At 35.3% G+C, this 72089-nt stretch overlaps 3 protein-coding genes and 1 long non-coding RNA gene across 4 annotated transcripts; 2 read left to right on the forward strand and 2 right to left on the reverse strand.

The window, feature by feature from the left end:
• The first annotated feature begins 24593 nt into the window (after positions 1-24593).
• Positions 24594-26630, forward strand: LOC113288635 (putative S-adenosyl-L-methionine-dependent methyltransferase Mjls_1072). Its single transcript, XM_026537727.1, has 2 exons — positions 24594-25245; positions 25746-26630. Exons 1-2 carry the CDS (start codon positions 24813-24815, stop codon positions 26372-26374), a joined length of 1062 nt encoding a protein of 353 aa, XP_026393512.1. The 5' UTR covers positions 24594-24812; the 3' UTR covers positions 26375-26630.
• On the reverse strand, positions 25142-25799 carry LOC113288637. The gene is made up of 3 exons (XR_003330675.1): positions 25727-25799; positions 25486-25636; positions 25142-25274 (listed from the first exon to the last, which is right to left on the reverse strand). It is a non-coding gene; the product is annotated as an uncharacterized LOC113288637 (long non-coding RNA).
• Positions 26631-27216: 586 nt separating the features above from the next.
• LOC113288636 lies at positions 27217-29451 on the reverse strand. The gene is made up of 6 exons (XM_026537728.1): positions 29216-29451; positions 29007-29114; positions 28783-28910; positions 28539-28638; positions 28307-28366; positions 27217-27543 (listed from the first exon to the last, which is right to left on the reverse strand). The coding sequence occupies exons 1-4, from the start codon at positions 29442-29444 to the stop codon at positions 28540-28542; spliced, it is 564 nt and encodes a 187-aa protein (XP_026393513.1). The 5' UTR covers positions 29445-29451; the 3' UTR covers positions 27217-27543; positions 28307-28366; position 28539.
• A 27630-nt stretch (positions 29452-57081) lies between these two features.
• LOC113288638 (vacuolar sorting protein 39-like) lies at positions 57082-64792 on the forward strand. Its single transcript, XM_026537729.1, has 12 exons — positions 57082-57648; positions 58015-58226; positions 59237-59368; positions 59469-59612; positions 60202-60314; positions 60578-61010; positions 61184-61513; positions 61973-62194; positions 62286-62528; positions 62877-63317; positions 63693-63791; positions 63925-64792. Exons 1-12 carry the CDS (start codon positions 57180-57182, stop codon positions 64129-64131), a joined length of 3045 nt encoding a protein of 1014 aa, XP_026393514.1. The 5' UTR covers positions 57082-57179; the 3' UTR covers positions 64132-64792.
• The last annotated feature ends 7297 nt before the right edge of the window (positions 64793-72089 follow it).

The following is a 72089-nucleotide window of genomic DNA, read 5'->3' on the forward strand; positions in this document are numbered from 1 at the left end:
CCAATAGGGAGATAAAACGTATATTAGAGAAAAAGTTAATCCTAATCGGAAAGACTGGTCGTCTAGGCTTACTGATGCCTTATGGGCTTACCGTACTGCGTTTAAGACCCCCATTGGAATGTCACCTTATCGACTTGTTATGGAAGGCATGTCACTTACCTGTTGAGTTAGAACATAGAGCTTATTGGGCTGTTAAGCAGCTAAATTTTTCACTTGACAAGGCAGGAGCCCATAGGAAACTCCAGCTCAATGAGTTGGAAGAGATTCGTAGAGATGCATACGATAGTGCTAAGGAGTATAAGAACAAAATGAAACTTGTGCATGATAGAAATATCTTAAGAAAGTCATTTTCTCCAGGTCAAAAAGTTCTTCTGTATGATACCCGCTTGCATCTTTTCCCTGGGAAGTTACGTTCTCGGTGGACGGGTCCTTTTATTGTTCGCACTGTCTTTCCTCATGGAGCTGTTGAGATCGAGACACCGGATGGTAGTAGTTCTTCGAAGGTTAACGGTCAGAGATTGAAACCCTTTTTAGAGCCCTTTCCTACAGGTGATATTGAGGAGGTCCCTCTGGAGGACCCTGTTTACCCTTGATTGACCATCGAGGCGATTGTATGTTGTATATTAGTTTTTGATTTCTCTCTTCACCCAGGTACTATCTTTCCGACTTCTCTCTTTACTAATTCCTCATGTTACTTTACTGTTTGGTATTGCTCTTTCATTAGAAACATTGAGGACAATGTTAGATTTAAGTTTGGGGGTGGGGAAGAAACTTTTTGTTAGCTTTTAGTTGCAATAAATAAACTCCAGAGCCTAGAAATTTATGCTTATTAAGGTTGGCACTAACCAATCTAAGTGGATGGGAACATCTTGGTTGTAGGAGTTGAGGAACCAATCTGATTAGATGGAAACATCTAAAGAGTCTATTCATAAAAGCACAGAGCTCGGGTGTTAAAATTAAAAAAAACATGGTAGTTTCGCCATATCTCGTTGAATCCTAATCCTTCTGTTTTTATTTTTTTTAAAGTGATTTGGTGGGGCACACGATTCAAGTTGTTACCTTTGCTAGGGTGGAATAGAGTGATTGAGACACCGAAAAAAAAATGAGACCAGACCATTAGACCAACCAGAATAAATTCAATAAAGTCGACCACTGGTGCCCTTGTATATGCCAGTTGTGTTGACCTAGAGTTAGGTTTATCGACCACTGGTCCCCTTGTATATGCCAGTTGTGTTGATATTAGTCAGACCGGTATCTCAGTCCATTAGGATAGGTTTACCTTGGCAGAGGCCTTCAGACAGATATGGGAAACACCGTTCACTTTTAACCATCTCTTTATCCATCTTCTTAATCTTTCCATGTGATTGGTTGACTCCGGTTATGATATACAGAAACTATCTGAGTCGAGCTCTGTCACTTATATATGAATTTTAGTATGCTGAGTGCAAACTCGTGTACAACAATTGGAATTTCGCATCAGGGTACTTCCTCCTATAGTCAATGAGAGTATGCCAACCAAGGATATTCTTTAGTGCCTTCCAAGGTTCTGCGTAGATAGCTAGGGTCTGGAGTAATGGTTTTGTGGGTACACCTCTGGTAAACCCTCCGGAGACAACACTCCGCCACTAGCTGCACGTGCTAAGTGTAGTCTTTTTTATTTTCTAGATTAGTTTTGCTCGAGGACTAGCAAATAATAAGTTTGGGGGTATTTGATAGACGCATTTATGTGTCTAGTTTTTCCTCAATATTTCGTATTGTCAGTACTCGTTTTCGTACTTATTATGGTGTTTTGTGTGTGTGTAGATATTTTTGGAAATAAATATTTTTGGAAAAATCAGCTCGAAAAGTTGTCTAAAGCACCCGGAGGACACGTGTTATTCAGACTCTCACTTTTGGATAAGGGGTCCCTCAATTTATAAGGGGCATCTTAGTTGGGCTCCTGCTGTTTGCACACCCGTTTTGGTTAGGGGGAGACCATCCTCATCATTCAAATTCTGGTTTTGGCGGGAAAATGAAGAACCGAACTGAGTGATTTTAGATCAAAGTTTGAAGGAGTTCTGGGTAGATTAAAGGGCTGAAATTTGTTAGGTAGTTGTGATATGTCCCAACAAAACTATCATGAGTGATTTGATCGATTAAAATTGGCTGGATTGTCGGCGAGAAGGAAACAGAGAAGCGTGTGCATGGAAAGAGATGTTCACAGGATTACTCCGTGCCTGGATTGATTTGGCATGCTGAAGAAGCGTGCACCATCTAAGCAAGGAAATTTTTCACGAATCATACAGCTGCAGACGCATGAAGAGACGAGAAAGGAAAGAAAATTGTCCGAGATTATTTTTTATTTACTGCCGACTATGGAAATATTTTCCGGAGTAATTAGCGAAGATTTTTGTCGCTGTGGAGTATAAAAAGGGTCTTGAGGTAGCAGAGAAAGGAGCTGGAGAGTTTGGGAGAGTTACAGAGCATCACAGAGCCGAAAAAATCAAGTTTTGCATAGAACACCATTTCTGCTACTGTAGAACTGAAGAACAGACTCACGAAGACAGTCGTTTATCAACAGTGATAACGACACACAGGCGGGGGTCGTAGAAACTGAACAGCGACAGTTGGCTTTTATCGTTTTATGTAACAGTGTTTTGCAACAATTAAAAACGTTGCAAACACCCGATTTTTAATAGTTTTTCTCCAATTCATCATTTGTAAACACTTTGAGCAATGAAATCAACTTTTGAGCGTGTTTTCACAATGATGAGCTAAACCCAATCTTCCGGGGCGATGGAGGAAGCCATTCTTCCAAAAGTTATGTGGTAAAATTTATTTGAATTTATCTATGCAATTCTTTTATGATTATTTGCACCGAATGAAAATTGAGTAATGATTTTTATTAATTAGTTGTGTTTTCTCTTGATGAAGTATGCTTAGTTTAGGGCTTTTGATACTTCATTCTTGCGATTTAACAGTTGATGTTTTGAAAACCTAATTTAGGCAATGATTAGAATCACAATTTCTGTTGATTGGAGTTATATTGTCTAGAATTGCATGATAAAAATTAACATTAAATTACATGAATTTTGGTGAATGGTGAAATCCTGAACCCCGGTCTCTCTAATATAATCAGTTTTAATTTGCTTTATTTTCTTTAGTTTTAAAATTTAAATCTAAAAGCACAACTTTCACAAGTCTTGAACGAACTCTAATTTGTTTTTACTACAACAACTTGAAACCACATCAGTCACCGCCAAGATGAACCTATGAATCCTATTGGATTGAGATACTGGTCTGAATTCTAATATCAACACAGCTGGCATATACAGGGAACCAACGGTCGACAATCTTAATTCTAGATCAACTCAACTGGCATATACAAGGGAACCATGAGTCGATTTTATTGAACAATTATAAATTTTTTTTTTACTTGACAACATGATTAGATCTTTTGAATCCAATCGCATGCTTCTTGTCAGCAGATTACATCATAGTTCCCATGGATCCTGCATTCCACGCTTGTTTAGGCGACGGAGACAGGGAGAACACACACATATTGCTATCCAAGTGTCATATTTTTATTCTGATTGGTTTAATTGGTCAGGTTTTTTTTTAGTAACTCAATCACTTTATTTCATCCTAGCAGTAATAAAAATTCGATGTTCATGCCCCACCAATTCACTTAGAGAAACAATAGAAAAATATGGAAAAATAAAAATAGAAGGTGATATGGTGACATTCCGAGATATGGTAACAACTATCATATTATTTCTAACACTTGAATAATTCTGTCCTTTTAGTTAATGGGTTCCTCAACTCCTGTAGCCAAGATGGTTTCATCCATTTAGATTGATAGTGTCATCCTAAAGTCACATATTTCTATGTTTCAGAGTGTGTAAAGCAATTTTTTTCTATTTTCTTTTTATTTTTTATTTTTATTAAAGGCATCAAACAAACTATACAAACATATAAATGCTCCCCCACACTTAAACTTTACATTGTCCTCAATGTAAAATTTAGTCATTCAAAGTAAAGTTCAAGGTGGGAAATTCCACAAATGATATGCAAAAACAAAGAGAAAATGCTTAAAAATAAAATGACATAGATAAAGATACAAAACCGTTGGGTTGCCTTCCACTTAGCGCTTGGTTTAAAGTCGTCAGCCTGACTTGCAAGACGCATTCCCCATACACCAATAATCTGAAAAGTTGGGGATCCACACATAGAACCTATTTTGCAGATAGTAACTTCACACAAACATTAGTATAATAAAGCAAAAGTGAAGCTATAACCCAATAGAAGTTTCCCTCACACTTATTCTTGTCCACACTTGGAAGTATATAAAGAACATAAAATTCAGGAACTTCTATGGTTTCTTCTTTGCAAACTTTCATAGTATGAGAATCAAATGTTTCTAATGGCGGATATCGAGAAATAAAGTCATTCAACAATATTCTCGAAGCACATACATTCAAACCAATAAGAGGTAAAGGAGAAGAATCAATATGCAAAGGGTTAGACAAACCTATCACAATCTCTTGGATAACGGAATCCTCTTCATCCTTAAAGAATTCAAGTGAATTACTTACCTATTGCACATCGTGGTCCTCTATCAAACCTTGCAAGTATTCTTCGTCCGTCTTTGCCTCAACCAAAGTCTCGACATGAACAGCATCATTACAATTCATTGCAAGCTCAATTTGGTCTTCCACAATATTGGTCACAACGGTCTCATTCTCAACACAATCTTCTTTGTTGTAAGGCACATATTCTACTGCGGATTCAAGTCTCTCCATAAGAAACTTTTTAAGAACTCGCATTGCATCATCCTCAAGCTATACCTTTTTAATAGGTTCTTGATCATTATTAAGATCAATGCTTGAGTAAGCTACACTAGTGTCATCATATTCTTCTTTGTCTTCGTCTTCATCTTGATCCCAAAAAGATTCCACTGTACACCTTTGGTAAATGTCACCATGAGTTGGTTCAAGCGACGTATCTTCATAATCATCATCACTTTCATAGTTAACATAAGATTGGTTTTCGCTGAAATTAGTGTTTCTAATCTCAAACTCATCCTTTTGAATAGGTGAATGATCATTATTAAGATCAAGAGTTGAGGTAGCTACACAATTATCAACGAAGGACCCTAAAGGTTGGCATTTTTCAACATTATTGTTCATTTCCTCTTTGTATTCATCAATGCCCTTTCTTATGTCGGAAACACCTCTTTGAAGCTCTTGGAGTGATCCATCCAAATTCTGAATATAGTGTTCCATTTGTTTGTAAAACTCGTTCGACAAGGAAAAAGTATAATTACTTACTTCGGTATTGCTAGGCCAATTATCTTCCCTTTGAATGGGTAAATGATCATAACTACGATCAGAAATTGGGCCAAACATACTATGAGCACATTCGGTCGATGAAACTGGTTCCATGCTTGGTTGTCTACAAACTGGCTCCATGCTGACCATAAATTGTTGCATTTCATCTACCAAACTAGAGGAAATATTAATAGGAGCACAAATACCATCCCCTCCTTGTGGTTGCTCACTTACATACCCACCGTAAGAAGGTTGGAATGTATGAGAACAACTAAAAGGGTACGTTGAGTATTGACCATAACCGAAGGATTGGTTTTGATTGTACTCCCCGTAAGGGTGATAATTGTCATGTTGTTGAGGTTGAGAGTTGTATTGGTTGTTCCAATATATTCCGTCCATAATAATTGGTACCTGAAACAAGAGTTCTCAAAACTATGTCAAAAACTAGAAAACAAGAATAATAAAAACAAAACTAATAACAAAAAAAAAAAAAAATTGACAACCGTGGCGCCAAAATTTGATCGCTATCATATGCATCAAAAATAAATTACTTTCTTACTACTCAAAATATAAAATATAGCAAGGGCAAGAAAGGATCGTTCTCACAGAGAAGACTGAGGTTGTAAAGTTGTTTCGGTTTCCTATGTAAAACAAGGGGGATTTCTGTTTTTTAATAAACTAGATAAATATAAAAGCAAAGAAACAAATAAAAGAAATCAAATTAATTATGCGAAAATATTGGTTAAGGATTTCGTTTTCATTCACTAACATGCTCTTGTCATAATAACTAGAATTTAAATTTAATCTCTCATTATCAAAGGCCCTATGATACCTTGATCGCAAGAATACCACACTAATTTCCTTTTGTCATCAAAAAACACATTAAAAGATGCGAATATGAATTCTACCTAAGAGGACAACCTAATGTGTAAAAGCACTAATCAAGTTTAATTCCCTAGGTGCACTAAGTTCTATAAAATCAGGCCAATCAAAGCAATCGAACGTGTAAAAGCACTAATCCGATTTAACAAAGGTTATGACTCACTTGTGATTACTAGGATGTACCACTACAAGCAATATTCACAATTACGCTACTTGTAATCAGAAATTTATCACGTTTACGTATAATAAGCTCTAATCTAGCAATAGATATGCATGTGAGTTCTACCAATTTGCAACTTGACAAAACAAACATTCAATCATACATGGCGAAATTTCTAGTGAATCATAATCGATAATATTGAGACAAAACTAATATATCAAACAAGAAATCATGTTATGTGAAATCGACTTAATCATTAACCAATAATAGAATTTAGCTCATCATGTTCATGGAGTTCATAAAAAAAAAAAGTAAAATTATCATGTTGTAACCCTCGAACAAAAGTAGAAGTAAAGATGAAAAAATAATCCCTTTTATATACTCTGCAATTTAGATCGCACCCTTCTGCCAAACCAATCCTTAGAACAGCCCGCAAGTGAAGCCCAGCCAAAACAGGTCCAAGTCCATCCGAGTTGAACCGGGTCATCTGAGTCGGATCGAATCACTGAGTTAACTCGCTAGGCTGAAATTCAGGCAGTGTCACCCCTGTATATGCCCGTTCCCGGCCAAATAGTTCCGAGCCATTCTATTGATCTCCCTGCACAATCATTATTCATATACAACTCCTAACATTCATCTATTCAGCACTTCTATTCCCTGCTTGTGCACTACAATTTCCAGCTTATCTCGACTGCAATCAACTCGGCACAAACCATTTAAGCACCAGCAACAAGACCAACATCTTCTCACTGCCTCTTCACTATTGCCACATGACCATCATCCTATTCGATGTCAAGCCTTCCGTTTCATTTCCGCAAACACTTCACAGAATACAGTACCACCATCTGTTGCTTCCAACTTGCAAACCCTGCCATCACCTGTAAATCAACCATCTTCTCTAACTCCATCTCCTCAGTCTCAGCACCATTGTCCTATTCATTCACCTCCAACTTCGGCTCCATTCCTCTTGTAATCTAGGAATCTCCATACTGCGATATCACAATTCCATTCTTGGTAGCCTTCAGTTATCCTGCAACATATACCAGCTGCACCCTATTCTCTACCACCTGCAATGAGCTAGTACATAACATCTCCTCAACAAAACCCATAGCTTCCATCAGTTTCTTATCACAGCACCAACTTCACTACCATCAAGCCAGCCAACACCATCAATAACAATTAGAACAAGCCACAACTCCCTGCAAGTTAAATCCTATGCCTTCATAGTCCCAGACATCCACCATCCTCAGTTGCAGCTGCACAACCACCTTCTATGACATGGAAACACCATTCTCAAGTCACATTATCCATCATCTTCTAGTCACTCCTCCAATCTCAATAATGGATTTCAATCCATACACATGCCCATATTGTTCATCACCAATTCCTCTATTCCAGCTCACTGAATCTCATCAATTTCAGTACCATATGCTTCAGCTTCTTCTTGCAAAACCTGCTCAAACCCATCAGCCTCTCGCTCCACCTGCCACATATCCCAAGCCAGCACCAGTTGCATCTTTGCATCACTTATGCTTCAGCCCAAATAATAATAGCTAAACTGCAACTGCAACATAGCTTTCAAGCACCAATTGCAATACAACTGCCATTCCTTCTCCATTTCAATCATAGCTTCACAACCACCACATCATCTGCAACCTAAACATACATCTACATAGCATTCATTCATTTAGTTTTCTGCCTCAACATCAACGTAACTGCCAACAATTCTTTTAGTTCTTAACTGAAATCTTCTTCTCAATCTGTACTGCTTCATCCAGCCCATTGCAACACCTTGAACTGCAGCTTCATTGCCTGCAATTTCAACCTAACATTCATCTAACAATTGCAGCTTCAGCACTACCAACTCATACCCATGACAATCACTTCTTGAACTCTCAGATTCATTCTTCTCAGCTGCAAGCACGACAACATCATTCTTTCCTTCTCCTTTTCATGGCAACAACATTTAAATCTCGACCTTCATTAACAGAAATGAACCGTAACATCAGATCCCCTTTCTGTTCTTCATTAGTCATCACCAGATTCATCAAATTCCTTCTGCAAATCGAACCATCAGTCTTCCGTTGAACCCATTATTTCAGACATGAGATCCCCTTCTTCTGATTCTTATTTCAACTCGATTGATCCACAGCAAATCAGAGCTCAAAATCAAACCAAACCCTAATTCTGCATCTGCAATTTCATATAGCAATGAACACAAATGCCTCAATCAACCATTTAACACAACTGATACTTGTTCCTCCCATTTACTTAATTTGAATCTCAAATCTCCTCTTCAATTCCTCCATACAAACTTCATCTATTTCTCTTACAGCAGCCACAAGACCCAGAGAACGAATAAACGATTTGGAAATGATCTTCTCTCGACCTATGTAGGTCAAAATGTATGGGACGGTTATTTCCACCCCAAGGATGGATATGAGCCACCTAGTACAACCTCTTATCCTCCATAGCGATCCCGATAATTCTTATCTAAGAAATGCGCTTTCGCTATTGTTGCTCCAAAAGAACGCTTTATTCCTCTTCGAATTCTTCCACAAACAACGGCCGTCTCTTACTTCTCACATCTACTTTTTTCTCTTTAATTTCTCTTCATCATTAAAGCTGTCATACTTTTCAGACAATTGAATTTGCATCACTAAATCCAACATGCTTTTCAGATAGAGATAAAGAAATAAAAGTAAATACTGAGAAATAATCCGCCTCCAACACTTTTGCCATGTTTCCTCGTATTTTATTCCAAATGACTCCCAAGTACCAAAACACTCAAAAGCAAACATAAGGTACATAATTTACAAGAAAACTAAGCAAAGAAAGCATAAACAATAGATAAATATTAAGGTGTTTTAGACACCTATCAGCTTGTTGTTGTATTGTCTCGATCTCGTATCCATAGACAATCACACAAGTGTGAACCGAATTTATTGTATTATCTCGACTCTGTCCATAGATGATCACATTCGTTAAATGACTTATAGGTTGGTATATAAAAGATTGTGGTGTACTGGGTACCCTCGTCTTTTCAAATACCCGTATGGGTTTGAATCTTAGAGCTATAAAAGAAATAGGGGTACCCAAATACTTTTCTCCTAAATCCTCAATATGAATATTTAGAATACCAGATAAATGATTCCTCATATTATCAAATATATTTTTTTTTCTAAATAGAATGCCAGACTTATGAAAATTTATTTCTTGGCCAGAAGCTAAGAAATATTTAGGCAGATAATCTGTAATGGACCGAAAATCTTTAACTGTAGCTTTAGTAAACAAAAGGGAATCATCAACAAAAAGGAGATGGGTGATTTTAGGTGTACTTTTACACACAATTATACCTTCCATGAGGCCTTATTTTGGTCAAATAATCTATTAAGCATAAAGAGCGTCTGAACAGATAATGTAGATATATGGAGATAAAGGGTCACCTTGTCTCAGACCTCTTTCAGGTTTAGTAAGACCGAAAGGAACACCATTTATCAAAATAGAATAAGCTTGATCAATCTGTACTATACTGTTGATCCAATAAGGAGACAAACCCATTTTGGAAAGGACTTTCTCCATGAAGGACCATTCAAGCTTATCATAAGCTTTGGACATGTTTAATTTAATAACATTTATTCCTTTATTGCTTTTATGATAATTAACATTATGGATAACCTCATTGGCTGGGAGGATATTATAAGAAATACTCCTCTTGTGGATAAAGGCACTCTGATTTTGAGAGATCAAACTTTTCATGAAGGTTTGAGTCTTTTGATTAGCCAAAGTATTGGACGGGATTTTATAAATGAAATTGCACAAATTAATGGGTTCATACTCAGAAACAAATTCAGCAAGGGGAACTTTAGGTATCATGGCAATATTTCTATGATTAAACACCTTAGCAATATGCATGCACGAAAACATGTCTGAGTCATGTCGACAATAGCCTGTCCCACTATATGCCAATGTTTTTGATAAAAAGGACCCATGAAACCATGAGCCTGGTGCATTTTCTTCCCCCATCTGGAAAACATCATTTTATCTCCCTAGGGGTTAAATGAGTATTTAAATGCTTATTATCATCTTCAGAAAACTTCACAAGAAGGCCCTAGAGAATCTTGTCCTGAAATTTCCGAGGATTGGAAGAGTAGAGACCTTTGAAATAATCTATAAAAGAATCACAAATACTAAATCTATCAGTCATAATAGTATCAGTAGCATCCTTAATCCAACTAATGACATTTTCTTTTCTCATGAAAAGGGTTACTCTATGGAAATAAGGAGTGTTTTTATCTCCTGCCACAACCCAAACCTCTCTGGATTTATACTTTCAATAATACTCTTCAAGGTTATATAAATATTCAGTGTAGCTCTAACTCTAGAAATAGAAATTGCATAAGTTAGATTAGAGGTTTAGATCTCAGCTAAGTCATCTTTTTTGGTAGATACATTGATTTAAATATTACCAAAAGAAGATTTATTCCAGTCCCTAAGACCTTTCTTGGTGTTCAAAAGGTTAACTTATACTTTAAAAGTTGGAGAACCATTAACATTAATAGACCAGGAATTAGCAATAATATCTCTACAAGCGGGGTATTTGATCTACATGGCCACGGAACGAAAAGACTTGGGATTACAAGCATTAGTATAATCAAAACCAATATGCATGGGACAATGATCAGAAGAATCTCCAGGAAAATTATAACATACAAATTAGAGAACATAACTTCAGCAAAATTATTGATAAGACATGTATCAAGTCTTTCTAAAATTTGGTGAGGACCATGTTGCATATTGGACCAAGTGAATCTTGGTCCTGAGAAACTAGGATCGTGTATATCAAAGGTGTTACATAATTCCTAATTTTATTAAAATAGTTACATCCAATATAAACCACCATTTTTTATCTTAGTATCTAGAAGAGCATTAAAATCTCTTATAAAGAAAGGTGGTTTATCAACATGAATGGGTGGTAAATAGATAGAAGTCAAGCCTCATTACTGTGTATCTTAAGCAATTAGAATCACAAGTAAAGTTAAAACAAGAGATTTGATCCCACAAGATCAACAGGAACAATACAAAGATCTATTTAGGACTCCAATTAGTGAATTCTACTCACTGAGTGAGATCTAAATGACACTTCAAAGTTTATAGAGATCAGACTCGTGCTTATAGGTTGTAATCTGTATCATCTTCTTGTATTTTGAGCTCATAAATTTGTATTCAAAAGAGAGAATTAAAAAGATAAATTAGTTAAAGATAGATTTGAGCACTTAGCTTTGCATCAGTCAATTCAACAATCTGATTATAAAGTACTCGACCAACCAAATAATTTATCTTTTGGGAATTTTCTCAAACACTTGATTGCAGCTTCTTACATCCATTGCTACAAATTGACCACTAACACCCCACAACTTCTTAACTATATCATGTAAGTCAGATTCTTTAAACGCAGTCTCAAACATCATCTTCATCTGATGATTTCTAGCACAAAGCAATCATAAAAACCATCTTTTTAAAAAAAAATCAATAATTTCAATAATCAATTATAAAGACTTCAATCCCCTTGTTTCTTCTTTCTTATTCAAACCGTAACTCAATTATTCTTACCATACCTTCTTTGTTCATTGGTACCACCATTTATCATTTACCAGAAAATCATTCTTCACTTTTTGATTACAATATCTAGGGTTTTAGACGCTTCAAATCTCGTAAACTATTGGAATCAATGATGAAGTCGCAAAGATGTTTACAGATACCATATGCATTTCTTGATTGCACCTGAAACTGAATCAAATTTTTTTTATCAAAAATATAGTAATCGAAAACATGTCCACTACTTCATCCTAAGTATCACAAATGGTGTGTCATAATTAGTCATTCCAGTATTTTTAGAGGCAATTTCACATTGGACATTGAAAACGCGGGGGTACCAAAATACACCACTATTTTTTTCTTAGGGAATCTGTATGGACAAACCCAATACAATTCTGAGTGTTAAACTCAATCAAGGAATAGTATTTAGAGTCATATATCTATGTATTTCGATTAGAACATTTACAGAAGCAATTTTGTGAACCTGATCACGAAGAGATAACTTGGATGGTACCAAAGACCAGTGTCCAAGAATTAAGCAAGTCGTATCCAAAAAATTAGGTCGGATGTATCTACTATGATTGATCAACACACAACGTGTGATATTTCAATTATAAAGATAAACAATATAATGCAGAAAAAAATTTACAGAAACACCATAAGTTTTGTTAACGAGGAAACCGCAAATGCAGAAAAACCTCGGGACCAAGTCCAGATTGAACACTAAACTGTATTAAGCCGCTACAAACACTAGCATAATACCAAATAACTTTGGAGTGGAATGTAGTTGAGACCTAAAAGGTATCCAACCGATTAAGGTACAGTCGTGCTCTTTAAGCCTCTTGAATCCCAGCTGGACTCCGCGTAGTTGATTCCCTTAGATGACGTCAAACCAACTAAGAGTTGCTTCAACTCAATTGAAGACTTTGAACAAATCTTTCTCCCACATATTAATCTTATATATGATTTCCTTTTTCAATCAAATAGTTTGATCAATGGTGATGGAAATCGATAGCAACAGAGAAAGTCTGGCTAACCTCAAAATCCGGACTTATGCAACCCGAAGTGCAGCCTAGATTATTATTCACCTACCAAGTATAAAACTTTTGGAATCAACAAAGTTTGGGATGAAGAGAAATTTGATGACTTTTACCTATCTTGATCGATGGTGCAAGCTCAACAAACAATCTTGATCAGGATAACGGGTTATCAAGGAAATATAACTGGACTTGGCTTCACGAATCCCTACGAAGACTTTATAGTCGATAAACCCTAAAAGGTTAGGAACATGAAGACTCTAGATACAACTAGACACACCGGTAGCATCGGGATTCAAAGATCTCAGTTGCTTGAAGTTCTCATTTTATAGACATTCAAAGCATAGGTTGCTTTAGGTTTAAGCTAAGATAGCTTTGGAACCAAGAAAACAATATCCACCGTTAGATGAATCTTTGAATCTGATGTACATAAGCAAGATATACACTCTAGTTAGGTGAAACCGTAACCGAACCGTGTACAAAGACTATTTTAAGGTGGTTAGACGAAACTAGTCGGTTTGAACTTAAAAGCTTAATATTCATTTTCATGAACACTTAAGAAATTAATTTTGAGTCACTCATATGATTAAATAACTTTAATGTTTTAAGAGAATTAATCAAATGCTAATTATGTCGTAGAAATAATTTAATCACACTTGAAAATAATCGACATGGTTAGTATATGGACAAAGTGCAAATACATGGCAGCTAGTAACTCAGGTCAGTCACTTGTACCGGTTTGTAAACATTTAACCAAATCAAGTTTCAGAGTCAACAAAACTATTTAAGTATCCCTACCGGTTTGGAAACCTTAAGACTACGACCGGTTCCGGAGTCCACAGAACTATTTTAGTTTGCCTATCGGTTTAGGTACTTAAACCGAGTTTAGGAACACAAAATTATTTTGTTGCGTACCGGTTTGTAAACTAACCAGGTTCCATAACCAAAGTTCCTAAAAGGTTTCATATGATTATGCATACCGATTCGGTTCACGAGTTGAATATATTTTCACATGACATATATAAGAATATGTGTACCACAAATCTGCAAGTCGATATATAGCTACTCCGCTATGTGTCGAATACATGTAATACGGGTTCAAAATTATAACAATTTTCCCAGTTTGTAAGACTGATAACACTGTCTTGTATCTGAATCTATAGTAGTTCTACATTTCTCCCTAAATCGATTCAAAACATTTCTGAATAATATCAACGGCCCATATCATTGTTCCAGGATATTTTCGAATGATAAAACTTGAATCATGATTTTCATTCCGAACAATAAATTGTCCTTAACCGAAATTCATCAAGTATGAAAAAATGTTCATTATATTTCGAGAAGTCCTTTAACTTGATAATTAGTTATCGACTCGAAATTCTTGTCTATGCATAATAGTTTAATTAGTTATGCGACATCGTTCAAATATAGAAAGTAAATATAACTTGAGAAATAGGTGGTTTAGTCTTCACTGACCTTTTGTTGATGAAGTTCTCCAAAATCTTCGGTTGATCTTCGCCTTCAAACTGTAGAATGCAATGATGAATGCCATGATCCTCTGTTTCTCGACTACATTTTTATCTTAGTCATAGATCTTAACTAATTGTAGACTAGAAATCACGATATAGTTTTGACAACTAAATTTGACAAGAAGCTTGAGATAACAACACTTGTGAGTTCGACTGAGCAATGCTCTAACAGACACTGTTCCACTTCGACTTCTTTGATAACCGATGAAAACACTACAATTCCTTGGTCAATGAAAGCACAAAAATTGTTTGTATTGAGAAATGCGGAAATGATGATGGATGCTTGCAACATGCCAATAAAACGAAGAAATTGTGAATTGCGAGCTAACATATCATAATTGATAAAGCCAATTAAAAAATACACCTTTTGCTGAACCCGATTGTACTCGATAAAAACAAGTCATATTATCTTCTTTTAGTACGATATTTCATAAAATGTATCAAGAGAGGATTCCAAGTAAAACCAAGGAAATAAAATATATACTAAAAAAGATTCGGAAGAATAAAATCAAGATGGTAGTCTAGCTGGTTTCTCACATAGGTCCTAACAATGTTGCTTGGGATTTGATTTAACAAGGAAGATACTTGATTAGACCCTGTTTAATTGTTAAAGTTTGAATCACGGTTTAGTAAATACATTCGTCACTATCACCTTTTCTGACAAGCGTACTTCATATTGTTGAATGAATAGAAAATCTCTTTGCAGTACACCGGAATCATGTTGTTGAAATGATTGTATATTAGTTGTAAATATGTCTCTGTAAAAATCTTCGACTTTGTAAATTCTATTTTTCACAATACAATGAAATGCAAAATTGTCAATGTCTGTGATAGTTGCAAATTTTGGAAGAAAGAACTCAACTTGGATTTCTCAAATATTCCAAAATTTAATAAGGTCATGAAGAGAATTTCGGGACACTTAGTAAACTTTAGGTCACCACTTAGTCATGTGATCAGGGCCACAATGGAGATTTTGAATCAATCACCATGATAGATTATTCATTGTGATGTATATTTTGAGTCATATGATATATTTTGGGACACTAACTCGCACGCAAATTTAAGTTATTTATTAAATTTTGGTCCATAGTAGCATAATTTATTTTTGGAATTTTTTCAGTTTCATCTTAACTTTTAATACTCCTAAGCCTCAAGTTCCATGCTATAATAGAGGTTCAAAAATGATTGTTTAAGAGGAAAAAAGAAAAAATAAAAATTCTGCTCACACATTATTCGAGCAATTAACCTATAACTTTTGTGATACTTGGTTTCAAACACGGTAAAAAAATGGCGTTACGAGGAAATTTTTAGATGATAGCAGGTGTGGAGTCAGGTTTTGAGAAAAAAGGATGAGTAAGTCACCAGTTTTGTTGATTAAGGATTCAAATTACATCTTGTAATATCCCTTGTATCCATGAATCAATATCAGGTGGGAAATTATCCACATACTCAAAATTAATACCACTACTTCTACATTTCTTAGCTACTAAATCTGTTACTCCATTCTTGGTTCTTTTTATTGACTGACAAACAAAATATTCTTGGTTTTGAAATAAAAACTTAATGTTTAAGACAATACTTTGATTTAACCAATAAACATATGATGTTTCTTCCATTTTTGACTTAAACTTCAATTTCAGACTCAAAAATAATTTTAGAAAAGTTCTTTGATATTGCCCACTTCACTGTTTCATGCATTGCCAGACATTCCAATTGTTCCACCTCTTGATCCTGAGTCATTCCTCCATTTAAGAACCTCCCTTTAGCTCCATAGCAGTGACCTGCAAAATTCCCATCTATTAGCCCTATGCCTATTGTTAAATTATCTTTGAGAAAATAAGCACCCATACCAGTATATAAGGGTGAGAATTTGGCCCGTAATTTGCATATTAACCGGAACCAACCGTTATTTTACGGATGAATTCCCGGATCATTCGTTAATGGGTTGGATGCGGATGGAATTTTTTGAAATCCAAAGGATTACGAATCCGGTCTGGATGCAACCTTGAAATTTCGTTGATCATCCAAAACCGTTAAATTAAGGACATTTATATAGTTTTAGAAAATAATATGGATCATTTAGGAATTCCTAAGGTGTTTTCTTAGGGTGCTAAACATGGCATTTTTATATGTGTATCTCTCTTATAAAGCATAGTTTGGACAACTTAGGCAAGTTAAAGAGTGGTCCAGATTTCTTCTTGGGAAAGCTAAATCTACGGCTATAAAATGATCATTTTAATTAACTTTCAATAATAAATGTTGTATTAGTATTTCATAATAAATGTTTGTTTAATTAATCAAATAAATATACTTCCATTAATACAGTACATAATAAATTTATCTTATATCAAATCAGTAGACATTAATGGTGGTTGTGATGTTGGGCGAGAGTGGTGGCTCAACAGTGGGGATAATGGTGGTGGGTGTTGATGAGAATGGTGGAGTGATGACGTTAATGGTGGCGGTAGTGGAAGAAGCAGTGGTAGCTGTATGAGAAAGGTGTCCTAAGATAGATAGAGTACTTAATTACCCTTGGTTTATTTTTTTATTTGATATTAATTTTTAAATTTGTTTTTCTTTTATTTTTTCTATTTTTTTTTAAATTTAAATAATACTTTCATTAATACAATACATAATAATTTTATATTATATTAAATCAGTGGACATTAATAATGGTTGTGATGGTGGGCGGGGTGGTGGATCAGTGGTGGTGATAATGGTGGTGGGTGTTGCACGTGAGATTGGTGGGGTGATGACGTTAATAGTGCAGGTGCTGGAAGAAGTAGTGGTAGTGGGATGAGAAATGTGTCCTAAAGTATATAAATTACTTAGTTAACTTTGCTTGTTTTTTTTTAAAGAGTAGTCCAGATTTATTCTTGGGAAAACTAAATCTATGGCTGTAAAATGATCAGTTTAATTAACTTTCGATAATAAATATTCTATTAGTATTTCATAATAAATGTTTTTTTAATTAATCAAATAAATATACTTCCATTAATACAGTACATAATAAATTTATCTTATACTAAATCAGTAGACATTAATGATGGTTGTGATGGTGGGCAGGAGTGGCGGATCAACGATGAGGATAATAGTGGTGGGTGTTGGTGAGAATGGTGGAGTGATGACGTTAATGGTGGCAGTGGTGGAAGAAGCAGTGGTAGTGGTATGAGAAAAGTGTCCTAAGATAGATAAATTACTTAGTTACCGTTAGTTTATTTTGTTATTTGATATTAATTATTAAATTTGTTTTTCTTTTATTTCTTATAATTTCTTTAAATTTAAAATAATACTTTCATTAATACAATACATAATAACTTTATATTATATTTAATCAGTGGACATTAATAGTGGTTGTGATGGTGGGAGAGGTGGTGGATCAGTGGTGGTGATAATGGTGGTGGGTGTTGCACGTGAGATTGGTGGGGTTGTGACGTTAAATGGTGGTGGTGCTAGAAGAGGTAGTCGTAGTGGGATGAAAAATGTGTCATAAAGTATATAAATTTCTTAGTTAACTTTGGTTATTTTTTTTATTTGATATTAGATTTCCAAATTTATTTTTTTTAAATTTTTTTAAAATTAAAATAAATATTATAGGACAGATTTTTGTCGAGTCGCGACAGGAAAGAAAATGAATGGTTCGGGACTATAAAGAAACCGAGGTCATTCTGAAAGTTAGATACCAAACCAAGATTAAGCGCAGTTATAATTGAAAAAATTATTTTGCATAAAAAGATGCCTCAGACTCAGAGGGCTATGCTAGATAACAAAAGAGCAAATGTTTATGATGAGTTGATTGGTAGCGGAGCGACAAGATAGGCACTAACCCTTTTTTACATCTAAAAAATTATTTATATCTAAACTGTAAGTGTTTTACTTTGCATACCATATCAAAAAAACTGTAAAATCATTCTTTTACGTATTAATCGAAATTTTGCATTTGGACAAGTTAGACAAGATAAACAGGGAATTAGATTTGTTTAGGAAAAAAGATATATCAAGGGTTGTGGTTGTTTACATCCTTATTTTATTATTAACTTCACATACAAAATATTTTACTAATCTCTCATTGTAAATGAAATATATTTTCATTAAATAAATAATAAATTTGTTAATAACCATTACGGATAATCGGGGTGGTCTTTGTGAGTGGTGGTGCATCGAGCCGGTGAAGATAATGCTGATGGTGGACAAGGTAGTGGTGACGGGTGGTTCCGGCGATAGTAATGCGGGTGCTTAGTATGTTTGTGGGAATGTTTATTCTATGTCGTTATGACATAAGTAACATCATTATCGAAGTTGTGGTTGATTTTCTTAATGTGAAATAAGATGGTTATTAATACAAAAGAAAAAATTGTACAAGTTGCCCACAATTTTTTTCCGAAAAATAACCCGAGAAAAACCCAGCGACGATAGGGATAATAAAGGTTTTTAATTGGTCCCACCACATGTTTCACCCGACAATCTTTTCGAGACAAATATTTAGGTCAACCTAAAAATTCTCAGAAAGAAAACCTAACAATTAAAAAAACATAGGAGAATAATTGTCTTTTTATATAGCCGACAACAAAAATGACAAAGGTTAAAATTGACATAATTTTTTTACTTGCTATAGAGGTCGTGCCGTTACGGCACGGGTGAAATTCTAGTACATGTATAGGATATGTAGGTTTTATAAGAAGTTATTTGTGTTGGATTTATTTTGATTATTATAAATTTTAACTAAAACAAATCCATTGGATTATCTGTATCCAATCTGTCCATCCGTCATCCATTGGATGTTGGATTGGAATTTGACATCCGTAATATATTGGATCGGATACGGATGAGGTGAAAACCGGTCCATTCTCACCCCTGCCAGTATAGGTACATGTGAAAACTACTACCACACCTATTTTTCAGATTTTTTTACACTAAGAAACCCACGCCCACCAAAACTCAGGGGCGCACCCAAATTCTACGAAAAAATATCTCCCAAACCCATAGTTTCTGAAATTATGTTTCGGTCTTTTTTCTCCTTCTTCTCCAATCCGTACCTACATAAACCAAATCTCCCTTCATAAGAAAAGAAACTGAGTCCGATCTTATATCTCTCCGATTTCGTCTCAGTTCTTCATTGGAGCTTCAATTTACTAGTAAATCTTAACATCTTTGTATTTTGTAAACCCTAAATATACGATTCAGTCTTTAAATCTACAAATTCCTTGTCTCAGATTTCCGGTGACTTACTAAAACTCTCTGGAACACCAATTAATTTCTTGATCCATACCAGTTCCTCGGAAATGGTTTAGATTGGACTGTGATGGGTCTCACAAGCTTGGCAGGGGCGGATATGGTTTTGTTTTAAAGGATTCTGGCTATAATCCACTGTTTGGTGGATATGGAAGATCGTCTATATATCCCTGTCAATAGTTTTTATCACGAATTGGAAGCTAGATACCAAGGATTGAAGGATGTGACTGATAGAGAGGCTGTGATTGTTAGAAGCTCATTGACCTATAAGATCTTCATTTACAGGGACAATGGAAGAGCAATACAACTGATCCACAACTCCAGAATCAAATATGGGAGCCTCTCCGTACAGTGGTTTGGAATGTCAACTTCCTTCTAGCTACAAACCAAGATGGTCTCCGGAAGTTTTTTTTTTTTTAAATAAAAGGTTAAACTCAATATAATATGGTGGTGGTCTCATCAAGTAGTGTCTATATTAACTGCAAAGCAACCAAGACACCATTATGGTGAAACTGGCCGTTCAGGTTTTAAGGTGTGTTTTGAAGTATCTGTATTTTTCATCATTAAAGCAGGTTAATTTGTTCACTGCTTTACTTCCACAAAATGTTAACTCTCTTACTTGACATACCTTTTGCAATGCATGTGGAAACATACACAGGAAAAAAAGAGAAGACAAGTCGAGTTATTTAAAATGAATTACAAAGAACTTCACCAAGAACAAAAGTTGCATGCCTGTTGATGGCATTGTCTTGTTTTGCTTATGCTCTTCTAATTTCATGTGGCAGAGGAAGCAAGCAGTCTAAGAATTAGTATCGATAGTCAAAGTCAGCTTATACTCTCGCATCTTTACTTTTTCAGGGACACGTCTCAAACAATACTCAACCTTAATTAACTTCCACTAATTACCCTTAACTTCCCCTAGTTATTTGTTTTATTTGAATCAGTTCTTTCCTCTTCTTTATCCTTAAGTTTGAATCAGCTTTCCATATTTGAAAACCAAATTTACAGATGGGAGGCAACATATGGTACATTGTTCATGTTTCTTCTCTTATCTACATAAAATGGTGGATTGCGATGGTGTTACTGAACTCGAATGTACTAGTATGCAACAATCACCTGCTATACATCTAAAAAAGTTATTGCATAACTTGTTATGCAGTCCAGAAAATGGTTGCCTAACACGTTGTGCATCAACCTTTTTGTTAGCATTGAAACCCAAAAAAAAAAGACTGCATAACTTGTCATGCACCTACGAAAATGTGTGTATAACATGTTATGTAGTCGTTAAAATGGATACATAACATGTATGCATCTACAAAAGTTGTTGCATAACTTGTTATGCAGTCCAGAAAACGATTGCATAACTTGTTATGCAGTCCAGAAAACGATTGCATAACACGTTATGCAGAAACTTTTTTGTTACTATTGAAACCAACAAAAACAAAACTGCATAACTTGTTATGCACCTAAAATTATATCTGCACAACATGTTATGCATCGTGAAAATGGATGTATAAAGCATTATGCAACCACTTTGCTGTAAGGATTGAAATAAAAAAAATTGATGCATAACTTGATATGCATCCAAAAATATGTTTGTATAACGCATTATGCATCAACTTTTTTTTTGTAAACACTGAAATTGATCAAAACAATGGATGCATAACTTGTTATGTAGTTGAGAAAATTATTGCATAATTCGTTATGCGTCTTTTGTTTTTTGTGATGTTATTTTTTTAGGCGTATATATCGTTTTCGTGGTTGCATAACCAAATTAGTAAATGCATGGACCAAAATATGGTTGCATAACATTTTATGCAATTTTTGTTGTGTCTGCATAATGTGTTATGCATCGTTTTTGGTGGCTGCATAATGGTTATGTACCAAATTTTTGAAAATTTTATTAAAAATAACAATCGCCTCCGTTTTTTTCGTAAAAAACTTAAATTTGATATTGTTGTTTGTACTCGTTGTGTAGCTTTCTTTAAAAAAAGTTCCAACGGTATAAAATTTGTAAAATTCCAAGGCGCGGATTTTTAGATATGTCATATCCATGTTGTGTTGCCAAATATACCCCTGGTGCATAACCCATTATGCAGCATTGTTCAATATTTCATATAATTATTGGTGTCACGGAACTAAAAATTAATCTAGGGCCTGACAATAAGAATAATATTTTTTTTGGGCCTGCGCCTAAGTTTCCCTAGGTACATTGAGATGAACTATGATTTTAGGCATACCAAAAACTTTCAAGGCATACAAAATAGTTTTCCCATCCTAGGTGACCTTATAAGGGGTGTCTATTGGGTAGTTCAATTACCTATATACCCTTGAATATAAAATCGAAAAATAAACTATCTTAAACATCTCTTCTTCTTCCTCCAGCTAAACCACCTTCCTTTTCTCTCAGATTTTTTTTCATCACTGTAATTAATTATCGATTCGTGAAAATTTGATCATCGGTTAAATTGAACTATATAATGGATCATACGAAGAAAAAAGCAAACGTCAGGTGTTCTAAATCCTCTTCCAATTCATGAATTAAAGAAGAAGAACCAATTGAAGATGAAGGTGTAAAAACTATAATTGAACCGGAAATTGAATCGAAAATTCAACCATTTGAAGCTCCAAATACTGAAATGAGGATAAGAAGGTATTCCCTACAAACCCAATCTTTTATTTGTTGTTTTTCATGGATTGAATGGGTTAAATTGCTAAAAACTTCGGGTTTTTGACGGTTACAGTAGCGGGTTCGGCTGATAATTGAGTTGAGTTTTGAGCCGAACTGTTCTTGAAATTTCACCCTGATAGTGTCTATGAACAGTTTGGCTAAACCGTAAATGTCAATTTTTAGCCGAACCCCAAAATGTGTATTGAATACGTCCCAGAACAGTGTCAGGTTCGGCTAATACCTTGCAAACCTTCCCGGCCAAACCTGAGAAGTGAAATTTACCCCAGGTGGTTGTCAGGTTCGGCTGACTCGATTAGATCACTTTCAAGCCGAACCTATCTCTGTAAACACTTCGAAAATATTGATTTGCAGGCTCTAGGTTCGTCTAGCTCGTGTTGTTGAGTTATCAGCCGAACCTTCTCTTTGCACACTCAAGTTTTTCGATCTTGTTTTGGACATAACTTTTTCGTCCGATGTCGGAATGACCTCATTCTTTTTTCCTTGTGTTTGTCTTTTCATTCTCTTGAAGTTGAAGATAAGATCTAATTGATTTTAATGACTTTAATATGGACCTTGGTATTCTCCATCATTAGACTTCACTTTCTTAACACTTTTAGTAAATTCCACTTTTTTTGTTTGGTTCATCCTATGAAAATGCTGCACAATAGAAAACATATGTAATAAAAATCTTAACACCTAAATGTGTATGAATTTAAGTGTTTCATGGAAAATCAGTATCATGTTTGGCTGATGTGATTTTTTGAATATGAGCCGAACTTGGAAAAATATATAGTTCGGCTGATACGATATTTAGAGTGAGAACCGAACCTAACTCTCAGGAATAAGTTCGGCTTGTTATTAGACTTTAATATAAGCCGAACTAGGATCTTGCAAATAGGTTGGAAGTTGGAAAATGAAGGTTCGGCGTATAACGTTAACAAATTCAGCTAACCGAACTGTTCATCAGTTTAGTTGGTTCGGCTTATTTTTTTAGCCGAACATAGTCCTGGTTAGCCGGAACATGATGAAAAATACAATTTTTTGATGATTTCAAGCTATAAAAGTGAGATTAAACATAAAATAGAAGTGTACATGTGTGTTAGAAGCATTGGTTTCCTCATCTATGTATTCATTATCTGGATTTGGCTCATAAAAATCATCATCTTGAGTTTGAGTTTGAGTTTGAGTTTGTGTAAAATCATTCTCATAATCTAAGAAATCAGCCATTTCTGGATCATTGTTGTAGTTGATATGTATTTTCCTAGGTTTTTTAGATGAAGAATGACCCTTCTCATCCTCCATTGAATCAATTTTTTTTTCTCACTTTCTCCTTTTCCTTCTCTCCTTCTCAATAAAAACTTGATTTTTTCCCTAAATTTTTTCATCTACCCAAAACTTTATAATTCTGAATCATCTTAATCACTAAATAAAAGTTTTAATCACTAATCCACTTTACTAACACTTATACAGAAAAGGCAGATTTGTCATTATAAAAAAATTTGGTTAGGAGAGTTTCTGATTTTGTTATTTGACATCCTTTTTTGTCTTTATTCAGTATGCCTAGAAAAATTTAGGTATGCCTAAAAACAGCCTTCATTGAGATTTGAGGGTGCAAAATAAGCTGAAATTGCTCAAATGGGCTATAACGATTAAAAATAGGCTTGGGAACCGGCTGGGCCGGCCGTAAAGCTATACGTCCATGCTCCAAGCTAGCTCCACCCTTGACGACGGTGGCAAATTACTTGACAAATTTTCGATCACAATGCAAACTATGGTTGCATAGACAATTTGCACATATTTCAAGTGAAAAAGGTCCACGCGAACAAAAAAAAAGAAAAAAATCCGGTCAACAGCCGTGCTGATGATGAGAAGTTAATCTCGAGCCACGTTCGCAATTGCCTTCTCCAATTTCATACCGTCTGTTTTGACATCCCATCCTACAACGCAAAACACCATTTATGGATTCATCCTAAACAACGAAATACCTGCCAAGAATGCACAGTATTGTCGACATATGAAAGCCTTGACAAAAATAGGTAAAGGAGGAAAGCTGACTAACTCATAGCCAAGTACTTGACCTCTCTGTCATTACGGAAAGGAAGAAGCCAATTTTGCTGTATCACAGCCTCATTTGTGGGGACTACTTTGCTTCTATCATTTTCACCCGAAAAGGGGAGGACATTTTCATCACAACACATACAAAATAGAGAGGGAGAAAGAGGATAGGCGTGGTGGATTGATTGCCTCCCTTTCCCTCCAGGATGAGTATCCGACACCATTAGTATTCAAAATACGGTTGTGTGGCTCTATTTTCTTATCCCCTCCCAACACACTATTTAGTTCTTAATTCATAAAACTAAGAGAAACAGAGATACATTTTCCAAATATTTATTGATGCAGTCTCTCCCATCTCCTTCCTGTGGTAGAGTTTGCGCGATCAGACAGATGACGAAACAAGAACATGGATTCCCAGTGGAATCAACATGGCCGGAGTTTAAACTATCCAGTATGCTCTTGTCAGATACAGTGAGGAAATTTCATGAATCTATTGATAACGAATGGGACTTCCTTCAGCGCTCAGCGTGTCAAACTGCAGCTGGAAGAGCTCTGTGGAAGCATGTGATACATGATCCTGTTGCAGATGTACTTGCAGGAGAGAAGTATCTAACAAGTCTTCATGAGAAGATGAAGAAAGACCATCTCAATAATGCACGTGAAATATCTGGAGTGATTCTTGCTGTCCGCACGTTATGGTTTGATTCAAAGATTGAAGCAGCTCTCAAATCCTTCAACGGCGAAGACACCCAAGTTGTTCTACTTGGTGCAGGTAATGTTACTGTTCTTTCTCGCTTCTTCCTGCATTTTTAGAAACTAAAACATCAGCATGCATGTAGAATCCAAGCAACCACTTCAGATAACTTCCTAAACATATAGTATAAGATATCCTAGTTGTTGTTCTTCTTTCTAAGCACCTCACTTGATTTTGATCTTCATGTGATGCATGACCAAACTCCCGTCTCAAATTTAGATGGAGAGGAGAGCTACAGAATGGGTGAGGAAAGCTTACATATGAAAAGTTTAGAGTGGTGCAATCAGTGTGTCACTGAATTATGGCCCATCCACTGAGTAATTAGCACTTATTGGCCCAATAGCTGAGCTGCCTCTAGAAAAAACACCAGGTTCTCCTTCAAATGTATTTTCATACATAATTCAGTATCCTATAATTATGGCTTCAAATTTTAAGTGTTATGCGTAAACCTTTTTGGTAAACAGAATATCAACCAAAACAGGAATGTGTCCAAACTCACATGTTTGTTTTATCTGTAGGCATGGATGCGAGGGCGTACAGACTGAGCTGCTTGAAGGAGAGCAAAGTTTTTGAGGTTGATTTCCCAAAGCTCCTACAAATGAAAGCCGCGCTTCTGCAACTGGCAATGAGCTCCACAAATGAATACGAGAAACTGGCAGTGATGGCTAAATCTTTAGTTAGAGTGGCAGCTGACATAAGAGATGATGACTGGCTAGAAAAGCTTAAGAAATCTGGTTATCTTCCTGAACGAAATACAGTGTGGGTGCTTGAAGGTATCCTGTATTACCTATCCCACCAGCAAGCCATGCAAGTCCTGAACATCATAGCGGCTAACTGCAATCTGACCCATACAGTCCTTCTAGCGGATTTTATGAACAAGTCCTCAACCACACTTTCTCAATCCAACTTCCAATTCTATAGTGACTGGCCTGATCATCTCTTGCCGTCTCTAGGATTTTCTGATGTTAAGCTTTCACAGATTGGAGACCCAGATGCCCATTTCGGTTTCATGCATGACCCCTTTAATCTTTTCAATAGGCTTCGGAAGTTGCCTAGGTCAATCCAAACCAACCCGGATGATAACAAACCCTGCTGTCGGCTTTATTTGGTGAGTGCCTCAGGATCTCCTGATCAAACAATCGACTAGAAGAAGCATAAAACCATGTAAACATATAAAGCATACATTTCTGCTGATTCTCCAATATGTGTCAAGTTCAGGCATTATTCTAATTGTGGTCTTACATACATATTTTTATCCAAAAGCTGAAGCCATTGAAGTAAAGTGATCTAATGGTTTTGTACTGAGGAAATCGATAAAACGGGATATTGTTAGTCCCTGTGTAATTACTAGAGGTCGGAGAGGTGTAAGTAAGGATAGAGTCCATCTAAGTCTTTCCTAAATATCTTGTTCTTGTTCTGTCCAAGTATCAAGTATGCCCGCGGATATTACACTGCACAAGTAAAAAAATAAAATGTTCCTATTTACCGCGAAAAGATGTTATGTTGATGTGGGACAAAACACGATACATATTACAAATCTCCATTACATACAGGCAAAGCAACATGAAGGAGCAAGCAGACATCAAACATTAACTGTGTTCAACAAACTCATAGACAACTATGTTTTAGGAGTACAGTATGAACTGACTTACTGACACCCAGATACGGGTACATTGCAAGTAGGCAGTTTAACATTTATTCATGCAATTCAACTACAAGCATGGCAAGGAGGCTTAAACAAAATTCAAAAATATCGTACTCATCCAAAGCAACTAATTATCTAACAACAACTTCTTCTTCTGGATGTGCTGCGCAGTACAACAAGGCTATGAAATATGATGACCACAACATGAAAATCATCCAAGTAGCCATTTTGGTATGATGGGTTTGAGGCCATCTTATTTTGATAAAAGAGAAAACTACTTCTCCAAGGCACTGTGGGCATGAGGGGCTTCTTGTGGTTGAATCATGAAAGCGGACAATAGCAAAGGAAGATCACAACATTGATTTTTATTGCATATGAAGAACCAAGCAAAGAGACGAAAGAAAATGAAAGACAGCTAGACAGTAGTAGTAAACACAGAATTTCTTATTGATACTGGTAAAAATGAGGGAAGTGAAGAGCTGTTACAAGTTCCAACCACAAGAACTTAACACAAATTAGCATCCAATGTTCTTCTAGGCTCGATGCGCAGCAGGCTATTTTTGATTGTAGGATGGAGAGGCAACTATTAGATCTCAAGGCAATCCTTGATACCCTGCTCGAACTTGTCGAGTGAGGTTATGGTGTCCAACAAGGCATCCGCCACCTTTTCTCTGCATCACAAGAGAACAGATAACAAGTCTTAGCCATCCTGGGACGGCTACCTAAGTTTTCAACTTCAACCCAGTCTGTGGGAGTTGAATTTCAAAAATGAGACTACAAGCAATACAATAATCTAAACTTCTGAATCAAATAGAGGAATTCGATAATGCACAGAAGAGAGATTGTTGACAATGACCATAAGGATATATTTTCCTGCACTGCCTGACTATACTTCATACACCATGTCCAAAATTTTCACAGAATTTAATGACGCCAATGATTAAGCAAAATCAGGTCAAAGACAATAACGCAATCTACAGTGCTCAATTGAAAGTTGGTTACTGAACATTAAGACAGCACTAGAAGTGAATACTGAAAAAGAGATATAGCCACGCATATCCTTCAACATAGAAGTTCTATTGGACAAAATTTTCATAACTGATTGTTACTTGGATACAAACACAAGAAGCTAGAGCTTTTTGCCATGGTACCATTTTTAAGAACACACCAATTATCTCAAATTACCTTCAATTTGTTGTCAGAAATATGAATCCCTCCGAAGCACAAATCATTTATCTCGATATCTAATTGCTTAATAATCTATATCAATAATTTGATCCTTGTGTATCAAATCACAACTAAGGTGACAATCAACAATAGGTATTACCGCAACGCTATATCCAAATGATGGAAGCAAACCCAAATCATGCTTCAGAAAAACTACGCATTACTAAAATACTTTTGATTGTAAAAGACAAGAACTAGTTTACATACCTGCTGGAGGCAAGTTGAAAGTCGGCTTCATTTGCCACACCATTAAGGGAGCTGAGAGATCTGCATTTAAAGATAAAATGTAAGTACTACTCTCTAGCAGTTTCATTGCTGTTTTCCCTCCACAATGTATATAACTAGAACATGACTACACTTAGTTACAAGTAATGAAACCGATAATTACTACTATATAGATTGCTTGAAACAAATTTAGTAAAAATAAATCATGGATTACCTTATAAGACTCCTAAAATAGCTTCAGTTTCCAACTTAACAGGATCGTTATCGTCCAATAAAGAAGCTGCATTCTTCAAAACCAAAGTAAACGTGCAAACCTGATAACAATAATACAAGATTTAGAGCATTAAACCTGTGTTAAGTAACCAAACACTAAACTCTACATTTTTTTTACAATGTAATTGCATCTCTTATCAATATAGAAAAGTGTATGAAGGTTCGAACTCGAAATAAAGCCAAACCTCAACACCAGTACTAGCTTGAAATGAGACAAAAGAATTCCTTTCTAGAGGAGCACAATCTCTTGTAGCAGATCTTAGTAGGTTCTGAACTTCTTCGAAATCTTTATCCCGGTTGTCAGAATCCTTAGCTGTGAGAATTAAAATTCCAATCAAAAATTAAAAACTCAAGTGATATCATATCATCAGTAAAACCTCTCGGATAATTGTTTTTTGTTAAACCCTACTTAACAAAAGATGTGCACTCCGAAGGCTATTTTTAGAAGCATCAATTGGAGCTAACACATATTTCGATGCTTTCTTCTTCTGATCTCTCAACCAATCCTTTGGTCCTGCTGAAATCAAATATGAAAAATTGTAAGAAAATATATCTATATAGAAACAAAATTATGGATAGATTGAGCAATCGGAGTTCGAGAGAGAGAGAGTTGAGTACATATGCCGAGCGAGAAGGCGGAGGCCGGAGAGGGTTGATAGAGGAATGGAATGAGTGTGAGAGGGAGAACTGAGAAATTTCTGCGATTGGTTTTGGTGTTGAGAATGAAATGTTGTTGATGTTGCAGTGGTGGTGGTTTTAACGGTGGAAGGGAAGTTTCAGACTGGGAGGGATTTGGCGGGGGAATTCCGGTAACCGTGGAAATAAGGCGCGCCCCTACTGCTGTCATTTCTTCGGATAACTCTTCGCTTTGTTGTGTGTCTGGAATTTCTATCTCTTTCCGTCATTCCGGGCTTCTTCTCATCCATTTGGCCCAGGCATGAATATCCGGGCCAATGGCTGATTTGGATGCCCACATCACGCACCACCACACCATAGGACTAAATAGCTCGGCGATATTTAGCTTTGGTTTTTCGGCCGAGGCGCAACGGTGGGCGAGATATATTCGAACAACCATGGACTAGTTTGGGAACAATTTTTTTTTCTTATATAGTTAGAACCAAAAATATTTAAATCATGCAAACAAATTTTCAACAATTTCATGATCTTGACGGCCAACATGATAATGATTCATATTATAATTATTGTACAGTTTTTTTATTAAAAGAAAATTAAATGAAGATCAATATGATCACTCCAAGACTAATGATATTGACTAACAAACCGGGTGCGCACCCAGTGACCTTTAGTATCCTACCGTACTCGAGCTACAAGTGGAACGGTTTATAATTTTGGAGACTAGTAGCAAGAGGAAAATAAAAATTGCTAAATATCCGCTAGGAATGTAGCAAATCCTCGTATGATGGTATTTGCAATTGATATTGATTATTGCGATACACCAAAATTGTATCAACGATTGAAGAACAAAAAATAGTCATCACATATGCAAAATCCATTTTTGGTTGAGAGATGGTTTCTTGTATAGAAAAATATAAACCATATGAAATTGAATCACATGATCTTCATCTAATCGAGGAAGATACCAAACTTAATTGTCCGTAGGTTAATGAATCATGCACGTGATTAACTACCGAAAAGGTAATCCAACCACGATAACACTATTTTTCTTTAACAGAGGTGAATAAAGTTTCATTAGGGGAATAAAAACTGTAAACCATCCTTCGATGAGAGAACAAGGAATACGCCAATTTTTAGTGACTAAAATTTCATTGGAGGAGCAAAAATTGTTGACCATCTTTCGATTCGATAGATTTATTTTTTCTATCTCTATAAAAAAAGTTAGAGAAGAAAGGAAATCATACATATTCAGTAAAAGTTGATCACCCATGTAGAACGATGTACAATAGAATTAGCACATCCATAGAGATTATATAGAGATCAATGTTCGTTAAGCATTAAAATCACGAATAATTAAAAAAGAAAAGTATATGAAACTTACAGAAAGAATACCAAGGTGCAACATATAATATTAAGTAATTGAATGAATACGTTGAAAGGTTTTGCGTTTCTCCTGGCATCTTAGGAGACTTGTTCACCATTAATTGGTACTTTGTACGAGTCCACTAATCCAAGGTTGTAGTCATGCGAAAACAAAATAAGAAGTCAAGTAATGAGATTATTCACCAATAGAATATAAAACTTATAATTTAAACACAAATCGTGGGACACCATTAAACACATGCTGATATCAAACCAAAACAAAAGTAATCTTCCCAAGACCAAACGTGTTTCCCATATTTGTGTCGTTGGAGTAAACGTACCTGATAACATCTTGTGAAATAGAAGCTAGAGAACAAAAACAAAAGAGACGAAGTAGAGAAGATAAAGAGAGATAAATTTCTTATCACTAGTATAACACGCATGCGCGATACGCCTGCCTTTCCATTTCAAGACCTGTAATGCAGGTTTTATGAACTGTTTCTAACACTTTTGCTGACCGAAGCCATGGACACACATAGATCAACACCACCAGTTGTTTGGTGATTCCCAACAGAATCACATTCAACAAAATATTTCTGAATGTGATTATTAATCTCGCAGTTGTAAGCAATTTTTCTGTTTTCAGCAACAATGAACTGGTCCAAAGACTTCAAACTCTCTTATAAGTCTTATATATATTGCATTTTTGACATGGCTAATGTTCATCCAGTTAGATTTTCAGCCTCTTCTCATCTGCATTGGCATATATCCTCCTCTTCTTTGGTTGAAAATGTCATATTGCTGATATTGAGAGATCATGCAGGTAACTGCTTGGCAAGAAAGGCAGTGAGATTGTGAGCCTATATCCAGTTTAGGCAGAGGCCCAAGCTCTCCTTGATGCTTCTCGATGGGTCAGCAATTTCATTTGCGTCAGTCCTCTATTATCCTTATAGAGGTGACTGTAAAAATGTGATAGAACGTGAGATAGGTGATCATAATGTTGTTAGTATACAACACAATCTTTGATTGTAAGTTGTTTTCACAAAATGTGCATGCAAATAGGGAGTACTGTAACCAAGCTGTCGCTATTGTGGCTAGCTAATGAAGCAATCTCAAGTCATCGGTTATACTTACAGTGTGATGCTCATCCGTCTTTTCTCGCTACTGCCTTGAAGGAGGATAACACTTGCATATTAGCAAAAATATTTGGCTTGAATTGACTCAAGTTTATGACAAATTAGCAAAAATAAAAAGAACAATTAGCCATCCTATGATACTTTTAGCTTCCCTAGAATCACATTGTAGCTCTCTGCAATCATACTAATGTTTGGTTAGCATGAAATTAGCAAGAAACCAAGACAAAATTAACAATTGAATATTGTTACTCAAGAATTTTTACAAACAGATAGAGCTCAATAAAATAATTTTAACTAACGACGCTGCATGAATCGTCTACTAATGTTAATCAAAACCACGGAAGCAAGTTACAATATGAATACATCCGGAGCGATTTCATCAAAAAAACGGATTGAATTCAACATACATGGTGATTTGTGTAAGCTCGAATCAGCTTCAGAATCACAGTATTGTTCTTCCTTCCTTAACAAATTTACCTGATCCAATTTCTAAAACCGAATACGCGAACTGCTTTTGAAGATAATAATTGGCGTAGATTAGGGCTGTGCAATGTGATTGATGGGTTTATATACAAATGGACACGGGGAGTATAAAGTAACTTCGAGAGAAAAAGAAGATTTGATTTTGGTAACGTGATTTTGAAATTGAGTTTCAGATAACTAATGAAATTGAGGAATCGTTCTCCAAGGTCAAATCAGCTTCAGAATTACGGTGTCTTTCTTCGTCTAACAATACAAATTTGGGTGACACAATTTGTTCTTCGGTGAAATTTTCTGAGCTGAATTCTATGATCAGATGGAAAATAATTTGAGAAGCATCAGCTTGATTTTCTGAGTTATTCGTTTTCTGTTCGATGTGTTTTTGAAGAGAAGAAACAGGCAAACAGAAAATGCCCCTCGAATTGATGAAATTAACGAAAAAGTGAAGAAGGCAAAGGCAGAGGAAAATAAATACGGAAGGGCATGTTAGTCAGTTCCTTATATTAGTAAGATGTGTGTATAGAATACAAAGATTTTGTACTCTATTCATAGAGTTTACATACTTGGAACCCAAATAATACCTGACCAAATTGGGTTATACCCAGATTAATTGGGGTATACTCGATTTTGAGTGGACTCTTTTTAAGGGCTAAGGAAGAGTCCTAATGGGTGAAGTTACAAAACTACCCTTACCTTTTATAATTCTTATTACCCTAAATCAGTTTTCATTTTTTCATTTCATCTTTTTCTCTTCTTCTCCTCCACCTCTACCTTACCGGCTTCTCCATCCCCCACCATTGAAAACTCATCGATTAATTCGTCGTAATCGTCGACTCGAAAATTCAGATTAATCTTCAAACATGGAGCCGTCGCGGCGTAGGGCTAGTCGTATGAAAACCACAAGTAGAAAACGCAATGAATACAACCCTGGAATTGCAAATTTAATTCAAAATAAAGAGAAGAAAAAAGCAGTTGAAGAAGAAGAAATCGACGCCGCTGAAAAAGGAGAAATGGCGCGATTGAGAAAGTAAGGGCCTACTTAAACTCACTCAAGTAGTTCAATTTCATGTTTGCATGTCAAATTAGGTCAGAAAAATCGAATTTGTGAATTTTCAGTTATTTAGTCGGCAAGGTGTTTGTTCCACGACCCTTCCGACTCTTCATATTTAGGGTTAGTCGGCAAGCTCTTAGGTTGAAGATCTTACCGGCTATTGAATACCTGTAACTGATTTTTACAAAGTCGGCAAGGTATTCAACCTAGGAGCTTGCAGCGATTTTTTTTTTAGTCGGTGTGTTACAATTTTTTACCCTGCCGGTTGTATTGAATAGTTTGTGTCTCGTGATGCCTAAAGTTATAAAGCCGGAATGGTATTCGAATACCACCCTGCCTGCTGTATGTTAGCCGGAATTGTTTGGATTATAGACCCTGCCGACTAATGATGTGGAAAATTTTGTATCTACTGTGTTCATAGTTGTTATAAGCCGTCAGGTTATTTGAATAAGACCCTGCCGACTATAGTTTAGCCGACATGTATTTTAGATATCGACCCTTCTAACCATTATTCCGCTGGATTGGTAATATTTGTCGACCCTGCCGATTTATGATTTTTTTCTTAATTGTTCTTGTTCAGGTTGGCAAAGGGAAAGAAGAAAACTGTTACTCCTCCTTCAAGACCTCCTCGTGTTAGTGACAAACTCTTGACTGCAACAAATCGAGGGGCATTAGTTGAGCCAGGAACGCTCAAGATCCGTGAACGGAATGATTCTCAACCACCACCGGAACCAAATGATTCAGATGAAACTCCAGATGAAGACCAATCAATTCCATCTGGTAGAAGAGGTAATGATAATGATGATGATGTTGAAAGAACTTCGGCTGTTGGAGGAGGTAACAATGATGATGATGATGATGATGGTGATCAAGACATGCCACCTGTTGGAGGAGGTAATGATGATAATGATGATGATGGTAATGGTAATGGGGATAAAGATAAGGATAGAGAAGATGAAATTGTTGAAGAAGAAGAAAAAGAAGAAGAAGAAGATGGAGAACAACCTTAAGCTAATGATCAACAAACCCAAGTTGCAACTACAACTGAAACCGGAAAGAAGAAGAGGGTTATCATTAAACCAGCTGATTCCCACATGCCTCCCTCTCACTTGAAGGTTACACTGAAACCAGGTGAGCCTCTACGGGGGACCCCAGAAGATGGTGGACATGTTCTTTTTGGATACAAAGACTCATGGGCACGTGAAATCCAAAATACTGTCATCAGTAATCTCAATCCTTCTTTGTTTTTTATTTAAGTGTATCAATCTTAAATTTGCTTCAAGTGTTTGTATTTCTTTTCATTTTCTGTTTTTAGTATTTAGGATCACAAGCATGCCATCCGTCTCTTGAGGCACCAAGCTTCATGTTCAGTGATTAAGAAATGGCCACTTGACAAGGAATGTGACGAAGTGCAAGCGATTGTCAAGAACTCTGGGTTGTGGCCTGTGGTGGAATGTTTGATTGTTGAGTATGATAAAGTTACCGTATATGCATTTTGTGAGAGGTTCTACGGAGAGACTGATACAATGTTGTTCCCATTCGGTGAGATGACGATAACTCCCGATGATGCTCATCAAATTCTATGCCTCGATATTGAGGGAAAAGCAATCAATTATGGCTACGATAATGGCATTTCTTGGGAAAAGATCTTCGAATTGATCAAAGATTAGTTCAGTTGGGATCAGATTAAGACGGAGTCTATGCTTGTGATGAAGGATGGTTATCTAAGCAAGAAGTTTAATCTGAAGAAGTTGAGGGACACATTCTATGGGACTAGGAAAATCTATGATAAGGAATGAAGGGTGGACTTGGTGCGAACTAATGCTACCACGTCAACTTATTTGCTATACGTCATGGGAAAATGTATCTTCATCGACAGCTCCGGAAGCTTGGTCGATGCCAAGTATATTCAAATATTGCATCCCTTAGATCATATGCATAAGTATTCTTGAGATACTGCGTGGTCGCCTTATTGAACAATGAGTTTACAAAGGCTTCAAGGGAACTCACTGTGCAAGTCAACAAGAATCTATGTCTCTTCCAGGTAATTTTATAGTCTAAATCATTTATATTTGCAAAATGCTCGTAATGTAAGATTCTTACTAAACTTTGTGTTTTCATAGGTTTGGATATATGAGCACTTCCCTACTTTAGTGAAAGCCAATCCCTACGTCAAAGTGAATGAGAAGCTTGCGATTGATAAGCCAAGAGGACAAAAATACAGTTTTAAGGGTGCTCAGGATAAGGATATACCGCAACAGCTTATCAAAATGCGAATCGCCTTGGACAATTGACTACGGATGAGGTAATATTTGATCTGTATCGAGTTGATAGAAATGAAGGTTTAATTCAAAGGAGAGATGATGTTGCATTCTACTACGGTCCCTTGTTGTACCCCCATGGATTTTCAATGTACGATCCACATCGGGTAATACGACAAGTGGGTTACGTCCAAGAAGAACCCCATCCCGGTGATAAACCGTTCTTTAAAGTGGTAAGGGGATCGTGCACCACGTACCAAAAAATTATTGGTGTCCATTACGCTCCGGCACCAGGTACATCTTATTGGAAGGAAAGACAAAAGCATAAAATCGATACGAATCTTTTGGACGAGGTGACCGAAGGTCATGAAGATCATGAAAATTACATGCCGTGGTACTTGGGTTTTGCTCGTCCTACTGTGATTAGGGAATAAACTGTTGAACAAGCGACTCGTAAGAGGAAAATGCCACCGAAAGACCCAGCAACAAGTCATAAGAACTTTGTAAGTATTTTAGAGTTGTTCTTATTATTTTAAGATTACATTATCGAATCATTCTATTAATTGTTTGTTGTTCAATTGAAAATAGATGGAGCATTTGAAAACCCCTGTAAAGGTGATGTGTTGCGTGAGAGAAAAAGGAGATCCTTTGTCGATTGATGAGAAAACCAAGCACATTGACTATGCTAGCAATATTGACAATCAGGATGCCGACGAATTGTTCGAGAAAGCTAATGCTGAACTAAAGATGGAATCACAAGCCAAGGCTCGTACCCGTGGTGGTGGTAGTGGTGGTGGTGGTGGTCTTGAAAATGCTAAACGGGGCCGTGGTCGTGGTCGTGGTGGTGAATGAATGCATTACTAATTTAATCTTTATGTTGTGGTAGACAAATGTTAAGGTTAATGGTTGGACAATTTTTTTAAGGTTTATGGGACATGTTTTCGTATTTTGGACAAAAAATGTTGGATTTCTAGTTGTTGAATGAATGGTTTGTTTAGCTTTGTAAAGTTTCAATCATTCTGCCGGAAGGGTTTGAGTTATTTAATTGTTAAGTTACAGTGCCGACTAAACCAGGGCTGACAATGTTGTGAACTGGCAGACTGCCGGCCCTGACAACAGAAGAGGAAAGATACCAGGGTCATCAAGGTAAGAAAATACATACATTTCCGACCATTAAATAGTCGGAAACATGATGAACAAATTTCGTGCCGACTAAAAAGAGCATAAAATGACCTTCTCATGTGTTACAAAAATTATAAAGTCGGTAGGGTAAGAAAATTATAACCCTGCCGACTATAAGTTAGTCGGAAATGTATTAAACAAGTACCTTGCCGGCGGTATGCAGCTGAAAATGACTTCTCCTGTGTTACAAAAATCATAAAGTAGGTAGGGTAAGAAAATTACTACCCTACTGACTATGTGTTAGTCGGCATTGTATTAAACAAATATCTTGCTGGAGGTATGCAGCTGAATATGACGTTTCTTGTGCTTGAAATTTTTTATAGCCGACAGAGTAAGAAAATTACGACCCTGCCGGCGGTATGTTAGTCGGCATATTTGGGAAACAAAAACCCATCCGGCGAGTTCAAAATCCAAATTTTGACTAGTACAATTGTATTGATTGACTACCATAACTGCCAAATTTGGCCACCATTCTATAAATACACTAGTTCTCTCTACAAAACAACACACGCCTATTTGCATATACTCTCGAAAGCTCGTATCATCATATACTCCATCTAACTCACCCAATAACTCTACATACAACAACGGTATCATTTGATTCAAATGAAGATCTATCCATCACAAAAGCATGGTATGCGAAAACTCAGGTTAGAAATCAGTCCTCCGTAAGGGTGGATGCCGTAACCTTTTGGGATATAGTATACAACAAATATAGGCAAGAGTTTGGAATCCTAATGGAAGAAGTGTTCAACAAGTCCATGATAGGCACCTAATCATCGAAAATGCGATACTTGCTTTTTTAGCTATCCAAAAACGGATTTTGAAAACTAGACACTTTGGATTGTCCATTGAACAATATGTTAGTATTTTTGTGGTTTATTTTACGTGATACATGTTGTTTGATCTTCCTACTAAACACCACTAACAAAGTAAGTTTGTGTTTTGTTTTTGTAGCATGAAGTCGTCAAAGCGCGCTACTTGGAGGAAAAGGGGGAAGCATTCGCATTCGACGCAAGCTATCAATTCATGGTATCCAAAATCCCGGAGTATGCCCCGGACTTCATGGAGGGTGGATTGTACTGGGATTCCTCCAACGAAGATTGATGGTTTTAGTACTATAGGTTTTGTGGGTAGATCTCTATATAAACCCTCACGAGACTATAACTCGTCCTCTAGGGTCGCCTAGGGATTCAAAGGCTTGATGCACATGCTAGGTGCATTCGTTGTTCCAACGACAAGGAGTTAGATTTTATTTTTCAATCAATGTATTAACCAAAATTGCATGAATAAAGTGAATTACAGCTTCCCATATTCTGTTTTCTGTTGGGTGTAACTAAAGGTCGGCAAGGTTACATTTCCGACTATTCCACAGCCGACAATGTTAGTAATTATTTGCATGTCGACTATATGTCAGCCGACAGTGTAAGAAATATTTATATGTCGACTATATGATAGTCGGCATCCTAGGAAATATTTATATGCCGACTACAAGATAGCCGATCCAACATAGTCGGCATTTTCTTCATTCATATACCTTGCCGGCCAAAGATAGTCGGCGTTTTCTTCATCCGCAGACCATGCCGGGCAAACTTAGTCGGCACCTTATTCAATCTTCGACCTTGCCGACTTCTCAGATTTTCTGAACTGAAAGTGTTGATCAAAATCGAACTCATAAGACAGACAAAAGTTTTAATCTACTGAATTCATAAATTCAAAATTTTAATCTAAACTCAATTAGTTAAGCTAATTAAAATTTAGTGTTAATTAAACAAGGGTATATTAGCCATTTAGAAAATACATGGTTAAGGGTGGCTTGTTTTACTTCAAAATGACCCAAGTTTTGTCTCATTAAGTATTCCCCAATTAATCTGGGTATATCCAATTTGGCCAGGAAATAATAGGGTTCCACTAAAGTGGGCATCTATTTAATAAACTGTTGTTTATAAAAATGGTAATAATAATTCAGTTTCTGTTGAAACATTAATTATAAAGTCGTCTGTATGATAAAGGCTGGCTCAAATTAAGACCGTCTGAGTATTCAACGTTACTTATATAAGCGTCCAGATGCCACATTATAATGGCGTCTAGCATATTTAGCGATTGGTAAATCTAATTGCCACATTTGGCTTAATTATTTATTTCTTTTTAACTATTTGGCTTTTTTACAACTCTCGATGTGCTTCATTTTTTTATTTTTTATTTTGCCAAATATGGCTTCTAACAACTTGACTACAGTTTCGAATAGGGTAATGACCATGGATGCTCAAAACATACCATGGATAGATATCTTCTAATGCTCAAATGTACCTTCGATTTGTCTATGGCGTGTGATGCGCATTTCTGTGTCCGAGCGGCACAACTTCTGTCGCTTGGTAAAGCATATCCTTTTCTCATAAATTTAAGTTATATCTTATGATTTAATATAAATTTAATATAATATAATTATTTTTTATTATTATGTAAATTTATTTATTTTACTGATTATGAAAAGTTGTGGAGCTTTGTTATTTTGGCCGAGTTGCATTGCTGCCCGACACATCTTTTGTCTTTGTATTTTTTTTCCATATGTAAATATATTTACCATATTGGGAAATCACATATGTCCATCCACCTGGCTTGGCACATAATTAGATTCGTCAATTTCCATAAGAACTGTCCTCGGGTTTTTACAACAAAGTGAGTTTACATGATTTATTTATGGATTTGGTTGTGATTTTCAAAACAAATTCTAGGATGTTTGTTGATGTCGTTGTTGTTTTGACTGAAAAATAATCAGAGAAACAAGGTAAATGAACTGTTTCCCATCAAGTGTACACAAAATTTGGATATTAATAAATCCAATTTTTCTAAACTCAAGAAAGCTTAAAAACCAGTAATCTTAATTCACAAAGGACGACTATAATTTTTTCTCATGATCTTATTTTGTTCTCTTCGTAACAAAAGTCTCGCAATTTTATTTGACAGTCCAAACACAACTTCTAGTTTACAGACTTTCCAAATTAGTTCAGGTACTTTTTAGTTATACCAATCTAAAGCAGTGTGATAAGGGAAAGCCTAATGTTTGAGAAAAGAACTAAGTTACCATTTACATACACAATTACTCGCCATCCATTCCTTAAAAAAACTCAACAAAATTTTCTTTTGGTTCAAAATAAAACCTATCTGAACCTACGTTCTACATGGTTTCGGAAGAAAACCTTATGGACTTCAAGTTCGGCTGGGTTTCTTAAAAAAAAATAACTGAACCAGGGTTCTGACAAACTCGTTCATTTTACTCTTATACAAACCGTTACAGTTTAAATTTATTGTTTTCTTATGTTTTTAAGAATTTCTTGTGTTCTTTGTAAAAAAGTAAACGATCTAATTTTTCACGTTTTTTAAGAATCTAATTCTAACTTATTATATTGTTCTAAAATATATAAGTGGATTTTGGGCACATATAAAGCTAATCATATAAGAATCAACTCCCATTAGTTTACTTCTTAGTATCCTTAACTATTTTGTCTTAGACTATATCTAGTGCCTCTCATTCCACAAATTCCACTATAAAACTCTGGCCAAAAGGCAAACTCCAAAGTAAAGCGGTAACTAAAGTAGTAATCTAGGATCGTGGTCTCATCTATGCCGAAAGTGAGACAACATGAAAGTTTTATCTCGGGAGGATTCTAAGTGAAATCTTGTATTCCATATTTCCAAATTTTAAACCTATTATTAAATAATTGATGAAGTCATTTGGCATATTATACTAAATTATGGTATGGTGAATGATTAACTATATAGTTTAAACTAAGGTTTGGTGAACGGTTAAATGTAAACCTCAAACCTAAAGTTAGTATAGGATGTGCTACACAAAAACTTCATATGTATGCTCGTGTCCTATGACCATAGGTATGGATACGGATACTGACGCTGACACTCCTTAGACATAGCCTGAATACTAAAGAATTAAAAAAATTATTACGTTATTCATGCAAAACTCTTCGATGGTTGTAAATAGAAGGTTTAATTTATAAAAAGCCAATACAACCACCACATATAATTAAAGATCAAGTTAACAAGCCAACTATGCATAAGATAAATATCTCATAAAAATCAGATCTAGCTCATCCCATTTTCAATTTCAATATCGTCACCAGTATTCCAATTAAAGTAAGACCTTAGTACTGGCTTATTATGACTAACCTTTTGTAAGCAATATAATCAAAAATATAATTATGTAAGTATTGTCTGCAATATTGAACTTTTGTTGAGTATTCACTTTTGTTCACAAAAGTACTAACTTATGAGTGGATAATTAACATTTGAATTGTGTCATCATCTTATAAAATTAGCAATATTTTTATGCATACTTCCATGTCCTCGTATCATGAATTTTCAGAATTGCCGTATTCGACACACGTAAACGTTTTCGTATTGGACACCCGCGACTGTTTCCATGTAATACAAAGTAGAGGATTTCCATCCATCAATCATATGACCTAGGTAAAATCAAAACCAAAAGGAAAAAAAATGAATGATCAAGGTTCTTCTTTCTGCAAAAAGTTCTTAGAGATAATACCGAGTACTGGGTTTTTCGCATTAGGTGTAGTTTATGGAGCTGCAAAACTTTATAACTCCTATCACCAAAACAATCCAACCTCAAACATGGCGTGCATATTCAGTCAAACCTTGAATATAACCATATGATGAATCAAACCTCGAATATCGCCGATATTTTGAACCAAATTTTATACCTCTTATTAACTAGTTGGTGATTTCAAAATTTGCATCGAATTTGTATATACATGTAATTTCATAAATAATTGTTAATATGATGAATAACTATTATCATTATATTTTTATTGATTGATTTCCATGACTGGATGTAGATAGTAAAAAATTGAGTCAATATAATATCTACTTAAGAAAATCATGTAAGTGTCAAAATCTATTGGTTGGGACCCTCTTTATTTTAATAGTTTAACACGAGTGTCAATTTTCTATTGGCTGGATCTTGTTTCATTCAAATTTCTTAATCAAGTCGTTGTAGGAGTTAACCACAATTCAAAATATAATCCAACTGTATTAGAAACTCCAGTTATTTTTTGTATGTTATGCGTCCCATAGATTCTCCATATGAAAATAAAAAATAAACTCATATTTATGATTCAATCAACTTTTGCACACATGTCAAAGAGTCTCCGTAAAAGACTTCAGATGAATTTTTTTATGGAAAAGCTAAGGATATTCTACTTAAAGTTGATATGTCTAATAAACACCTGTCGTCCACTTTTGATTCTCATATTTTGGGTGCTAGTAAGGGTCGTAGCCTCAATAAAATTGAAGTTCGTTGTACATAATAAGTAATACAAACAAAGTAAATAGTGAACACTATAATAACAAATCAAAACATATTTTTGATTGTTATCTAAAAAGATCGATCTTGTAACTATCTAATATTAGCGGTGTTGATTCTCAAATTTTAGTAACACATTATACCAAACTCTTTTATTTCTTTGCTTTCACATTGCAAGTTTTAAAAATTTCATTTGAATTCATTATTAATAACTTATAGTAAGGGATATGATCAACATAAAAATGATTAGATGAAGGTTTGTTTATCTTTATACACAAACAGATAAGTCAAAATTTGAGACACGGTTGTTCGTATTTATTCATGAACCTCATTTCAAAGTTTAACAAAAGAGTGAAAACAAACTCATGTGTGACATGTGTATTGAAATTTTTTATCATGATATGTGTACAGAATTATCATTCTTTTCAATAAAATATGGATTTATCATTCATTTATGTTAACATACTTGCACATGAAAATAATTATTGACATATTATATGCGTATTAAAAAAAATCATCCCAAACACTCCCTACTTGACCATTATTAGATCAAATGGGACGGATCTATCACTAAATCCCCATCCTCCTCCTTAATAACCTCTGTGAAGCTTTTATCACAGACCTTACGGAGTACCCATAGTGATGCTTGAGCTGAAACTTCAAACAAGAATTCTTTCATCAACCATGAGGTACTTGTATTCCTTCTAGAGGGCTTCCCTAAACGAAAATTGAGACATATTTTCACTGCATCTCCAACTTTAGTTGGTTTCTCGTTCATATTCCAGTAACCGATTTTGGGTATTGTCCTTGCAATTTTTCTACCCTTCCCATAATTTATCAGCAACGTAAAAAACAGTCTTTCAGCACCCTTACATAGATCTTGGGATGATAGTTGTAAATATCAATTTGGCGTATTTACTTAAAATTGTACCCAATGGGATCTTGTATCTTCAACCTAAGGAATTTAATAAGTTGTCTATCTGAAGGACTAAATGTGAACCCAGAGGGCGTACGTGGATAGTTTATTCCTAAACCGACCCTGTTAAGTAACTAGACATATAATTAAGGACTAAACTTTTTAAAAGGTATTGAAAAAAGGATTAAAATGCACCAAATTTCAATTCTTCTACATAGAACATTAAAGTACCTTTCTTAGGGTACACCCCAAGTTTGATTAGACTTAGGGGATCCTCCTCCCACCTCATTTCCAGCGACCACACCATTAAAAAGAGCTAAAATTATTCACAGAAAAAAAGAAAGAAGCAGAATGGTGATAAGTTGCATGAAAGAAAACTGAAAACAACAATTCTTGAAAGAAAGAAAAGATCTACCTATCCTTGACAACACTTTTGTCACCACCTTTGTTACAAATCCCAACAATCTCCTCACCACCATTATTTCTAGAACCAAAAAAAAAAAAAAAATTATTGAAAGAAATTTTAAGAAATGATTTTTATTGCACAAATTGACAATTGAGAGTAAGATTTTTGAAGAAAACTGCTTACATTTTTCGATTTTTGGGGAGATAACCCATGTTTAATGTCTGTGGATGTGTTTCTTGATCTCTTTCTTGTTTGATTTTGATTTGAGATCATACTACCATTAAATCTTTTAAAATAAGAAAGAAAGGAAAACTAAAATGAGGAACACTAAAATTCAAGATAGTGAAAACCTACAAGAGAAGTTAACCTTGTTGTTTCATAATCTTGATTAATCTCCACATCATCTTCAAGTTCAATCAATGTGTGTTAGAGAATTGCTAGGTTGAACCCGCCAATCGTTAGTATGTCAAGTTTGGTTGTCATATTTTAGTATCAAAACTCATCTAGAGTCGCTTGATTATTACTAGAGTCAACTTCGTTCAGGTTAGACTAGAAAGTTTAAGAATGTTGAGACTTACAAGTATTACTCTGAAGACCTGAGGAAGTATCGACTACAACGAAGACATCATGATTCCACTTGAGGTTAATATTACTGACTTGACTTGTTTCATTTTTTATCGTATCTTTCAAGTCAGTTAAGATTGAAAACATAACATGCGAAGTTATATTTATGAAACTCTAGTATTATACTTGGTCATATTATTATGATCAAAATGTCAAGGAGTATATTGAATTACGAAGTATAACGCTTACCTTTTGAACTTCGTAAATGCGACATCAACATAACATATGTAACTTATTACTTGATTGTATGTGAGATATAGGTGTGGTTTCATCCTAGGAAACTATATTTTATTACATTGGTTTAAGGAAGTAGATATACGAACTTGTTTCATAATCGAAAGGAAATCAATATGTATGTTGTTCCGGTTTCTCATGAAGATCTTTTGATGACTGAATCATACCTATGGTAGGATATGCAGTATAATAGATTCCTAACCAATGTTGACAGTTAAGTAGAACCGATCCTTACCTATCTTGGGACATGTGGTATAACCGATTATTAACCTATATTGGGAGTCAAGGTAAAACCGATCCCTACCTATATTCGGAGTCTTGGTAAAACCGATTCTTAACTTATGTTGGGAGTAAAGGTAGAATCAATCCTTACCTATGTTAGGTAAGTAGACTTGGTAGAACCGAACTTAACTTATGTTAGGTGTCATGGTAGAAACAGTCCTAGAGGCTAGACCGCTTTCTAAAATCACATATTACTTTAGGGTTTTGTGTGAGTTTGGAACGTAGGTTTGCTTAGATAGGAAACTTATGGATGTCGAATCCCAAATCGACTTTTAGTTTAGATTTTTGTTTATATATGTTTTGATTTTCCAGCAATTAGAATGTAGCTATATAAAAAATGAATATTGGTAATGTGTTAAACTAATATTACAAGTTTTTTTATGAGAGATTTCAGAATTATTGTTGGACATAAATTGGAAATATGAAAACCGAAATTAGTACTTATTGCATATCTTGAGAACCTTTCGGTTTTGGAATTTCCTTGGTCTATAAATAGTTAAGTTTGTACATCTTGCAAACTATCCTAAGATCCAGGCAAACTTTATTCGTGTTGTTTCTTGTGGAGCCGTACTATTCGGAGAGGAAAATAACCTAATTAGGCGAAATCTCTTATGACCGCTCGTTTAAAGACTTCCGTGGGATCAAGAAGCTCTACGAGTACCATTGGTGGTAAACTAGATAATTGCATTGTTATTTTAGTTTTAGATTATTGATTTGATTGACTAACGGTTGTTGAAACTTTTATTACACCTAGTTTGATTGAGAGCCTTTTGTTCTGACATATGGTCACTCAAACTAGATCAAAGTATCGACGGGATCTTCAGAATTGTTGTTAAATATGAAGACGACTTGTGATCATCCATTGTTAACAGGATTTGTTCTGTGCGTGATCGATCATACGTGGATTCAAGTATTATGTGCAGGTATAATTGCAGACAATTGAAGATAAAGAAGATTTTTCTAATTGGTTTTCGTATCTCGTGAATTTTGTGCACACATCTTGATCGGATAGGATCCAATTATATCTTGTTTATCTTTGATAGACCTGTATTGCTAGTTGTACAAGATCGACATCACTTTACAGTTCTCTTTGAGATCTATTTAGTTTAATTGTCAATTTAGATCTAATTACTTCAATCGACAATATGATTTGGATTGATCTAACCAGATAAAAGAGTTTATTGGATTAAGTAAAAGAACCTTTGTCAACGACTCAACATATCTTTATATTAAAGATTGAATAGAGTAGTTACCAAACAGATTTGTTCCTTACTGTTTGGAATACGATCAAAAGGAGTTGAGTACATAAGTCTTTACACAGATCAAACAACTCAAGATAGTGATATCTATCTTGGGATTCACATGCGTTGACCCGAAGGTTGTAGGCTCATGAATACTTAGGGAACTAAGTAACTAGGGGTAGATTACGTGGTATAAACTATACGAAGTTGGCTTTTGTTCTTTGTATATCGACTTAATTCTGAGAGTATTCGAAACTGGACTAGGTCCCAGGGTTTTTCTACAAGATTGTAGTTTTCTAGGATAAAATAATCTTGCGGTGTAATTTAATTTAATTCCACATTATAATTGTTTTATTATAATAAAGTAAATAATATTTGCACATTAATCCTAATTACTTGACATTGATCCTACATTCAATCGGTCTAGTGTACCGCAACTATTGTTAATAAGTATCTTGGAGTTGTATTGTCTTTACTTAGTCCATACACGATCGCTTAAGGTATCATACTTATAGGTTGAAACGAAAAAGATTGTGGTGTACTTGGGTACCCTCGTCATTTCAATGTGACCATTGTAAGTTTGTAGCTTGTAGTAACTCCTATTATCTATAATACTTGCTTAAGAGATTATTGAGAAACTCAATATGATAGTGATTGATTCTCGCGATGATTTGCTTTCGACTTTTTAGAATGATGGTCAAACAATATTTTATCCATATTTGGAAATCCAAATAAGGACACCAACTAACCATATTGAATAAGAATAAATATGGTTGTTCTGAAGTAAAAAGAAAACCACATAGCCTTATATTTTTATTAATGTCAAATGCACCCTTGCTTAACTAGCGTTAATTACTGTATTAATTATTAGATTAAGTTATTATATTAGTGAGATTGCGTGTTATCAATCTTACAAAAACAAATATGTTTTTCCAAATCTAACGGCTTTGAATAAGCTTTTTTGAGCCATCAACAGCTCCCATATTGTTTTCAAAAGAAAGAGAAGACAAGGGATAAATCGTGGCTCAAAATACACCCCCTTCTTACGCCTTCATTCGACGTCCGATATTCGACTATGACTCCTTAAATGTCTATGCAATCCCATTTATAAAGGTGGAGTCGCAAAAGATAACCCGCCATTGAATCCAATTTATATCGATCTTCAAAATTAGAGTCATGAATTAGCGTTTTTTTGCTCCTTCTCCCTTTTCAGTCTACATACGTTACACACGTCAATAAAAAGTTTCCTAAAATAACTTTCCATTCCAATTGTTTAATGAAGAGTTCTTGACCTAATTTTCGTTAATCATTCATACGTTACCAATAAAAAAAAATCTCCATTAACAGCTCCATTATTTCTGATAATCAAACTCTGGAGATGTTCAACTACATAAACCTCATAAGAGGTTTATCCTACCAAAAGTACGTAATTGCTTTTTCACCGTACTCTTCAAGATTAATCGGTCAATACTCCGTAAGTTTGATTATGCACATTTTTAATTTGTTATTTTTTTCCGAAATGTTCATTTGATTTAGTTTTTTGGATTGATTGGGTTTGCTAAAATTTTTGGATGTATTTTTGCAGATTTTGACAATCAATCTGTGGAGATGCTCAACTACGTAAACCTCAAAGACCAACGTTTTCATTATCTTTCTTCACCATACTTTCATTTTATAGGTACGTTTTTTATTTGTCAGTTTTTCTTAAATTGGATTTAATTTCTTGATTTTTTTGGATGTATAAAACAAGTTGTGTTGTACTAGTTAAAAACAAAAATTGTACCACATCCCAAAACAGAAATTGGGAGAAGATGTATACCTTAAAGTCGACAATGACGTTTTTTCTATTAGCTGAATCACTTTTTTGTGTCCGAAAATGAGACAATTGGGAACATGTACTTCAATAAGTGTCCCTTTGAGAAACCTTCTTTGGATGTTCTTGACATTGTTGTGAAACATCTAGAAAATATCACTCGAGAACCTAGAATGTTAGAATGATCAAAGTCAGTAAGACAACGAAATAAGAATATATTCTTAACGCGGACATTGCCAACAGAGCTTGTCTTTCTAATTTTCCAGAAACACGTTTATAAAATTATCTCAAATACTTAACTATGCACTCTCACTTGTTTAGAAAAATCATCAGCAGAACTTGTTGTCTCAGGACATAGAATGCTACATACCAACAAAATAGAAACACAGTCAATACGAAGTCATCAAAGTGCTACTCCTATAATAAATATTTAAACCAATTTTATATTAGTATGTTCGTGTTCTTTTTATTATTCACTCAATCGTTCGATTCTTTGTTACCATCGTGCAATCTGCATCTTCACTGCACATCGTTGCATCAATATGGTATGCCAATTCTTTATTCGTATCACATGTGGCAGAAATTTTTGGTTGAGAATGCTTCCCACTTTTCTGCGATGTTGAGTATATGATTATCAACCAGAAAGGATATAAACATATGCGAAAGTCTAGGATTCGCTGTTTAGCTTCCTTCGATCATTCAAAAGCAAACCCACCTCAAAAACTGACATTAAAGAATTAAAGAAATACAATAAATGCAGAAAAGCAAAAAAAAAAAAAAAACTTTCAATGAAAGAATGATAATAACTTACATGTTGTATTTATTATAAAAAAAATAGATTATGGAGACAAAGAGATACTAAATATGGGGAAATCAGAGGATTCTATATTGTGGATTTGTTTCTAGCTCAATGACCTTTTTCTCCCAAAACCCGAAGAACCTATGTTAATCAATAGTGAAACCAACACAAAACAGTTACAACATTTCGTAATTGAAAAATGCTTTCGTAATAGTGAAAAAAAATGAATTTTCCAAACGCAACAATTAGCAGATATGAACATATAATCTACTGAATAGACACTTGATGATTTCTGAAAACTGCAACAACTAGCAGATATGAAGTTTACTATCGGCGGATGTAGATGTCCTTATCTGTCGATTTTATGCTAAAAAATTGTCGAGTAATATAGAAGCAGTTCCTTCAGATGAATCTAGTCGGTTAAATTGATCCGTAGATGTGGGATTCGTTGATCGCTTTATCACAAGTGCAAGTACTCTTGGTTTAAAAAGAGAGGGGCTTGGGATAGGTGGTCTGCTTATTTATATTAGTTGGTCTAAATCCTTGACGAATGTATCTTTTCTCTTCTGTTTTGTGGGCTCTGTAAAATCGACCTCTGGTGCACGTCAGTTACTTAATATTTTCCAATTTTGGTTTAACTCATAAACTTAATTTTTCTAAAAAACTCAATTTACGTATAGATAAATCAAATAAAAAATCTAATTATCGTCATATATGTTCTTTGTTGTTTGCAGAGAACTTATCTCTCAGATTCAACCAACAAGTGACATTATTGTTATATTTTCAATCCGAGCGATTGGAAAAATTCCAATAAGTAGAGAAACTAGAATTGTGTTTTGATAAGAGAAATGAAGATAATTTAGATGTATTAGCTTTTAATGTTGAGGGTATTGTAATATTTTAATGCTTCTAGACACACCGTATCCTCTTTTCCCAGGTGGGAGCAACATTGGCATCACAATTCAGTATGGTTAAATAGTCCAATGAATCTCCTCCACTAGCATATATCCGGATCCTTACAGCACCGGCAACCGGATAGCGATTTATAACCAAAACAATTATTACACCCATCTTCCGGGATCATATAGACACCTTACCTTTACGCGTAAACCAAAAAAACACAGAGGAGGAGAGAAGTGAAAAAATGGTGCACAACGCCTACGATTCATTAGAGCTACTACAGCTCAAGATCAACTCAACAAAGATCCAACAGTATGATCCTATGGTTCCAAAATACTCTTAGGTTGTGCAGATGGTTTAATGTTAATTTACGTTGCATTATCATCCGATCCTCGATGTACAACTTCATCATCATCCACATCATCTGATATACATAATTATCATCATTGCTTAGAATTACAGAAATATTCATATGTATTAGAGAAATCATTGTCTGGGTTTTCTACATCTAGAGAACTTCTTGTTTCGTTATCTATATCAATTTTGTTTCATGGTCTGCCAAATCTTGAGACAATTGATGTTATTACTAAAGCTAAAGGATCTAATCTGTTTAGTTGCGATGATCGTAGAGGTTATTTGTGTTTTTCTAAACAGAAAAACGTTTGCATTTTCAGAGTCCCCAACAATTGACATGTTCAGTTTCTTAGCTAAGTCCTCACAAGCACCAGGTTTAAGATTATGATTCAAGTAAACACAAGACTTATCAAAGTTTAGAGTTTGACAAGAGACACTACCAAACTTGCGGAAAATGCTTAGGATACTATTAATGTTATGCATATCAATTTTAACAAAATGAGAATATAAATAGGAGGATCCCTTCTTGACACTTTAGTACTTACAATATCCTTGTTAGTCTCAGCAATTAGTAAGATTCTAGATAGATATTCCGTTGCCAAAATAAACAAATAAGGAGATAATGCGTTACATTGTCTTATACCCTTAGAAGGTGTATATTGTTGACACGGTGAGCCATTAAGTAAAACACTGATGCTTGTAGTAGAGACACATTGATGTATTAGACTACAAAAGGATTCATTGAAACCAAAATGAGGTAAGACTTTCAACAAAAAAGTCCATTCAAGTTTATCAAAAGCTTTTACCAAATCTAATTTCAAAGCCATTGTACCTCCCAAACCTTCCTGCTGCTCCGTTGAATTGATAATTTCATGAGCTACAGTGATGTTATCATGTGTAGATCTACCTGGTACAAAAGAAACCTGATAATGGGATATAAGTTATTTAAATAAAGACCTAATTTTATTTGCTAGAATTTTAAAAACAGTCTTATAAGAAACATTACACAATCTTTTAGGCCTAAAATCTGCTCACTTTTTAGGATCTTTTACCTTTGGGATGAGACAAATGTATGTATTATTCAAATATTTTGGCATATGACCAGTTTCAAAAAAAATTGCACTGCATTAATAACATCTTTCCCTACAATGCTCCATTGAGATTGGTAAAATCTAGCTTGGAAACCATTTGGACCAAGTGAACTACAAGCTAGCATTGATTTAACAACATTAATAATTTCATCAGTAGTTGGTATAGAAAGTAAAACAACATTATCAACATCAGAGATAATAGCAGGTATAATATCAAAATCAACTTTAGAAAGCAGGGGATTACTAGAACATGAAATAGAACTAAAATGAGTTGTAAGAAGATTTGAAATATCATCCCTATCTATATACCAGTTCTCATTAGTATCACTAAGGGTATTAATGTTGTTCCTATGTAGTCTCTTATTCACCAAAGAGTGGAAATTCCTAGTATTGTTATCCATTTCATGCACATGTTTGTTTCTAGACTTTTCTTTATAGAACCTGGTTTGGATATTGTAACAGTTCTCAAGATCTTTAGTGATAGCTTTAACTCTCATAAATTGGATGTCTAAGTTAACCTCATTCTGATCAATGTACAACTAATTTGGAAGAGTAGTGATATTTTTCTGAATATCTCCAAATTTTAGCATGTTCTATTGAGATAGAGTCGTTCTAGTACTTCGTAATCTATGCCTGAATTTATGAGCAAAACTACCAGCAACATTAAGATTCCAAGCAATTTTCATTTTTTGACTAAAGGAATCATGTTGCATCCAAGTGCCAAAAAACTTAAAAGGTCTCCACAGTGTCCCACGATTTATAAGGACTTATACCAGCATTAATAGGGACTGATACCATCTCAAGATCTTAAGCAATCCTGGCCGTTGGATCGGCTAAATGGTATCAGCCCCCAGTAATGCTGGTATCAGCCCCCAATAATGAATGACTTTAGCCTGAGCAAATTGTAAATGGGAAAAATGCAGTTTAGTCCAAAACTGTCCCCAAATATACGGCTTAGTCCATCCCGATCCGACTAGGTACACATTAGTCCAAAAAATATGCAAAGACATTAATATCCTTTACACGTTTTCCGTAATCCACACGTGATGCGAATTAAAACCATTATTTTCCTCAAAACCTGAACAAAATCTGGAAGAAAAAAAATATCATTGAACTGAGAAAAAAGAAACAAAAACAAGTGAAGGTTCAAATCAAAACCTTATTTATGGATGAACATCGCAGCAGCAGTAACATCATGGTGAAGAAAATGCAACAATAAAACAGTTCAGAATCATCATTTAAACCGAAATCAATTAATTAAACAAATCAAGAGCTTCAAAGAGAACAAAACGACAACAAGCATTAGATTCAGCATCTAATCAGGTAGTAAAAGATCCAAAACCATCATTATCTTAAAGGAAATCGACGATTGAAGAGAAATCAAGACCTTCAAAGAAGAAAAAACAACAACAAAATAAGATTCAACATCTATTCAAGTAATAAAAGGTAAGATCATCTATTATATATTGGACTATTATGTGTGTACGAGTGCTATTTTTTAGATTTGTTGTGATAGTATACAGATCTGTATACGGACGTGTTGTTTCAGGGATGTATGGCCTATTATGTGTGTATGAATGCTATTTTTGTTAGATTTGATATGATAGTGTACGAATATGTATACCGGCATGTTGTTTCAGGGATTTATGGATTGTTTTGTGTGTGAATGTTGTTTTTGTTTGATTTTTTGCTATAGTATACATGTTTGTACACCGCATTGTTGTTTCAGGGATGTATGGACTGTTTTGTGTATATGAGTGTCGTTTTTGTTAGATTTTTTGTGATAGTATAAAGTTTTGTACACCGCAGTGCTGTTTCAGGGATGTATGGATTGTTTTGTGGGAATGAATGTTGGTAGTTTACGAATTTTTTATGGTAGTGTACAGATTTATACAGTATAATGCTATTTCAGGGGTCTATGGACTGTTATGTGGGGGTATGAACGTTGTTTTTGCTAGATTTGTTGTAGTTTTGCACAGATTAGTACAACAACATGCTATTTCAGGGGTATATGGACTGTAATGTGAGTATGAATTCTATTTTACTTAAATTAGTTGTGGTTGTGTACAGACTTGTACACACGTATGATAACTCAAGGATGTATGGCTTATTTCGTGGGCATGATGTTGTTTTTGTTAGATTTCTTCAGGAGTTACATACTTGTACGCCGATGTATCATTTCATGGGCAATATGACCTGTTTTATGGTTTTGAATGTTGTAGTTTTGCCATTTTTGTAGGTGTGTACATACTTGTACATTGTTGTATCATGTCATGGACATATATCATATTTTGTGTGAGCATGTATGTTGGATTTTTTAGTTTTTGTAGTTGTGTACATACTTGTACACTGATGTACCATATCATGGGAATATGACATATTTTGTGGTTTTAAATGTGAGGTTGTGCCATTTTTATAGGTGTTTACATACTTATACACTGTTGTATCATGCCATGAGCATACGACCTTTCTTGTGTGAGCATGAAGATTGGATTTGTAAGATTTCTGTAGGTGTGTACATACTTGTACATTAGTATATTATGTCATCGATATATGATTTGTTTTGTGAGTACGAATGTCGCGGGTTCTATAATTTTCGAAGTTGGATTTTTTGGGTGTATATACTAGTAAGCTATGTCATGGATATATGACATGTTTCATAATTTTTGAAGTTGAATTTGTATGATTTTTGTAGGTGTATGCATACTTATTGGTGATGGTAGCATCAAAACCTGGAGAAACTTGTCGGTGATCCTGCCCAACTGTAAAACATCGCAGAAGATAAAGAATACCAAGATTAGCGTGCAAGTGGGAGAGAAACAACTTGATTGTTGTTCAAAACTTTCTTAAATTTTTTGTAACTTTCTTAAGCTTTTGAAAACCATGTTTCTTAACTTTATTAAACAAGTATTATTACTAGTAAACCTTGAATTAATCTTATTATTAGTGTGAATGATGTTTTGAATGAATATTTGTGTCAGATTTACATGGTATAAGGTAAAAAAAATTCATGTGTACATAATAGTGTACATGATAGTGCACATATACTGACATGTTAGAAAATTAAAGTGCACATGATGTTGAACATAAACTAATATGTTAGAAAATTATTCATACCTGCATAAATAAAGACACATGTGTTGAAGTAAAAACCAAACTAGATTCTTAAAATAAATAAGATAGTATCATCCATTTTAACAAGCTACATGAATACATAAATCACAAAGCCATAAGAAAGAAGGATAGTAAATCATCAAGGGAGTGGTAAGTAAAGCACTCAGTGCATATCATAGGTATTCTTTACTTCTCCCTAACAATTTTATTGCGTTGAGTTCTTCGTCTTCAAAATGGAGTCCTGGATATGGGACTAATGATTCTGTCCATAAGAGCTTTTACCTGTCTCTTAGACATCAATGTGATAATCTTCAACCTGGGAAATAAAACATAAAACACCAATGAAATGATCTGAAAAAAGCAAAACAACATAAAGTTGTGGAACCATGCACAGATTCAAAAACAATAAACATGTGTATAAATATGTACACATTAAGAAAAACCATGTGTACAACTATGTACACTTAGTTGCAGAACTATCCACATCTTCAAAACGATCAACCTGTGCACGTCCGTACCCATAAAATGCCATATATAAATGAGACATCACAACGTGCACCATTTTATACACACATACAACTTGAATCGTGTACCTAAGCAACAATATCACTACCCATATTGAATAAAATCATTTTGAGCTTGAGTCCCTGAATTTATAACATATGAAATCATATAATTCCTAACGAGTTTGAAGTATGACATATCATCAATCCGAATATCATCTGCATCATTACTAGGTGAACTATGCTCAAAATAAGGTTTCAAGTTCAATTGCGAAGGTAAAGAAACTTACCCTAATGATATCCACCATTTATAAATAGAATAATCAAGAGGTAATCATCTCTGCATCGTATCCATGTCCAACAATCTTCATTAATTGTAACCAAATGATTCATGCACTTGTTACAAAAAAAAAATAATGTCAAAGGTGGATAAGGGTACAGATGCATACCAATAACGCATGCCATATAATATTGAGACAACACAATGATGTATAATTATGTACACACCTTCAAAAATCTAAATCCAACATCCATATCCGCAAGATTGAACATAAAAGCATGAGAGACCATACTAGTGTATAAGTATGTACACATCTGCAGAAAACAATAGAAATAGAGCATTGGATCAAACAAAACAATCCATGCATTTATCAAAGAAAAAATTTTAGTGTAAAAATATGTACGCATGTACGAATATATGACAGAATGCTCGAACATGGTTGGTACCCTATATATTACAATAAAAAACATATACGGTGTACATTAAAGTGCATGAACATGCTATATAAAGTGAAACATATACTAGTGTATAAACATTTACACCACTACATAAAACTAACAAATTTTAGCATTATACCCACAGGACATGCCATGCATTCATCAAAGAGCATCCCGGTATGAAAAACATGTACACCTCTATAAAAACCTAACAAAATCTAGCATCCATACCCGTATGATAGGCCATATATTCATCACATAACATTTCAGTGTACAAACAAGTACACATAATCTACAGAAAAATACCAAAATCTAGCATATATACCAACAAAAAAGATCATGCATTCATCACAGAGCATACTAGTGTACAAGTATATAAATATTTACATAAAAATAACAAAATAGAGCATTGATTCAAACAATACAACCCAAGCATTCATCATAGAGAATTTCACCGTACAAATATGTACACATCTACCAAATAGGGGCGAATGCTCACCATGATTCAAGATAGCATACAAAATCTTCTCAGACATGGTTGATAACCTGCATATTACAGAAAACATATATCAAAAACACATCAAAGCTCTACACAACATACAAAATATCTCAAAAAATAGCATTCTTAGATTCAATCAACACGCAAATGATAAATCAAATAACTAATAAAAAATTTTTGGGTCACATCTAAAAGATATCAATCGAATCCAGTAACACAAAGATGTAACATCTTAAGATCTGAATCATATTTAAATTTATTAGAGAATTAATTTTTCGAATCAACCATAAATCACAAAAAATCGAAACATATACAGTGTACAAGAAAGTACACATTCTGCATAGTAAAATAAATAAAAAATCAATCACTCTATCAATGTAAACCATGAATAACAGTTAATTAAACACACAGATGAAGAAATGGAAAATAAAAAAAAAATCAAAGATCGAATCGATTTCATCATATCATACATCCAAAAACAAATACTCCCTCCGTCCCACTCCTAAGTGACCTATTTGATTTTAGATTTTGTCCCAATGATAAGTGACCTATATCACTAAACAATGAGATATTCCGGAATTATCCTTTTAGTTAATTATAAATAATATATGAAATATGTATAATTTGATAGGCATGTTTATATTCGTTACGTAGGTGTTTTAAAATGCTTTTCAATTGTATGAAATTTGCGAACATCCGTGGAGTATTTTGAGAGATAAACCATTTTTAAATTTCACTAGTTATTATTCATAAGGGTATAATTGTAAAAAATGATTAAAAATACTATTTTCCTTGCTTGCCTTAAAAATTGTGCAAATTTCAAATAGGTCACTTAGGAGTGGGACGGAGGGAGTAAAAAGAAAGATCAAAATGAAAAACATAAATCAAAAGAATTTCATGAAAATCAAAACCTAACAAATAACAAAATCAAAACCAAAAACAGAAATCAAAAGATCGAAAGCAAGATGAAAGATAAAATCGATTTCATCTCATATATTCAAAAAATAAATAAATCAAAAACACATAATCGAAGTAACAAACAAAATCGAATGAAAGATGAGATTGAAATCTTAGTCTCTCACCTGAGACCGGAATCTGATGAACAAACGATTGAATCCGAGAAATCGCCTCAAAAAATCTCTCTCTCTCCCTCTGATTTGAATGTGAGATCTATAAATTAAAAACTCATTCTTATCCCTGTATGCTCATACGGAAGGGTAATTATAGTAACAGATTAGTTTGGATCGTTACGAGTTTGGACTAACTCGTTAAAAATTTGGATCAAACTGTTTACACGGAGTTTTCTTGGATTAGGGAGTATTAGGCCTGAAGACGCTGGACTAGAGTGTCTAAAGCCCACTAATTTTGGGACTAAACGTCAAATCATTATCGCCCAAGAGTCCAAGACCATGTCTAGTCTAAGCTTTTATGCCCCTTCCGGTAACCAATGAATCTCCTCTTACCCCACCGGGGATTGGTTAACGGTTTATAACCAAAACCAAAACCAAAACCAAAACGGTTTATAACCAATGAATCTCCTCTTACACATTTACACCCATCTCCCCGGAGCACAAAATCACAATCAGCTTACCTCTGTGCGCAGACCAAAAGAAACACGAAGAGGATAGAGAAGAGAAAGAAAAATGGTGCACAGCGCCTACGACTCATTAGAGCTACTACAGCTCAAGAACAACTCAACAAAGATCCAATCAGTAGGATCATACGGTTCCAAAATCCTCGTAGGATGTGCAGATGGTTCAATGTTAATTTACGTTCCATCATCAACCGATCCTCGATCTCCAACTTCATCATCATCAACATCATCTGATATACATAATTATCATCATTGCTTAGAATTACGGAAAGATTCATATGTATTGGAGAAATCATTGACTGGGTTTTCTAAGAAACCATTGATTTCAATGGAAGTTTCTACATCTAGAGAACTTCTTGTTTCGTTATCTGAATCAATTTCGTTTCATGGGTTACCAAATCTTGAGACAATTGCTGTTATTACTAAAGCTAAAGGAGCTAATCTGTTTAGCTGGGATGATCGTAGAGGTTATTTGTGTTTCTCTAGACAGAAAAGGGTTTGCATTTTCAGACACGATGGTAATTTTTTCTTTCCTTTTTGTTGCATTGCTAATTTTATTACAATCATTTTGAATTAAAACTAGTAAATGCTGCCATGGTGCTGGCACAATTTTTGACCTAATGTCAAGCTAGGATAGACTGAGGTGAAGAAATTGCACTGAAATTGTAGATATTTCTTGCTCAGGAGACATTTTTTTTGTGACTGGCAGTTACCAGAAGAGGGCCTCCTGCCTTGCTGAAATTGGAAAAAAGAATGTAGTTTGGAATGTTGCTTGAAGAATTTGAATTGACAATGTGGTTTTGGTGTAGCTTAGTAATTCATATGAGCGAAGTAGTAGACTTGCTGGTATTTTTATAAAATGGATTGAACTTGTTGTTGTGCAGGGGGGCGTGGTTTTGTTGAGGTTAAAGAGTATGGAGTCCCGGATGTTGTGAAATCAATGTCTTGGTGTGGGGAGAATATATGTTTGGGTATTAGAAGGGACTACACAATACTGAATACAGTAAGTGGTGCATTTACTGAGGTATTTCCTTCTGGGAGGACCGCGCCTCCGCTAGTGGTTTCTTTACCTTCAGGAGAGCTTCTTCTAGGAAAGGTATTTTTTTTTTAATTTACTGGTTTTTAAGTTTTATGCTGCCGTCAGTCACTCTTTTACTTTTATTAGAGTTTCCAGTGTTGCTTTGCAAATTTCATGGTTTGAATTTGATTTATCCGATTTATTAATTAGTAGAGCTAAAGCCTAATCATTGTCAATATAAAACCTGGAAAAATGAGGAGAAATTTTACGTGATATGGGGGCTAAGGGGTCGTGCGATTTATGTTGCTGAAGAGTGTTATATTATATAGTTGCATGATTAACTAGGAAATCAGGGCTTCAAGCTCTGGTTTCTGACAAACAGAGTTGTATTGTGAGATGAATAAAGTTAAACATTATCCTTTGCAAGTGTTTACAGTAAACTCCCTGTTCAAGGGCTCAGGGTTTTGTTAGAGGATCACATTCCTTACTTTCACCAGATGTATTCTGACTTGATTGTATGAGTTTAGCACTTGCATATGTACTTGCAATCAACATAAATATTACTACATTAGGTAGACAAGGATATGAATGTGACTATGTTCTTCAGTGTGTAAGGTCTCAAGTAAAACCCCTCCATGTTCCAAGTCGCTTCAGTAACACTGGCATGCACTACTTTAGAATAGTTGATGCGGAAAAGCAATTCCACTCAGATTAGTTCAATTTTATGTTGTCAATGCATGAGGAAGTAGCTTGTACATATGTTAATTACTCCTGTAAGTTTGATTCTTCTGCTCATACACATGTACATCTCAGCATGTCAATAACCAAGAGTTTTTCAACTGAAGTTTTGCGACTCGACTTTCATGTACTCCCACAGTTGCAGAAAACGTTTTTTTCCCTAAACTGTACGAGGTAGTGTAGTTTGATCCAACCACCAAAGGGAAGCACCCAGATATTATGAGCTATGAATGAAGCAGCTTGTTTACCATACAATTAAATATAATTAGAAATAGATAACTTGTCCCTGATTGCTGAATTTCGTTAAGTATTGATCAGGACTGACACATAATCTACTCCCTGACATTTAGGATAACATTGGAGTGTTTGTGGACCAAAATGGGAAACTTCTTCAAGAAGGCAGAATATGTTGGTCTGAAGCTCCTTTGGCTGTTCTCATCCACAGGCCTTACGTGATAGCTCATTTGCCGAGACATATTGAGGTAATAATGCAAATTTAGCCATGACCCACAACAGTGCTCTTTAATCTGTAAGTTTTCTTAACTTCACATATTGACGTTTCCCCCTTTCTGATGGCTACAGATACGGTCACTACGAGCTCCTTACCCATTGGTGCAGACAGTTGCTCTCCGTAGTGTTCATCATCTACTGCAAAGCAACAACTGTGTAATTGCTGCACTAGACAACTCTGTAACTGGACTCTTCCCTGTTTCTATCGGTGCACAGGTACATAATTATATGTAATTCTATCTCCAGTATTAGGGGCTCAACTTTCTCCACGGGGAAACAAATGCAGCGAAAGAAAATATGTTACTCCATGATGATAAATCTATGGTAGTTAGAAAGCTTTACACTTTTTAAACATTATAACTAGGAAGTGTAGATAGTGAATTTCACAGCTTTTATAGAGGTTAGATTGTGTGACCTTGACGAATTCCTCATATGATGAGAAAATTTTCCTGTTCACTTGTAGATCAGTTTATAGCCACGAAGACACGTTAGAGGCTTACGATGAGAGAGGTACTTGTAGATCAGTTTATAGCCACCTAAAATGAGGTGTCTTCAGACCTAGGCAAAAGCTATAGAATGACGACATTTAGTTGTAAAACTTGAGAATGGTGAGCATTAGCACCAAAGTTTTTATTTATCTTTCTTTCACTGAAAACATTATCATATGACAGCATTTTCTAAAATGATTTTCATCTCATCACATATTAAAACAAAACATCCAAGATTCTGATTTTCTTTAGTATGCCAGGCTTGATGAGTGATATGAGTACCCCTTCACTTTATTTTCGTTTTCCCTTCAATGCAGATTGTACAGTTAACAGCATCTGGTAACTTTGGGGAAGCCCTAGCTTTGTGTAAGATGCTTCCACCAGAAGATTCTACCCTTAGAGCCGCAAAGGAGGAGTCAATCCACATCAGGTGACAATTACCCCATAAATCCATATCTCAGTTAAAACTTTGTTGATGCGATTGACATTATTGCATGTTATTATATTTGTGAACGCAAGTGCGCAACCGTATGCATCTGCAAACATGCATATTTAGTGTCTTAGATATCATTATGCAATTTAGAGAATCTTCTGAATACAGTTGCAGAAAATCTACTAAAAGCTTAGTCCACATTTTTGGTACTTTCTAACGGTAGATGTCTAGAGTAATTAACTTCAGCAAATTTGGTTCAGATATGGCCACTACCTTTTCAACAATGGAAGCTATGAGGAAGCCATGGAACAGTTCTGGGCAGCTCAAGTAGAGTTCACCTACGTACTCTCTTTATATCCATCTATTATTCTTCCCAAATCCATGTTGACTCCAGATATGGACAAGGAAGCTGACGTTTCATGGGATGATTCATATCTCTCAAGAGTTTCATCTGATGCATCAGAGGATATGGACCCAACGTCTCCATCATACCTAGAGTCTGAAAGGAATCCAGTGCTCGAGTCTAAAAAAATGAGCCACAATACTCTCATGGCATTGATCAAGTACCTGCAGAGAAAGAGATGCAGTATAGTTGAGCGTGCCACTGTTGAGGGGACAGAGGAGATTCTCTCAGATGCTATGGGAGAGAGAAACATGGCTTATGATTTCGATAAGTCCAATATTTCACACAAGGTACCAATGCTTTAATTCTCTAGATGTTATCACCACCTTGCATTGTAATGTGCTGCACTTGCATTACCTGAGAACCAGCCTAGTTATTATAATAAGGCGAAGCAGATGTTGGTTGTGGATTTGATGGTGAATCCTTGGTTGAATATAGTCTGATATTTGTGCTAGCTTTGCAGGGTCGAAGGAACATCCAAGTCAGCTCAGGATCAAGGGAGATGGCAGCAGTGCTGGATACAGCCCTAATCCAGGCTTTGCTTCTTACTGGACAATCTTTGGCTGCATTAGAGCTCCTGAAAGGTCCCAACTATTGTGATCTCAAAATAACCGAGGAATTTCTGCAGCAAAGTAACTATTATACAGCCCTTTTAGAGCTCTACAGGTGCAACATGATGCACCGTGAAGCTCTTGAACTTTTATATCAGCTAGTAGAAGAGTCAAAAGCTGACGAAGCACAATCTGAACTGAAGCAAAACTTTAGACCAGACACAATCATTCAATACCTTAAGGTGAGCAAACCTCGTATTGAAGATAGAACTTTGCACCAATTTTTTTGTTTTGTTTTGAAGACTAACCATTAAGCTTTCATAAACTTAAGAGCTGGAATGTCACAAGAATCTAAGAAATTGATCTGCGGATATTATTTACCTTAATATGCTACAGTTTTTTTTTCTTTCTTTTTTCTATTCCTGATGATAAAAAATATCAAGGTTTTCTGCCTAGGCTAAAGCGTTTCTAATTCATGACCAGAGAATGCTACAACTCGTTATTCTTAAAACAAAATGTCAAGGTTTTCTGCCCTAGGCTAAGGAGTTTAGTGTACTAGGAATATAAGAGCAACATGGTGAAGAAAACCAATGGATCATTTAATACGAAATAAAATACATATGTAGTTCTCAATGTATGAGTGGGATAGCTTATGCATAGTTCTTTTGCCTTGCTGACATGTGTGATTATGTCTTCTGCAGCCTCTTTGCAGTACTGAGCCGATGCTTGTTCTGGAATTCTCAATGCATGTTCTTGAAAGCTGTCCAACTGAAGCCATCGATCTATTTTTATCTGGAAATATTCCACCTGACTTGGTCAACTCCTACTTAAAACAGCATGCACCAAAATTGCAAGCAACTTATTTAGAGCTTATGCTCTCGAGGAATGAGAGTGAGATCTCGGGAAATCTGCAGAATGAAATGGTTAGGGAATTTCTCTGTGCTACTACTTCTACCAATATCTGCCATATTGCTGAATTTTGTTTTCTGTTTCCTGGAATCTGATGTCTAATAGGTGCAAATTTATCTGTCTGAAGTACTTGATTCTTATGAGGATTTAAAGAGACAGAATAAGTGGGATGAACAAACTTACTCCTCGTCACGCAAGAAGCTATTGTCTGCTCTACAGAGTATCTCAGGGTACAGCCCCGAGGGTTTGTTAAAGCGTCTCCCAGCTGATGCATTGTATGAGGAGCGTGCAGTTTTGTTGGGGAAAATGAATCAGCACCAGCTCGCATTATCTCTATATGTTCATAAGGTAATCCTGACGAGCATGAATCCTACTGTTTTATTTAAATATGCATTGTAGACTAGATTTCCAAGTTTGCAAGGTTCATCATGACTCAATAATTGTGGACTTAACGAGGATAGTTGGATCTTCCAGTGTCATACCCATGACATCATGGCTACTGATCGTGGACAGATGTGTATAACTGGGTCCAATATGGTACCCATGATTATCCATATTGATATGCATAATGTCTACGTATCTCCAGATTAAATTTTACTTCAACTGTATAAACATGGAGCATTTTTGTTTCTGTGCTTTTTTTTAAAACTCAACTTTCATGACTTCTGAGTCCTTTCTTCTGTGTAATATTTGTAGCTTCATGTTCCTGAACTGGCACTAGCCTATTGCGACCGTGTTTATGAGACTGGGCAGAAGAAACCATCTCCAGATGCATATGGAAACATCTACCTCACTCTTTTACAAATCTATCTTAATCCTCAAAAATCTACTAAGGATTTTGAGAAGCGAATCCTGAACCCAATTCCATCTAAGAATGTTGGGACTAAGAAGGTCCGGTCACTCAAATCTAATAAATGGAACCGAGCTGTTAAAAAAATCGCTGAAATAGAGGGTGCAGAGGATATACGATTCAGTCCAAGCAGCACTGACAGTGGACGTAGCGATGGTGATGAGCCAATTCTCGATGGAACTTCTACAATTATGATCGATGAGGTCCTGGATCTGTTAGGCCAAAGGTGGGACAGGGTCCATGGAGCTCAGGCGCTCAAACTCTTGCCCAGAGAAACTAAGCTACAGGTAATGATTTATTAAAGTGATTTATTGATACTGGTAGTTCTCTTGGTCATCTACTTCAATATAACATATAGTCAACACTTAAGGCTTTCATTATGCATCCCTATCTCCATGTGGGCTCACAGGTTCAGTTGAAAAACCTAGCCCTAGTAGCCTAGAATTTGGGCCATTGTCAGTGTAACAGTTTCTCGTGTGGATTTCTCGGACCCCACATAGGGGGGAGTTCAAGATCAGGTTGCCTGAATGTGTAAAATGATTAGTGACATGTCATGCAATTCATTCAGTTTCCTCTTTGCTGTATTAATTCCTCTGAGGTATTGTTCTTAATGGGTCCTGGATATTTGTTTATACATTGGTTAAATTTACTTTTTTGAACAGAACTTGCTTCCATTTCTTGGACCACTTCTGAAGAAATCTAGTGAAGCACAGCGTAACTTATCGGTGATCAAAAGTTTGAGATCCAGTGAGAACTTACAGGTATGTTTAGGAGCATACTTAATAACCGTATTTTTTTTTCAGTCGCCCCCTACAGTTACATCTAATCTTTATTATAAGTTTACCTTGTGATCTGCTTTAGCTATTTAATTTTTTAAATTTTGTTTCATTAAAGGTGAAAGATGAACTCTACAAGCATAGGAAAACAGTGATGAAGATCAGTAATGATAGCATGTGCTCTTTGTGCAACAAAAAGATAGGAACCAGCGTCTTTGCGGTCTATCCAAACGGAAAAACGCTTGTGCATTTTGTATGCTTTAAGGACTCACAAAGTATGAAAACTATGGTGAAAGGTACACCATTAAGGAAGCAGGGATACTAGTTGATCTGATTTTTTCTTCTCAAGTCTGATTGCAAAATTTAACTCTTGATTCGGGGTGAACATCAGTCGATCTATTTTTTTTTTGGTTGATGTGACACCATCATGTGGGCGTTGGCAGTAATGGAGACCAAAGTTAGTGTTAGAGCCACTTCAGTAATCAGTCATCTAATCACTTTGGCAGTACCAGCAAGCAGTAACTGGATTCTTGCAGATGAGAAGTGGAACTTCTCAGCATCCTATTTTTTGTTCAGGAAGCTTTGGTTCAGACACTATGATTCTATTGCATTGGTGTGTGGCTGGTTTGTACAGATCCTGTCTTGTTTCGTGATACTCATTATTTGTGCATTAATAATTGCCAAATGCACCTCCTTGTATCTGTTGTTGCTAGCGAGTGTCTGTTTTGTTCTCAGATGCGGATGTTGCTGTAACTGAAAATTTTTAGGGTTGGCATGTCCTCAACCAGATTGCTTTTGCAGAATTCATTTTATTGATAGCATTCTGTTGGAACCCCAGGAGCAGTTTTTACTGATTGTTTGTAATAATGTGAATAAAAAGGGAGGGTCATATACCTTTGGCATTCAATATTTTTCTTGTACAGTACTGTATTTCAAACACAATATGTTGATCTTACTACAGAATGCCGCTTGATAAATATTAACTTTTTTTTTTCTTCCGACTTATTACATCTGATTCAAATTATTAATAAATAGAATTATAGCGAACTTTTGAATCAAAATTTTCAAATAATAGAATTATAGCGAACTTTTGAACTTTTGAATCCAGTTAGACATGCCCACTAAGAAACCCGTTTTTTGCTTTGCCAGAAATAGTTGGCATGTGAGAAATGCTTTGTTATTTCAGTGGAAGATTCAAGGAGGTCTTTCTGTCAAAATGGTGAGTGAGTGGGTTTACTTAGTCAGGTTTGAAAGAGATGAAGAAATGCATAGAGTTCTAAATGTAGCAACAAGAGTAGTTTATGGTGATCTTTTTCGCATTAAAATTTGGGAGAGGACTGAAGACTTAGCAACTTGGGATCCTTCTGAAGAGATGTTCTTCATCACTATTCATAATCTTAATCCAGCTCAAGTTAATAGTGGAAATCTCAGGAGGTACATGGCTTGCATGGGAGATATCACCACTTTTTCCTATCCAGTTTGAAGAGCTAATGGGAGATTCTCTATCACGGTGAGAGCTAGCATTAGAATTAAACAGAGTCTGACATTTACTGTTAGACCTGAAAATGAAATGGGAAATACCAATGACCTCACTTTCCAAATCCACCATTTGCCTAACAACTTCTGTGGGTATTGTAACCACATTAGGCATAAGGTGGAGAACTGCGAGCAGTTTGCATTTGATCAACATTAAGCTGAGATGCAACAAGCAGCTGCTGATGCAATTTTGGCAGCTATGCAGCAAATTGATGCACAACATCAGCCAGAGCCTGAAATGATACAGCAGGAACATCGGGAGGACATGCAACAAGATATGCAGTTAGAGAAGGATAGCCTTCCAAGTTCTGAATCTGAGCAAGCTGCTTCTGAAGTGACACGCACTAAGTATCTCAAGCACCTAGAGGAAGAAAATGCTAGCCATGAGGATTTTGAGGTACTTGGTCAATCTTCTGCTGAGACATCTCAGAGAATTGAACTCAATGTTGCAGCTGCACCTTACTTCCCTAATAGAAACATGCACCCTGACACTTATATGTGGAGAGTGGTGCATAAGAGAGATAGAGTTGCAGAACCATCACTTTTGGGAGCTGAGAACCTGCCTGCAAATGCCACTTCTTATTTCATAAATTGGAGTCTTATGCAGTCATATTTTCAGGGGGGCATTACTCTACCAGCTGCAAAGAAGGCAAGGATCACTGGACTTCCTGAAATTGACCTCAACAGCAATCCAGAACCACGGGCTGAAGCTGAGAAAGAAATACATTTCATTGAGGAACAGACTAATGTCTTGGCTTATCCCCATCAGTGGTACAAAGGAGAAGCTTCAAATGCCAACAATGATGCCATTGACCCTAAGGCAAAGGGTAAAGGGATTGCATCTGACCCCTAAGAGCCCTGAAGCCAAATGAATTGCTAAGTGATCTATGTGTGGACTACCATCAGGGTCTATGACCCTCTTTCTTGCTGTTTTTTGCTTGTGTGGTCTTCTATTTCTTGTTTCTGCTAGCTTTAGTTGCCTTCCTACTGTTTCATTTTCCTTCTTACATCCTGTTTCTATCTTGTTTACTATCTTGTATTTCCTTCCCTTGTAATACATATAATCCTGTAATTAGTATCTAGGCTATATTTCTTATAATATATTTCCTGCTCTTGTACTCCCTATAATCCTGTACTTAGTTTCTAGGCTATATTTCTTGCTCTGCCTATATCATAATATATTGCCATCTCCATTTGTATCTTTTGCTTAATCCTGCTCTTGTTCACCATATAATCCTGTGCTTAGTTTTCTGTTTATACTTTTTCTCCCTTTTTATTGTCCCGTGTCTGCTTGGGTTTTCCTGTTTTTTCTTTTCATCTTTGCTTTAGGTTGATTTCTACTCCCCTTTGTTTCTCTGATTTCTTTCCACTTTCTCTTTGATCTTTCTAGTCCACCTGTTTGCTTTTCTTTTGGCCTTTGCTTTTCTTTCTGTTATAGTATCCTAGCGTTTTCAGGGGCCACTCAAAAGGAATTAGGGGCCAATAATAAAACAAAAAAGGTCACCCAATCCTAAATTGTGTTCACCTCTTATCTCCCATATTTCGTAATGACAAAATTACCCTTCGATTTTCGGTAGTTTGAGCAGGATTCGGGTGATAAAAAAATTTGAGGGATTTTTCTTTTTTTTTTTTGCTTTTTCGAACTTAGGTACAACCATAATCGGTAGTAAAGTGTGTTACTCTAACTTCCGAATGTATATTGGTCCCAAAATGAGATTTTTCCAAAATCCTTTAATTTTCGACTTTGGTACAACCATAATCGGTAGTAAAGTGTGTTACTTTAACTTCCGAATGTATATTTGACCCAAAATGATATTTTGCCAAAATCCTTAAATTTTCGAACTTTGGTACAACCATAATCGGTAGTAAATTGTGTTACTTTAGCCTCCGAATATATTCATTTTTTGAATCTTAGTACTACCATAATCGGTAGTAAATTTGACTTTCGAATGTATATTGTCCCCAAAATGAGATTTTGCCAAAATCCTAAAATTTTCGAACTTTGGTACTACCATAATCGGTAGTAAAGTGTGTTACTTTAACCTCCGAATATACTAAATTTTCGAATTTTAGCACTACCATAATCGGTAGTAAATTTAACTTCCGAACGTATATTGGCCCCAAAGATTTTGCCAAAATCCTAAAATTTTCGAACTTTGGTACTACCATAATCGGTAGTAAAGTGTGTTACTTTAACCTCCGAATATACTCAATTTTCGAATATTAGTACTACCATAATCGGTAGTAAATTTGATTTCCGAATGTATATTGGCCCCAAAATGTGATTTTGCAAAATCTTAAAATTTGCGAATTTTGGTACTACCATAATCGGTAGTAAAGTGTGTTACTTTAACCTCCGAATATATTCAATTTTCGAATATTAGTACTACCATAATCGGTAGTAAATTTGACTTCCGAATGTATATTGGCCCCAAAATATGATTTTGCCAAAATCCTAAAATTTTCGAACTTTGGTACTACCATAATCGGTAGTAAAGTGTGTTACTTTAACCTCCGAATATACTAAATTTTCGAATTTTAGTACTACCATAATCGGAAGTGAATTGTGTTAATAAGTGATGCTTATTATCTGCCGATTGTGTTCATGGCCTCAAATTCAAATTTTCAAAACTTAACAAAAGTTTCAAAATTTTCTACTTTCACAATCGGTAGTTAATGGTGTTCATTATCTATCGATTGTGCGTAACTTTTTGTACAGAGAAATTTAATTTTAGAATCAAGAATAATCGGTAGATATCGATCAATTTACCTACCGATTATGGTTGATGTTCTTATGAAACGACGAAGAACATCAACCATAATCGGTAGGTAAAGTAGATTATTATCTACCGATTATGTTTCTGCTAGTGTAAATCCAAGAACATCAACCATAATCGGTAGGTAAAATAGATAGTTATCTACCGATTATGTTTCTGCTACTGTAAATCCAAGAAAATTTTCGGATCAAATTTTTGATTTCAAGTAATCAAATCCTAATTTTGAATCACAACTACTATCATCTATTCGTTTTGTTTGTTGGACTCCTTTTTTTTTTGATGTTCTAAGTTTCAACTTTAAGGTTAATGAATTTTGGGTTTTAATTTTAAACAATCAATCATAACATTTGTTTGATCGATGATCTTTGTTTTCAATCAAAATTAAAATGATGGAAAAAAAATTCAATGGGTGTAAAAGAGAAGAAAAAGTGGAATGATATGATTATGAAAATAAAGGATATAGGTTTAGATTTAGTATAAAGGTGAAGGACAATATAGACAATTTTTATTTTTAAGACATCCCTTAACCTCCTTCAATGGATGGGAATAAAAAAATGGCCCCTAATTCCTTTTGAGTGGCCCCTAAAAACGCTAGGTATAGTATCCCTCCTTTTAGCTTCTTTAGGTAGTTTCTTTCTCAACTTTGTCCTAATTTTCTGAGATTCTGTCTCTGGACCTCTGCTCTTCTCTTTGTCTGTTGGGCCTTATTCCTTTGTTTCTTTGGGTTTTCTTCTCCCTTTCTGTGATCTCCTAGCCATGAAATTACTTTCATGGAATGTACAGGGTTTTGGAACCCCAATCACCAAAGACCATTTTAACTACATGTGCCAATACTACAACCCTGATATAGTTTTCCTTGCTGAGACAAAAACCCCAATGTCTCGGATGGACCTTTTCTTTAAAAACTCAAATTTTCACGACTGGTTCATAGTCCCTTCAGTGGGGATTGCCAAAGGACTAGTTATTGCCTGGCATAACAATATTCATATGAATCTTCTATCTTCCAGTTTTAATATTTGCCATTTTGAATCAAAAATAAATGACAGTGAAATTCTGATTAGATGTGTCTATGGAGCCATTGAAGCAGATGACAAAATTGAACAATGGACCCACATTTCGTACATAGCTCAAAAAGTTGATAAACCATGGATTCTGATTGAAGACTTAAATGTCATCCTAGACCCAGATGAAAAGCAAGGGGGGAATAAAGCGAGCTCCAGAAGCAAGTCATTCGTTGTTCAGACAATCAACTCTTTGGGATCACTAGATGTGGGTTACGATAGTGCTCATTTCACTTGGTCAAACAAAAGAAAAGGAGATGCGAACATATGTGAAAGAATTGATCGAGCTCTGATCACTTATTGCTGGTCCCAGTTATTCCCGAATTCCAAGGTAACTCACTTACCTAGAGTAGGGTCAGACCACACCCCAATTCTACTAGATTCTAATCCAGAAAAAATCAAAGCTAATAAACCTTTTAGATGTATTAGATCTTGGTTATCTCACCCAACCCTATCCTCAGTATTAAAATCTTCCTGGGATCTACATTCCAACAGATCAACAGACTTGAACCTACCTCTAAAGCTCCAACTCCTATCCTCTGACTTAGCCCACTGGAATTCAGAGATTTTTGGAAACATTCATAAAAACACAAAAAACTTGAACAACAAAATAGATAACCTCCAAACACGTGGAAACTTATCTAGGGATATGGAAACTCTAAAAAATCTTCAATATAAATTAGGGAAGTGGTACGCAATAAAAAATGACTTTTATCATCAGCTTTCCAGAGATAAATTCTTTAAAGAATATGATAAGGATACAAACTACTTCCATGCTACCGCTTCCAATAGGAAAAGAATCAACTCTATAAACACTCTTAGAGAACCATATGGTCTTTGGCTTTTCAGATAGGGATCAAATCAACTCACTATTAGTCAATCATTTTACTCATATTGGTACCTCTCAAATCAGCAATAACATCTTTGATTTTTCTAGCATCATTGAGCCTTGTATTTCCGAAGCTGAAAATCATTCCCTTCTACAAATTCCCACAAGAGATGAAATCTGGCTTACTTTATCCAAAATGAACCAATGGGGTGCTCTAGGCCCTGATGGTTTCCAACCTATTTTTTTTAAATCCAACTGGGAAATTTTTGGCGGTGACATCACCAACACTGTCCATGAGTTTTTTAAGTCCGGCAATCTCAACTCGGATATCAATTATTCTTTCATCACCCTAATACCAAAAATATCCACTCCCCAAACTCCAAGTAATTTTAGGCCAATTAGCTTAAGCAATACGGTCTACAAATTAATCTCAAAAATCTTGGCAAACAGACTAAAACCTGTCCTTAATAAAATAATCTCGCCTAATCAATCGACCTTCTTGACAGGGCGTCAAATTACTGATAACATCATAATCTCTCATGAGCTCATCCATTCTATGAAAACCTCTAAGGCAAAAAAAAGAGAAGGGATTTATGGCTCTTAAATTAGACCCCTCTAAGGCCTTTGATACGGTGGAGTGGGATTGATTTGGCTTTAGTGAGAATTGGGTTCATCTCATTTTGCAATGTATTTCTACAACTGCCTTCTTAATTCTTCTAAATGGATCTCCAGGCCCAAAATTCCATACTTCGAGGCTTAAGACAGGGTGACCCCCTATCTCCTTATCTTTTTCTCATATGCATGGAAATCTTATCCAAACTCCTGGACAAAGCCATTATTGATAGGAAAATTTTTGGGCTCAAAATCAATAAACATGCACCAATATCTCCCATCATTTCTTTGCCGACAATTGCTTTCTACTCACTAAAGCCAATTTAGTCGAGGCCAAAAATCTGCTGGATATTCTATCCTTATTTGGAGAGATTACTGGGCAAATATATGGCTTAAGATAGGGTGACCCCCTATCTCCTTATATTTTTCTCATATGCATGGAAATCTTATCCAGACTCCTGAACAAAGCCATTATTGATAGGAAAATTTCTGGGCTCAAAATTAATAAACATGCGCCAAATATCTCCCATCATTTCTTTGCCGAAAATTGCTTTCTACTCACTAAAGCCAATTTAGTCGAGGCCAAAAATCTGCTGGATATTCTATCCTTATTTGAAGAGATTACTGGGCAAATGGTTAATCTCCAAAAATACAGTGTTTACTTTAGTCCTCGGTTACATCCCAAACACGGGAAAATCATAGCTAAGATTCTAAAAGTCCCCTTGATGACGAAAAATGACAGATAGCTTGGAACCCTACTATTTTTTGACAAGAATAGAAAAGCTAATTTTGAACCGCCCCTTCAAAAATACCATTCCACCCTGCAAGGATGGAAATCGAAACTTCTATCCCAAGCAAGTAGAACAGTTTTAATTAAATCTATTTTGCAAGCCTTTCCAACGTATCAAATGCAAGTTGAAAATGCGGGGGTCTAACAACCACAACTAATAATTTGTTTGGAAATCTGAGAGGACTTACTCTAATATACTTTGCTAGAGAATCAACTAGACAGTCAGACTCAATCTAGAGTAAAGTATATCAAAGAGTTTAATATCTCTAACTCTTAATTCAATCCGCAATCAGCAAATAGATATCTGCGAGCCTGATTAAATAAGAGGAGTAACTCGAACGGTACCAAAGACCAATGTTCAAGTGTCAAACAATGTAAATCAACAACCCAAGGTTGGATATTCTAACTGATTGATCTTAACGCACAATCTGTGATATTTCAATTATATAACAAAATATAATGCGGAAAATAAATAACACAGACACCAGAATTTTAATAACGATGAAACTGCAAATGCAGAAAAACCCCAGGACCTAGTCCAGATTGAACACCACACTGTATTAAGCCGCTACAGACATTAGCCTACTACCAATTAACTTCGGACTAAACTGTAGTTGAACCCTAATCAATCTCACACTGATTCAAGGTACAGTTTATATCCTTACGTCTCTGATCCCA

The sequence above is a fragment of the Papaver somniferum genome, chromosome 6 (genome assembly GCF_003573695.1).
Source record: "Papaver somniferum cultivar HN1 chromosome 6, ASM357369v1, whole genome shotgun sequence".
Classification (NCBI taxonomy): domain Eukaryota; kingdom Viridiplantae; phylum Streptophyta; class Magnoliopsida; order Ranunculales; family Papaveraceae; genus Papaver; species Papaver somniferum.

Coding starts and splice junctions, on each gene's coding strand:
- LOC113288635 (XM_026537727.1), top strand. CDS start 24,813: ATGCAGTCTCTCCCATCTCCTTCCTGTGGTAGAGTTTGCGCGATCAGA. Junction 25,246..25,745: donor AGTTGTTCTACTTGGTGCAG/GTAATGTTACTG, acceptor TTTTATCTGTAG/GCATGGATGCGAGGGCGTAC.
- LOC113288636 (XM_026537728.1), bottom strand. CDS start 29,444: ATGACAGCAGTAGGGGCGCGCCTTATTTCCACGGTTACCGGAATTCCC. Junction 29,115..29,215: donor CGCCTTCTCGCTCGGCATAT/GTACTCAACTCT, acceptor ATTTGATTTCAG/CAGGACCAAAGGATTGGTTG. Junction 28,911..29,006: donor GAGTGCACATCTTTTGTTAA/GTAGGGTTTAAC, acceptor TAATTCTCACAG/CTAAGGATTCTGACAACCGG.
- LOC113288638 (XM_026537729.1), top strand. CDS start 57,180: ATGGTGCACAGCGCCTACGACTCATTAGAGCTACTACAGCTCAAGAAC. Junction 57,649..58,014: donor TTGCATTTTCAGACACGATG/GTAATTTTTTCT, acceptor GTTGTTGTGCAG/GGGGGCGTGGTTTTGTTGAG. Junction 63,792..63,924: donor GATCCAGTGAGAACTTACAG/GTATGTTTAGGA, acceptor GTTTCATTAAAG/GTGAAAGATGAACTCTACAA.